Source organism: Thunnus albacares, chromosome 8, assembly GCF_914725855.1.
Source record: "Thunnus albacares chromosome 8, fThuAlb1.1, whole genome shotgun sequence".
NCBI classification, from domain to species: domain Eukaryota; kingdom Metazoa; phylum Chordata; class Actinopteri; order Scombriformes; family Scombridae; genus Thunnus; species Thunnus albacares.
In genome coordinates, this window is record NC_058113.1 from 31,039,681 (window position 1) to 31,111,769 (window position 72,089).

The 72,089-nt window shown below is 40.8% G+C and overlaps 1 protein-coding gene across 2 annotated transcripts; it reads left to right on the top strand.

Annotated features, from left to right (window-relative positions):
* The first annotated feature begins 6,632 nt into the window (after positions 1-6,632).
* On the top strand, positions 6,633-56,622 carry prdm1a (PR domain containing 1a, with ZNF domain). Of its 2 annotated transcripts, XM_044359926.1 has the most exons (8): positions 6,633-7,124; positions 33,190-33,259; positions 43,504-43,887; positions 46,699-46,818; positions 48,079-48,331; positions 52,393-53,465; positions 53,807-53,935; positions 54,063-56,622. In XM_044359926.1, the coding sequence occupies exons 3-8, from the start codon at positions 43,525-43,527 to the stop codon at positions 54,657-54,659; spliced, it is 2,535 nt and encodes an 844-aa protein (XP_044215861.1). In that variant the 5' UTR covers positions 6,633-7,124; positions 33,190-33,259; positions 43,504-43,524; the 3' UTR covers positions 54,660-56,622. The 2 variants fall into 2 exon arrangements, with proteins under 2 accessions (XP_044215861.1, XP_044215860.1); XM_044359925.1 differs by lacking the exons at positions 6,633-7,124; positions 33,190-33,259 and adding an exon at positions 39,786-40,112.
* The last annotated feature ends 15,467 nt before the right edge of the window (positions 56,623-72,089 follow it).

The window sequence follows — 72,089 nt, forward strand, 5'->3', positions numbered from 1 at the left end:
TAACTTTATGATAAGTATGTTCGTCATCGTCTGACAAACACACACGAACAATGACCGACCCGTTTCTTTCTGCCTTTAAACAGCTTGACGTCGTGCCATACCTGCCCCCCCCCTTCACCTTGACTTGTGTATTCAGTTGCAATCTTTTACTGCCTGTAAAAGCAGCTTGAGGACCGCTGTCAACTTTGACCCCTGCTACAGGACAGGAATAGAGACGCAGTCAGGGGTTGCGCACACCCTGTCCTTTGTCTTTCTGCGTGTGTGTGTGTTTGTGTGTGTGAGTGTGAGTAGTGGTGAAACTATCAGTCAGTTAATCATTTAATCAACTGAAAATCAACAGTTTTTATCTAGAAGAAGTCTGATAAAACATCAATTATATTATTGTAATTGAATATATTTGAGTTTTGGACAGCTGATTGCACAAAACACGTTATTTAGAGGCTCCGCTCTGAGCTCAGAAGACTTCTGAAGGACATTTTAGAACGAAGGATGAACTGATTAAAATAATTGCCAGATGAATCAATCATGAAATAATGATTAGTTGCAGCCTTTGTGCCTGACTGCATAAACTCACATTATCAACTGTTAACATGAAGCTAATCAGCATCATTGTTTTTCTTATCTGTTGGACTTTCTGAGGTGATTTCAACGTCCAGCAGCAGCAGCAGCACAGACTGCAGAAACGGAGACTAACAGTGTGAATGTGGATCAGGTTGTAGCTTACTAAGACCATAAAGTTCATATGACCTTCTTTAAAAGAGATATTTAAATGTAAAAGGGTGTGAAGGTTTTGAATTTGGGACTGGGGGGGTCAAAGAAAAGCCAGACTTTATATGTTAGATTAGACATTAATAAGTGTAACTTCATGAAGCCTTACTTGGTATCCCAGTTTAGATTAATTAACAAAACTAAAACCCAAATTATTCTTTTCTCATTTGCATAGTCGGGAGGATCTGAGTGAAGTAGATTTCATAATTTGTTCATGTGTCACCCCAACGGATTATACGCTCCTATAAACACTGAACACATCCGTCTCTGCAGGTACTCTTTGTAGTATGATGACTGGCAGATGACATGCAGCTCCTGCAGTTTAAAAGCAAGCAGAGGAGAGAAAAAAATGTATTTAAAATAACTGACTGCAAAAAAAACAAAATAAAAGAATGTGCAATAAACAGCTAATATTGAATTTATATGAAAATGAAAAGCACATAATGACCAAAGAGAGGCAACAGCAGTAGATAGCTTCACCAACAAAGCCAAGAATCAAACCGTATCAATACAGATGTTACTGTAAGTCTACGATCGCACCGCTGTAGTAGAAGTGAATGTGTTGTGATTCAGGCTACAAGATGAGGCACAAACCACCCCACCTTACCTTCACGTGGGCGTATTGTTCAATTAATTCCAGCTTGAGGAAGAAATTGGGAATCTGGAAAGAATAAACCTTGCACCAAGTTTTAATAAAAGCTGAATGTATTGAATTTGTTACAGCACTTGTGTGTCAAAAACCTGCCGACTGAAACTTTCCTGCAAGATTCGTCCAAATAGAAGTCTTGAAAATGTATAAAATACTGAACGTGTGTGTGTGTGTGTGTGTGTGTGTGTGTGTGTGTGTGTGTGTGTGTGTGTGCGTGTGAAGTGAAGGTGCTTGGGTGCTAAGCGGAGAACAGGCGAGTGTGAAAACTGATCTGCACTGTGGCTGATCGAGGGAGAGAGAGAGAGAGAGAGGACTGAAAATCGACAGCAGCAGCAATGCTTTCACTGCTAACATAACTCTGTGTGTGTGTGTGTGTGTGTGTGTGTGTGTGTGTGTGTGTGGTAAAAGAGCAGCTATAAAAAGACTAGAGTTACTGAACACAAGGTAGGGTGAAAAAAAAAAGGAGAAAGAACAACAATAGCTGATACTGACAAACACACTCTGGCATGCACTTTGACCCCATCAGCTGCCACCATGCTTGCTTTGGGCTTCGTGCCGCGCGACAGGTGAGCTAGCTAACTGACGGCCGCCTGGGATAACTGGAACGCCTCGCATTTCACACACACACACACACTGACTCACACTCACACACACCGACAAAGAGGGTTAAAAGCGTTCATACATACATACACAGAGGCACAAGGTCAGGGCCGGGTCGGGGCCGAAACAAACACACACACACACAAACACACACACACCACTCCCTGCATTCCTACATATGTCACTTGTGTAATTAAAAGGCTCGCACCTCTTTGTCACTCTCACTGTGACACACACAAACTGATCCACTAGCTGGCTCTGTAGAAAACTGGACCACATACAGTAAACACAAATATACAATACAATCACATGTCCAACCAATCAATAATCCATCCGTTGTTAAAAAATAAAGGTTGCTATTCCAACAAAGCCAGACTACTCTGTGAGGTTCTGCAGGGATCCATTCTTGGACCATTATTATTCCTTATCTATATTAATTATTTGTTTAATACCTCAAATATCATTTCTCCTATAATGTTTGCAGATGACACTCTAGTTCTCTCCCATTCGAATTTCAATTCACTGATTAAGGATGCTAGTGTTGGTTTAACTGCCTGCATGGTTCAGATTAAATAAACTATCTTTGAATATAAAAAAAAATCTCAGTAGCAAAAAATCATACTCTAAAGATTTATCTAAAGTCTGTTGAGATGCCTCAAGTTGACACTCAACAAGCTCATTTTTTATTTTAAACCATTTTTAATTAGATTCCCAGCAGTGTGAAAATGGTGAAGTAGTTTGTTCTGTGCATCCTCCCATAAGTTTTATCTTGTGGTGCGTTCAAGTGCAACTTTCAACAGAAAACGTGAGGCGAAACATCAGCTTGGTGCGTCTGAGCCGTTGGGTTATTTATATTGTTTATCAGTTTTTATTTTTTGTCTCTGTCCACACTGAAACAATAGAACTAAACATCTTTATGTCAGTTCTTTTGGGCAATTTTAATATGTACACTCAGACCATCAAGGCAACAGCTTTATTTATTGTTATTTTCAGCACTGCAATTGTGAGACCAACATTTTAAAATTAACCAACTGAGAAGACATGCGCATGTCCTCAATGGCACCCTGGTAAGATATAACGTATGACATTATGAGCCTCAAGCTGTTTGTACTTTACCTGTTTCGATGCGACACATCAAAGCAGACAGCTGTCAAAAACAACGATGGATGACGGCTGAGTCATCGCCGCCAGCTAATTAACCGAAACTATTCTTAGACCGGAGAGAAAGACCGTTTTCTGATACTGAACTCAAGATAGTCTCATGATAAGCTTAATTATACCCTAGATTCAGATGATACTTCTTTTCATTGGCTTTAAAGAATAGACAGAACAGCTCATCCGGTGCGTGAGACACTCACAGGTATAAAACATCCCGCCTGGACCACCAGATCTGTTATTCTTTAAAGACAGTTAAAAGGAGGATGTTTTCACCATCCTGCAATGCTCTTGAGGTAAAATACTTAAGCTTAGTAGGTGTTCTGTTCTGGATATCGCATAAAAAAAAAAATACATTTAATGTTTATTTATCTTTTAACACCTGGTGAAAGAAAGCGTTGACTCTGAGTCTTAGTAGTACAATCGGCGGTTACATCAACAGCAGTAACATGATGCTTGATGTTAAAGTGTGGGTGTTATGCTGCTTAAGGACTAAGTCAAACAATATGATGGCATTTACTTCTACAACACACACACACAAATACACAGCAGACTGTTGGCAGCGCTCCAGTGAATACTACAGCCCGGTGTAATGAATAAATGACTGATAACATTACAGAAGAAAGCTGCTGGCACTCTACCAAATGGATAGTGTGTGTGTGTGTGTGTGTGTGTGTGTGTGTATGGCGTAATACAAAGTTCACGCAGGGTTTACTTTGCCTTTTCTAAACCTTCATGTGGGGAAAAAGGAAGAATTTAGGGGTTAAAAGGTGGAAATGAGCATTCAATGAAACTGATAAAGCAGACAAAGACCATATCAAAACAACAGTAGTAGTAAAACACTGCAAAAGTCTTGTAGTTTCTCTTTGAAATACATGAAAATCCAACATTAAATTCATTTAACAGTTAGTTAATTAACTGAGACATTGTAGATTTACCCTGTTTTCCCGAATTAATCTTTATTTGTGCGTGAATACACTGCTGGGAAATATGACATAATGTTGTTTCTTCGTGTTCAAGTGGTTTAAGTAGCATTAAATAGCATTATTGCTAGTTGACTGACTTTTCAAAGTTGTAGTGATTGGTTCGTTTTTTCCGGCGTGTCAGCGTCATGCTAAGGACGAGGGTAAACGTAAAAGCGGTCAATAAAAGAAAATCAAGAATCAAATGTCATGGGTTTTTAAAAAATATATATATATATATCAGCATGTGTCACAACTCCTGAGCATTGACCTTCAGAAAATTTCCACTTAGTAAGTCATAAATACCACGTCAGTGAGTTGTTCAAATGGACTCTTCTCATAAACACGGTAAACACGAATCCACTTGAAGGCACCATTAGGGCTGCTAATGTTGAGAAAACTGCCTTCTGCAGCTGTAAAGAAGTGGAGTGGGAAAGGTTATTTTGGGAATCCAAGGTTACAGAACGAAAAAGTCTTGTTTATTTTCTGCAAAGGCAACTTTGGGTGACTTAGATTTGATGAATGTCAAGGCTCGGATGGACAGAAGAAAAAAAAAACCCCAATTGACTCATCGGCACAAAAGATGAGTAAATATTGTGTGTGAGAAAATATCTGATCCTTTCATCTAAAGTGAAACATACACATATTCAGGTCAACTATGACTTCCAAGTAAGAGAAAATCAGTCACAGAGATTAAAATGTTGATGTGTGCTCTGCCAATATCTCTAAAGGTTTCACTAAAGATTACACATTTTTGAACCAGATTACAGCATTTCAAGTCTCCATATAAACATTGAAAAGTTTTTTGTTGTTCATACCGACCATTAATCCCTTCTCAATGCACTTTCAATGTAAGTGATGAAGGACAAAATCAACAGTCCTCCTTCTATGCAAAAAATGTATTTAAAAGTTTATTGGAAGCTAATATGAAGCTCCAGCAGCCTGAGTTTGTCGTATTAAGTGTCTCCACAGACAGTGTTTCACCACTGAGCCACAGTGAAAGGATAAGGGTAACATATTATACTAAAAAATACTTCAGTATCAGTAATCAGCACCAATTGTTCATATGGGGACCTGACTGTTGTTTTAAAACAGACTTGAAAAATTGTGAACTGATCCTTTAAATCAACTCCCTTTAAGATTCAGCGACTCTTATTCGCAACTCAGACTCGGATCTTTGCCACAACAATGGCAGCTGAGCTCATTCGCCATAACACAAACGAGCTTTCCAAGTGGAAATAATTATAACTGATAGTCATAGCAGGATTTAAATTTTGTTAAATTATCCAGAAGACTCTCATGTTTTTATGTTGAGAAGCATTGAGAATATCATTTAAAGAAATGTCAGTTGTGTAAAAAAAAAAAAAAAATACAGCTCCTCCCATTTTACTGCTCTATATAAGTGATAAAAATGACTGATGGAAATATTTGTGTTTTGTGTTTCTCTCTCTCTCTGGTTTTGTGGTGTGTAAAGCTGGGTGAGGTCTGAGCTCATTACTGCTGATAAACCAGAGAGGCGGAGTGATACAGGAACACAAACACAGGGTGACAGAGTAGAGTTTAAATATGGCGCCAGACACTCTGTCTCCATACAGGTCTGTCATTTCTACTGTGTGTGTGTCACTCTGTTCATTACCTGTGTGTGTGTGTGTGTACGTGGGGTTAGGGTCAGGGTGTGTCTGTGTGTGTTCCTGCTCAATCTGTGTGTGTGTGTGTGTGCAAAAGTCAATTAGAATCAATTTGTACCCTCAGCTGTTTGAAGCCCATCTTCCCCATGACTCTGTATGTGTCTGTCACCTTGTTACCTTGTTATTGCAGCACTGGTGGGTCCCTTTGGTCACTGTGTGTGGGTCATTATGGTCAGAGTGTGTGTGTGGTGTGTTTGTGGTTGTGGGGGGAGGGGGGGGGGAAGTGAGTGAAAAAGACAGAGGGTGCATCCCAAGTCTCTTATTTGATGTTTTTCCTCGTTCGTTCCCCTGATCCTCGCTTGAACCGGAAGTCATTTCTGCTCCGACATTTTTAAAAGCCTTCCCAAAGCTCTTATTCCTGCTCTGAGGAGCAAGTCTTTTACCGGCCGACAGCAGTTATTGATTAGACGCTCAGCTGATCAGACTGATCTGTTACATCACAGTAGATGTTAATCGTCGGTCTGATCAACAAAAGAACAATAAACATAAAATTCTCTTCATCTATTAGAAAGATTTTTCTTTTCATGATCTGTTATTTCCCCCCTCCACACATTTATTTTTTCCGTTCATTCACATGTGAAGCTGAAAAATTCCTGATCGTTCCCTGAGCGCTTGAGTAACATCATTTCAATCTTCCCTGGAAACGGATGTCGCTTCACATGACGCTTCGAAGGAAAAGGGCGTCTTATTTCCCAATATCCGCACTCACAGACTCACGACCTTGAGGAGCGTTTCCCTCAAAGTCTGCGAGGGCTCAAAGCTGTCCCGCTGTCAAAATCATAACGTGCATGAAGACTCGAGCCCTGTATGCACATTTTCTGTAAGTCCTGCATCTCTGCAGACTTTGGCCGAGGGAGTTACCCACACGTGATAGCGTTGTGACATTAAACGCAGCCTCTCGCACTCAAGCACTTACGACAGCGACATCAATCAAGGCTTAGATCTTGGAGGAGACATTGGGCCATTTCCTCTCCCCTCACATGATTTCCTCGCATCCCTCCGTGCTTCCAGAGAAGACTTGACGAAAGCTGCGGTTTCTTAAAGTTACGTGATCTTATGTGTTTGTGTCATCACTTATCAAACTGAGTCAGATAATCTGGTTCAGCTCTGATTGACAGCAAGGAGATAAAATCCTTCGATGTGACGTCTTGTAAGGAATTTAATCATTAACTAGTCACCACCCATCGTCACAATTAAAATTAAATCACTCCCTTGAAATTCCATCTTTTATCAGTCAAACATTCACCCTGTAAAACGCCAGCTCTGATGAACTCCTGTCCTGCTCTTTTATTGAAGACCACAGTAAGTTTGATTTCAGTTATAATGAATTCTGATACATAAATCACAGCAAAAATGTATTAAAATGGCTGTTTTTTTATTAGTACTACCTAATATGGGTTTGGGGACGGTCTTAGATCTTTGTGTTGATGTCTAAAGTTGTGTTCAAGCATATTTTGGAAAGTGTAAATTTCGTTTATAGAGTATGAAATGAACAGAAATGACTCCTGGTGAGTTCGGTCAGAGTCTGAGGTGTCACGCAAACACACACAGGTACGCTCCGCACTCATGTACGTAAATTCACTTTGTGTTCTGTCTCAATGCACTTTAATACCAACCAGCAATTTCTGATCATGTGTTGTGTCATATTCATCACAGGATTAAAGCAGATGGAGAGTGAAGTCCAGGGGAAATCTTCTATTCTCGGGTTTAATATCTAATTTCGGTTTATTTTGAACCGATATCCATCTTTTCATCCGACTCTCAGTAAGACGGAGATCGAGTGTTAGCGTAGCATTTCATATCTTTAATATACCTTTAAGGTCTCTGGTAATCAGCTTCTTGTTAAAGGTTAAAGGTCACAGGTTGCCAGGTTTGCTCAACATGGTTTATGAGCCTGAAACCTGTTTGTTCCATAGTATGTGTGTGTGTGTATGTGTGTGTATGTGTGTGTGTGTATGTGTGTGTGTGTGTATGTGTGTGTATGTGGTGGTAAACGGTGACCCGGTGACATATTTTATCAGGGTGTTGCAGTGCTAGCCCTTGGCCTCCATACTTTCTATTTCACAAACTCTTTATGTGTGTGTGTGTGTGTGTGTGTGTGTGTGTGTGTGTGTATGTGTGTGTAAACAGTGCTCACCTTGTTCCGAGACCATATAGCTTGTGTCTTTTATCAGTGATTGACTGCTCGGGCCTCAACTGAGGTATTAGCAGCTTCTATATCTCCAGGTCCTGAGTGCTGAGAGTGTGTGTGTGTGTGTTCATGTGTGTGTGTGTACGTGCGTGCATGCTTGTTGACGAGCTGGTGACTAGTCGTAGTGGTTTGGTCGGTAGCATGACTGTCTTGTTTTGTCGGAAGCGTTCGTTACCCGCACTGATAATTAAGTAGTATGTATGTCACATGCCAAGTTGTGTTTCTGTGTTTTGCATGCCGCTGCATGTGTGCATGTACCAGTTTGTGCGCTTGCATGTGCATGTGGGTTTGTGTGATTTTGTGTGTGTGTGTGTGTGATTGTGATTGTGTGTACATGTGTGTGTGTGATGCAGGTTAATGATTGCAGGGTTTGGTGTATGTGTGGCTTCCTGTGGGTTTAAACGCAGTGCTGATAGAGAACTGGGGTTACATCAGGACACACACACACACACACACACACACACACACAGACACACACTCTCACAGCTATGTAGCTTATGTTGTGTGAAGGAAAATATCTGTAAATAACAACAGAATAACAAACTGTTTCTGTTACATTTCTCATTTTTTTAAACCTCAAACCCTCTGAGACATGTTTTTATGATTTGCTGTTATTTTTATACATTATATTATACATCCATCATCTTTTCTTTGCATCTATCATCGAGCTCAATAGAAGTTTTTATTTATGATTTAAATTTAGGGGCTGGAGAGACGCAGGCATTTTTTAAAAAGATATTTCCGGCAGCTGTGTCCGTCTGTCTGTCTGATGTATTCCTGCTGCTTTTGTAACTGCTCTAGTTCTTCTTCTTCTTCTTCTTCTTCTTCTTTTTCTTCTTCTTCTTCTTCTTCGTGTGAGCTTCCAACATTTTTTTTTCTTTGTATTTTTAGTAAATTATCAAACTGGGCTCCCGACATCATAAAATAGATTGCGAAACTTCAGTACCAGCTTGTGAAATTCTCCCCGCTGTTGACATTTTTCTTTTGTCCTCAGGAATGACATCACTGTTTGAAGGCTGTATTTGTATGCAGGGGGGAAAATATTTTGGCTAAAAACAGACTCGTTTTGCAAGTTTTTCTGGCTCATGAATTTATTATTATTTAACAGATCAGGAGAAATCTTTAGTATTTAAATATTTAAATATTAGAAAACGTTGTCAAGTTTGTAATCTGCATCTGTACCTGAACGTGCATGCGTGGTCGGTAACTGTACGTGAGCACTGTCATAAAATAGGAATGTTTGTGGAGCCAGTCTACACACCTGTTTGTCTTTGGATGGCTGCTTTCTGGAGAGTCAGGCAGAGATTAGCTCTCTCTATCTATCTCTCTCTCTCTCTCTCACACACACACACACACACACATTGTTCACTTATTCATTCACTTAATGTTTATGTGTCATTTCTTTCCTTTCTTCTCTTGTTTATTCTTTCTTATCTGAATTAGATTTCTTTTTTTTCCTCATTTTTCTTCCTTCACTTTGTTAACTGTCGGTAACTTCATCAGTCACGTCTCCCACTGTGTGTCATGTGATTGGCTGCTTAACTAAATATTAACCAGCTGAAAGACAGTCGGTCCACTGTGTCAGTATGTCCACCACAGCAATTATTCACCACTGTGACTGTGTGTTTGTGTGTGTGTGCGTGCGTGCGTTCGTGCACGCGTGTGTCGCAAGAGCAGTGGTTTTTCTTCACTCAAGGATAACGAGACATACCTGTTACCTGTATATGTGTGTGTGTGTGTGTGTCACTTTTGCTTTGTGCAGTGTGCGGTATTTGTGTTTTGCACTCTTTCACGTTGGCTATCGTGAGACACATCCTGTGGCCGTGCTGTGTGTGTGTGTGTGTGTGTGTGTGTGAGCATGCCAGGAGGGTAATTACAGGCTCAGTGCAAGGCCTGGACAAATTACAGAGGATCACACACAGACACACACACACACACACACACACACACACACTCCCTGACTGATACTACCTCTCTCTCTCTCTCTCTCTCTCTCTCTCTCTCTCTCTCTCCACCCTTTTAACCTCTAGCGTTGCTAAATAGTAAAAGAGCTCAGTTAGATAATACCGTAACTATACACACCCCTCACACACACACACACACACACACACACACTCATACATATACACACAAACAAATGTGAAGACACACACACGCTCCTTCTATTTTGGTAGGAAACAATACCACAGAAAAAATACATGCCTTAACAAGTCAATTAGTCTTGTAATGACTCATAAAATCTTATTTTCTGCCTATAAAAGAAAAAAAAAATCTGCTTTCGTGTGTTGTCTCTGATGCAAATCATCTTGTTTTTAATGTGTCATGACTCACGTGTTAGTTCTTGAAAACTTTACGACCACTTTCACTTCATCTCTTCCTTTCTCTATCTGTAACTCTATCAGTAGGACTCAATGCTTTTAGTTACATGGATCCAAATGATGATTTAGCACCAAAACAAAGCCCTGCATTTGGATTTAATCAGCGTAAACTGAAATCACTGCCTGTCTGTGACGTCTCCTGTTGGTCAACAATGTCACGTTATTGGTCGTCTTAACTACGTGTGTCCTTTATTGAATCACATGTTATATCACGTCAGCGGTGCAGGGTCCACAATGTGCTTTTATATGATGAAACCAAAAAAAATGTTTTACTTTAGTGAGGTTTTTTAAATTTTTCTGCCAAAACCACAAATAAGCTGTAGTTGAGTCAATCTAACAATCGATCAGTTGACTGATTGTTGCGGCTCTTCTTGTTTGTTCCTAAACATGACACTGAAATGCAAAAGAAAACCCCCGAATCATTGGTCATTCTTCAAAAAAGAAAACTCTTTTCTTGTTTGTCACCTAGCAACAGTGTTTTTATACTTAAACCACTTGAACGCTGTGAACTCAACTTCCCCCAAGTTTCAAGTATTTGACCTCAGCGGTTTCGTTCGAAGCAGCGTAACACTCAAACACAACCGACTTCACACCGGCTAACACGCTAACATGAAGCGCCGCGAGCCGTCACCTGAGGCTGCGGAGCTGCTAAGAGGTGATTTGTTGTTTTAAAAGTGAGAGAGTGTGGACTGTCTCCTCTATCTCTGCTCATCACAGGTCAAAAGTCAGATAAGAACTGTCTGCTGGGAAATGGAGTGGGGGGGAAGAGGAGGAGGAGGAGGTGCAGAGGGGGGGTGAGGGGTGTCACCTGATGACAGGACAGGAGGAAGAGGAAGGCAGATGGGAAGTATTCAGTGTTAGCATGCTACTGGTGTTGATAGGCGTCCTCAGGAAGGTGTTTGATAAGTGAGGTTGTGAGTTACTGAGTAACTGAAACACTGTTGGGTAACAGGTTAGGGTTCAGCTCCCTCCTCACCCCGGGGGGGGGGGGGGGGGGGGGGGGGGGGGGGCAAGAGACTGACTGGTCTGATTCCCTTTTGGGGCTGTTCATGCTAACAATAAGCACGAAAAAAGCCGTAAACCCTTTAATTATGGTTCTTACATCACTGTTGTGTGCTTGGTATTTGTTTAAAAGGTATAAAAGTGTATGAAAGTAGCATCTTGGCATCAACATGGTCGGTTATTATTTATATTATATACTCTGAAAGTCAAATAAGGGACGAAATAAGTTGCAGCAAATCAGAAGTCCGACTTTGTCAGAATATGTTCGCTTAACGCCGGCTTGTTAAATGAGCCACAAACAAAATGTAAAAAGTTACAGTGAGGCACCAAAGATCTGGAACAAAGCAGCTCAAAACTTATTTTAATTAACTCAACCTTTTTATTTGCCTTTTACTGCTATCAGCTTATTTACTACCTGTTTTATCTTTTTTTATCTCATGATTTTACCTCCTTTTATCCTCTCACCTCTTTTTATCACTGTAGTTTTTTTAATTGTTTATTGTATTTATCTTTCTTCTTTCTTTTAATATTATAAAATATCTTTTTTTTTGCCCGCTTGTTTGTTTTTACCTCTTTCTGTAAAGCACTTTGAGCTGCATTTTATGTTATGAAAGGTGCAATATAAATAAAGTTTATTGTTATTATTATTATTGCTGTATTGAATTGTTTTCTATTGTACAATTTGCCTTTTTATTTGTTTGAATGTTCATCAAAAAATGGCCTTGTTGCATGTAAAATGAAATATTCACAGGTGAAAAAATGTCTTCATATTTCTAATATAAAAAGTGTCACAAGTGACGTCTGACTAGAATGTAAAAAAATGTTCACATACGTCCCAAAAGCTCATATACTTTAGATTATTGTGGGTTTTCATGCTAAAATGTAGTTGAGTTTTTCATGCAAATATTTATATAACTCAGATGACTAACATGTATACTTGTGTGTTACTTTATGTAATCATTGACACCAAGCCTCCTACAGTATATTAATTTACCTGCTGTTTATATCTTCATTATGCTTCTTATATAAATTGGCTTTTGGTCAGGTGACAGCAGAGCTTTTGGAGGAATCTGCCGCCCCCCCCTCGCTCCTCGCTCCTTCACCTTTTCACCTTCTCTCAGCTGAATCATGGTGCGTTTGTCCTGATTGATTTTCTCAGGAAGAACAACTTGTTTAAAGTTTCTGTCACTCAATAATCTCCGCTGTGGACCTTACAAAACCGACACTTCAGGGTTCCACACAAAGAGTCCCACATGTCTCCTATCAGCTGACCAGTCACAGGTCTTGTGGTCTCCACATGGTATCTCAGTGACCACCGTTGCCCCAACATGTGCACATTTTTAGGAGATGCAGGTTTGGGCTGTAGTGGTTCTCCAGCTTCTGCAACATCTATGCATATGTCTGATTATTCTCATTCTGGCCCTTTAACTGTCAGTGTGTGTTTAAACGTTTTAGATGAGGTCATTCGGGGTTTAGGAGCAACAGAAGTTACAGTTTGGTGTTTGCGACATGTGACATTTAACCCAGCAAACAAACTCTCAGCTCATCCTGTCTGCGCCATATCCTCTCCTCCTCCTCCTCCTCTTCTCCGCTCCCCGTCCTCCTCTTCTTCACATTTTCAGTCTCAATTACAGGACAATCTCAGCATGATTTGAGTTTTCAGAGTTTTTATCTATATATTAATGGATGTGCATTTGCAGCTCTTAAAGAGTTACATTTAAATATATTCTAAACACAGCTTGTTCGGGCTCATTCACTTCTATACAGCACATGAAACAACTGTAGACTTTGTCATTTTAAAGGATAAAGCTCGCTATTGTCTATATTTTCCTAAATCTCATGTGCGGAGCCAAATAAACAATGAATTGATACTTTAAAGCATTGCGTGTGTATCCAAACCCTGATATATCTAACACCAAACATGTCAATAAGCCACATTGCTGCACTGGGTGACATGTTCCTTCACCACTAAGATTACAGTCACGGTAGTTTGCTTAGAAACGGCTCCGCAGACTAATAACAGCGATCACGTTTTCAGTCACTGGAGAGTAGTTCCTTGTACGGCAGATGCCACTGAGCATGTGCAGGGAACACGGTTTCCAGTGTTTTGCTAGCTTGTTGCACTACATATCACAACTTCTTGGACTCTTGGAAGTCAAGCTGCTACTTGCTGGTGTTAATTTTTACATAATTGATCAAAAGAAAGGCTGCGTGTGTGATGATTGTATACAGACACATACTTTTATCTGCAACTTGTGAGTTACAAACATGACTTTTACTATCTTTAGTCTGCAAAATGAAACAGAAAATTAGATTCCATGCAGTAAAGTTTGCTGTTTTTGTTCCTCTCTTCTGCATAAAGTAAAGTTTTTTCTCCTCTTCTCTTAACTTATAATGTACTGCGAGTCTGTAAAAAACAAGTTGTGCTTTGAAGGTATGTGCTAATAGGAGCTATTATACTCACTCTTCTCCTCCCCGCCCTCTTACTCACAAACACTCTCCTTTCCTCCACTCCCCACCTCCTCCTCCTCCTCCTCCTCCTACTCCTCTCTCTCTTTTATTTCTTCCTCTTTCTCCTCTCTCTGTCCTTTTCTGTGTCTCTAATTAGCAGTGTGTTAAACTCAGAGAACAGTGGTCAGGAATGCCTCGACAAGCCCGTAAAAATGACATCAAACTCCCGGAGACGCCAACAGACAGGTTTAACCTCCCTGCTCGCACATACGGTGCGGGGATGAAGATGAATGGATGGATGAGGAAGATGAGAAAAACAAGGTGGAGGGAAAAAGGTAGAGTGAGGGAGGAAGACGAGCTGAAACGGATGGAAGCAACTTCTGACAGAGAGAAATTATTTCATTTGTACTGAAATTAATCCCTGAAGTTAAGTTGAATCAAAGGAATTGAAGTAAATGAAAAAAGGTTGAATTGAGAAACACAGAAATAAAGATATTCATTATTTTAATAATATTAACATTTGCTATGTAATAATTACACCTAAATGTTAATTCAAGGTGCTAATTACAAATTAATATTTACATGTAAACACAAAGATGGAGAAGCTGTGAAATTGGATTTTTTTGCTCAGAAATGTATTTCTATGAACATGTTAAAACAAGGAAATTATTTAATATTTCAAATAAATGGAAGAAATAAATTATTAGTATCCTTCAGTATCTAAAATACGTAGAAATCAAACAAACAAATTAACAGAATCCTAACTTAGATGGGTTTTAATCTTTTATTTCATTCATTTGTGTTGCGTCTTGATGTGAAATTAGTTGAGTCTTAGTTGTGATTTTCCTGATAAATGTTCGTAAAAGTTGAAAAACACAAGTTTCCATTTATTTTAATCTCTAGTGTTAGAGTTAGGGCTTTGAGAGAGATTATTACATATATTTTGTCGTGTAAATTTGATTTATTTATGGATGTAAACACACCGATCCAAGAAATTACATGTGAGTGAGAATATTTGTATTTTCCAATATGTTCCCAATATGTTAAAAGTGGACAAAAAACATGAAAACATGAGACATCAACCCTGTTCTTTTCCTCCTTTTCTCCACTCATATCTTCTTTGTCCACCTCCTCTCCTTCACTCCTCTTTCTTCACTCATCCATCCCATTATTACCTCTCCTCCACCTCCATCTTTGAAGTCCTTTTTTTTGTCTGCTCTGTCTCTCTTCTGTCTCCTTCAGACCATCAGTACGGCCACACAATGACTCTTTCACGTAAAGAGAGGAAAAGACAGAAAGAGGGAAGGGATGTTAGAGGTAGAGGAAAAGGTGAAGAAGGAGAGGAGGAGGAGGAGGAGGAGGAGGAGGAGGGGAGAGAAGAGGGATGGGGTGGAGGAAGGATAGACTGGGGTCAGAGCTGACATTGGAGGGTTGATGTGGGGTCAACATGATGAAGCAGTAATGGAAGTCTGTTCGTGTGTGTGTGTGTGTGTGTGTGTGTGTTTGTGTGTGTGTGTGTGTGTGTGTGGGTACCAGAAGACGTATGGCCGGCTGACAGCAGAGAGGGAGACGGAGGCAGATTGCGGCGGAAGGTTGAGGGGTAATTGCCTCGATGTGGGCGTGTTCCTCTCCGTGTGTGTGTGTTTGTGTGTGTGTGTGTGTGTGTGTGTGTGTGTGGCTGTTGCCTCATTTATATTTTCCTCTCTTGGTATTTAGCAAGTTTTATTTCCTAAATGACAAAAAAAACAACAACATTCTGCAGATTAAAGGTCGTGTAATAATGATCCTTCAGGGTACATAGATATTTCCTGGATGATGTCTGTTATATACAATATATTTATCTTTAAGGCAGATACAAGTATTGATTATCGATAGTACATGATTTTAAATTGCTTGCTTTTGTGTCTGCAGGTTGTCTGTATATCTGCAGTGGAAAACATTTAAAAACTCTCACCTTTTTGGACTTAATTGGGCTGTTTTTTTTAAATAAAATGGACATAATGCCACCTATATTTTATTTTATTTAAGTTGATTGTATTTATTTATTTTTGTTTTGTTGTGTTGTATCGTATCTTGAACAATTTTTAGGTGATTTCCTGCCTGTAACTACATGCAGCTGCTACTGACTTGATCTTTCCTGTAAAAAAATAATAATAACAACTTTTATTGTCCGTTTTAAATCACTTCAGTCTTTATTTTTGTATGACAGGAGCCACTAAAGCTCAAGTCCCTGTCTAATACATTTCACAACATTTATTTTAATTCATGAAGTTACAGCAGTGACCGTTTTAAAAAGAAGTCTTGGTGGTGTTTATAGACGTCATCCGACATTCGTGAGGTCTGGTTTTGTAAAAATCAGAAACATAAACATGAGGTTTGTCCAGCAGCTGAATCCGAAAGGTCAGATGTCTGAGTGTGCTTGAATGCATCATCAGAGAGAGTTTTCACAGTAAAATAATCTCTCCCCACAGCTGCATTATCACTCATCATTAAATAAATTGAGAAAATATAAAGATGCTAAACGGTGGATTACATAATGATCAGTCGCTTAATTCAGTGGTTCCTAAATTTTTGGGCTATAGTCTATCTGGGATCCCCGTCACATGTCGCATTGTCTACCAGTTAAATTAAAGTTTTTTATTTGTTTAACTTTTAGAGGTTTGAGGCGATTAAATACAGTAATTTACAATTAACAAAGAAGAAAATTAAAGGACAATTTTGTGTGTCAGAAATGTGTTTTTGTTTTTTTCTGTTGTGCTATGACCTCATATTAGTCAGCGACCCCCAGGTTGGAAACCACTGGCTTAGTTGATCAATAGAAAATGAATCACCAGTGATTTTTAGTTACTTGCAGCTTTTTTTCTGTTTCATATCATTGTAAACTGAATATCTTTGGGGTTTTCGCTCTGTTGTTAAGACAATCTTGGCTTCTGGGAAATTTTTATCACTCTTGCAACTGAAAAACAGTAGATAAATTAAATTATGCGAGTTAAGTTGCAGCTTTAAGCCTGTAGGTAATACTCAGGGAAAATAGTCAGGAGTAATATAAGTCTGTAAAGTATGTAAAAACAATGTCTTTAAACATGGAGATCAACATATGAGTGTTTGTATCAAAAATAAAAGACAACTGACTCTCTGGATCGATCGGAGCGAGAGAGAGGGAGAGGTGACCTCTGATTGGCCGCAGCAGCTCAGAGGTGAGTTGAAAGGTCATCCAGGGGTTGAAGAGAGGGAGGCATATCAACACCTTGTCTAATATCTAGCCTGCAGTTTGTGTGTATGTGTGTGTGTGTGTGTTTGTGCTTGATTGATCCGTCCAACCCGGTGGCCGCAGCTATAGATCCGAAAGACCGGAGATGGGTGTGTGTGTGTGTGTGTGTGGGTCTTTTTGTATGTGTGTGTGTGAGTGTGTGTGTTTGGGGAGGGTCTGGAGGATGAGAGGCGATCTGTCTCCCGTGGCGACAGGCCGGACCATGGACCTTCCGCTTCCTCTAAATATTTACAAAGCGCCAGCCAATCAGAGCCAAGCAGACACTGTTGGCCACCAGCCATGACATGAGGGAGTGTGTAGAGTATATAGAGTGTGTGTGTGTGTGTGTCTATAGAGTGTGTGTATGTGTGTGTGTGTTTGGAGTGATTACACACATTCACACAACTCGGACTCGCTGCGTCTTGCTCCTGCAGGGCAGTCTGGAGGTAAAAATGTAACACTCACTTAACAAGTTTTTACAATTGATATCAAACCAGCTATTAGCTCTGACACACGCTCACACACACACGCTCTCACACACACACACACACACACACACACATATATATGTAAACACACACAAGCACATTAGAAAAACCTCCCTCAAACTTATAAGTGTATAAGATTAAATCTCTCTCTTCAAATTTCATCCAAAACTTGCAAACACATCACTCTCTTCCTCCCTCTCCCTCTTTTTCTTTTACTCTCTCTCTCTCTCTCTCTCTTTCACGCACACGCACGCACACACCAGAGCGCGTGTGTGCAGTGAAAGTGCTCTGCCTGTTTGAGCGAACAGTAAATGAATAAAATATGTTTGAGCCGCTGAGAGGAAGTGGTTTCCAGACCGCCTCAGCATGTTGGAAACAGCTGTTTGTGCGTACGTGTAAGTGTATGTGTGGGAGTGGGCGTGCGCGTGGGTGTGCGAATGTGTGCACGTGTGATTCAGCTTGTTCCCGAGCAGCATGTTTTCATCCTGTGTGTGTTGTGTGTATGTGTGTATGTGTGTTTGAATCAATCTGTGTATCTCTTGATGTGTGTGTGTGTGTGTTTCTATGGCTCTGCTTGTCCCTGTGTCCAATGTGTGTGTATGAGTGTGTGTGTGTGTGCAGTGCCGTGGGGGGGGGGGGGGGGTAGGAGGGGTTGGGAGGGGGGGGGGGGGGGGGGGGTCTGTTGACCACTTGAGAGGAAACCACAGGCCAGACAGAGCTGTGTGTCATCAGGCCGACCGCCGTGGAGCCGAACATCCAGATTCGGCCCTGAAAACACAAGCGACGGAGATAAACACGACGCAAAACTGTGAAGTATGAACGGACGAGTGATCGGTGTCAGTTTTTTAGTTTCTGTCATCGTGATGGAGAGCAGAAACATCAGCTTTGCTTTCCATAAATATTTACCCGTGTATATTTCCGATTATTAGCAACAAATTTCCAAAGTATGGTTTATACTTCCGGCCCTCTTTCTGCTTCCTCAGGCCTTCCTCTCATCCTTCATCTGTCCGTTACGAATCTAAAGGAAGAATCATTTATTGTAGATTTGTTAAACTGAAACATCTTTGAGTTTGGCAAAACTGTAGAAAAACTTCAAAAACATCTGATGATATCTTGATTAGACTTCAAGGGATTTTTCGCGGTTTCGCAAGTTTTTATTTGTGGAATCAAATCAGCTGATACCGTAGGAGATAACGTACACGTTTAACCGCTCTTGTTAATATTTTGTTTGCATATGAAGCACTTTGACAAAGTCTGATCTCTTCATGCAAATATGCAGCTTTCGCACAGACAGGAAACAGTTATTGGCTGCTTCACTGCGGATCCTGTTTTAACTTCTTTCACGTTAAACTGACAGTAAATAACTTTATTAAGAGTCTGTTGGAGCAGCGACATGTTATGATTAATGGCTCGGTGCTTCAAACAAGCAACTGGCTAGTCTGCATGTGTAAATTATTAAACAAAACTACATTATTATTGAAAAACTTATAATAGCTAATCATCTTTATATTAACCAATATTAGAAAGCTTTACATATTTTCTGTTTTGCCGCAGGAAAAGGTTACAACAAATCAGATGCTGCAACATGTTGCTATGGCGATCATTGCAACTCCAGCTGGTGCAAATCCTACAAAAACACATTTAAATATCTTTACCTATGAAAATACTTTTTTCTGCAAACTATATTGTTGTAAACAAAATTTCTGTTTACAACGTTTAGATTTGTTTAGTTCAGTTTAGCGGTGTCCTGTATTTTCAATTGTCATGTTTTGCGTTGGGTTTTTTTTTGGGGGGGGGGGTGCTGTAATTATCTTTGGTTTGGTGAAACCAAAGATAATTTTCCACTGTGTGGACAATTTCCCTCCATTCCATGAGACATTTTTGAGCTCTAGTTTCAGAGCTGTGGAGATGTTAGGAGGGTTAGGTTGGTTGTTTCCATCTGTTTCCAGTCTTTATGCTAAGCTAAGTTAGCCGGCTGTTGGCTCTAGCTTCATATTTATTTGTATTATTCTTATTCCTCTTCTTATATCCATTTGTATTATGTGTTTGAGTTTCTTTGTGTATGAATTGTGCTTTATAAATAAACTTTTCTTCTCGTCTAACTCTCAGCAAATAAGAGTCTCAAAATTCATGAACTTTTCCTTTAAGCTAAACTGCAGCCTGCTTACTTCTCCATGTTGTTGAGCTCTACTATAAAAAGACATGAGAGAGCCACGTTGCTGAACTCGGGTGACATTGTTTTTGCTGCAACGATCAGAGCTCGCATAGTTTTCGTGGGCATTCGGAACAAAAACAGTGCATTTTTCATGTTGAACTGATGCAACCCTTACTCCGATTTTCCTATTTATTTGATCAGTTTGATTGATGATTGAGCTCCTGTTTTCTCCATCTAACCCATACTCCCCTTCGTCCACCCCTTCATCCTCATCCTCCTCCTCCTCTTCTACCTCCCTCTCTCTCTCTCTCTCTCTCTCTCTCTCTGTTTTCTTCGAGTTGTGTGGCTTCCACTTCCGTCGTGCCCATGAGCCGAATCTTCTGATCTTTACACGAAACAGATCAAGCTCTCCCTCGCACATGCACATACACACACACACACACACACACATACACACACAGAGGCTGAACATGGACACACACTCCTTCACCTCATCAAAGTGGTGGAAGTGTGTGTGGGACGATGGATTTGATGGAAAGGTTCGGGGGCTCGGAAGTGTTTTAGTGCATGTGTGTGTGTGTGTGTGTGTGCATGCGTGTGTGTTGGAGGGGTGTGCACACATGGCCACATGGACACAGACACACATAAACACACACACACACACACACAAACAGCTGGGACTTATCAGTGTTTACTCTCTCTTGTCTGACTGTACTTAAACTTTACCTCCTCTCTCTCCACTCTCTCTGTCCACAAACACACACACACACACATACACACACACACACACACACACACACACACACACACATACACACACGTACAACCACCCAGCCAGATCGAGGGAAGCCTTTATCTGAGCTTGGCGCTAAGCTGTGAATGGCTGCGAAGTGTGTGTTGTCAGTGTGTGTGTGTGCACATGTGTGTGTGTGTGTGTGTGTATGTTTGTGTGTTTAGCTTGGCAGACAGCCAGGGATATCGGACTGAAGCCAAACTTCTCCCTGAAGCAGCAGCCACGCGCCACAGCCTGCTGCGTATGTGTGTGTGTGTGTGTGTGTGTGTGTGCATATGTGTGTGCATATGTGTGTGTGTGTGTTAGTATCTTGAGATTTATATTTTATAGTGTCTCTGTTTCCTGCTGTTGTGCATGTGGGCACAACCCAGTCTGGGTTTCAGGTCCATATTTTTTATTCCACCTCAGGTCTGGGTCTAAACAGCTCTGTTCTGGCCCTGAAAAGAGTCTGAAAACATCAACAACACACCTCATACTCAGCCAAATTAATCTAAAAGCTGATTAAATGCTCGAGTGCGGCTTCATGTGAGAGACTGTGTCGTGTTTTGGTCGGGAGAGATATTCACCTCTGAAACCTGAGCTACTTCCTCAATATATTTCACTCTATTCTCCTTCATTATACTGGGAGGAAGAAGTGAATATCTCAAAACCTGCGGCAACTCGGGCAAGCGGGAAAATTTTTTGTATGTCTCATCCTGTCTCCAACGAATTTTCATTTCTGCATCTTCCTCTTTACAAATATAATGCTGAACTTCCTTTGACATTAGCAGACATAAGTCTGCTGATGTTGCAGAGTTGCAGTACAAGACAGTTCATCGTGATCTATATAAAATAGATACACAGTGTAATCATAATTCTTAGAACAAAAATCATGTGCAAAAGGTTGTTTCAAGGTCAGATCTATTGTTGAGTCCATTTAGTGTCCATCTGTAACCATGTCTCCTATAAAATGATGTTTATATACTCCTAATTTGAAACAGCAAATATGTTTTAAAAGAAATATAATGCCATTTAAATTAGTTTTTGATTAGCTTAATATGAAAAGGCTTTTTTGATTAACATTTCTGAAGAGTTGTAAAAAGCTCATGGCTCACAACATATTTACTTTGATTACTGTATAACATCCACTGCAGGCAACTAAAGCATTATTGATGTTTTTATGGTGTTTTTTTAGGCAATCAAAGCACTTTGTTAAGTGTTCTGATTGCCTTTGATTTTTATGATTTCTTGGTTGAATCATAAAAAATCAATGCTGACTTGAAGTGTGAAACCAAAAACCAACAAAACAAAATCTCAATCTTCCGCCACATTTCCTGCAAAAAAAAGTATTTGGAAAAACAAATTTGTGGTATATAAACATCAAGACAGAGTTAGAGAATCTGTGATCCTTTTTGGGTCACATGTGTGTGAAGGTATATACTGTAAGAACTGTGTCCCGGTGTATTGTGTTTCGCTCAGGTGTCACCTTATATTCCTGTGATACTGTATAAGTTTGTGTGTGTGTGTGTGTGTGTGTGTGTGTATGTGTGTGTGAATACTTGTCTATCTCAATACACACACAGGTAGACAAATGAACCAGAAATGAGTAGCTTTGTGCTGAGAAGTGCCCCATTTCATGTCACACACACACACACACATACACACACACACACACATACATAAACACAGTGCTGTTTTGTTGCAGAATATGTGTCACTGATGTCTTTCACCTGCTTTCTCTTTCTTGTCCTTGAATAGCCGTGACTTTAACTAAGCGGAGATAAAAGAGGGTTTGTGAGACCTTCATACAGTGTGTTAAAGTGTCTGTGAGTGATGGAGATGACAGGCTACATAACTGTGGAGGCACAGAGTGTGTGTTTAAGTTCTGAAATTACCCCGCCTGAAAAGGACTTACTGAAATTGACCTACACATGGAAGAAACACAACCCAAATGACACTGATCTGACAGCAACTGGTGTTAGTAATGTTGTTTACATTCATCAGGGTTAAAATTTAAAAAACTCCATTGCCTGGTTCATTTCAGCAGGTAACATTTCTTTCACAGTAAAGTGGTGTTGATTTATTTTCTGTGGCAGTGATGCACATGAAACATACATAAAACACTTGAAGGTCTGGAGTTTCTCATCTCACCAGAGAGAGTAGGTACTTAGCAACTCATTACAATTACCCTAATGAAAATAATATTTAATGACCAAACCCTACCAATCCTAATGGTGTGTTCAGACAGAACATTCACACAAGTTTGACCACTGTGGACCATTGTATTTATTTCCCCTAAACAGCCAATGTATCAATTGTACGTTAGCTGGAAGCTAGCTAGCACACGAACAGTAGCTGTGTCTCAAATCACATACTTCTGTTAGTACACTTTCATGTAGTACACTGTGTACACTATGTACTTACTGGCATAGTGCACAAATTTCTACAGGGTAGTGTTGTCTCAAATCAAACACGGCCGGTGTGCACTTACCGGAAATGACGATTGCAAATTAGCATTAGCTAGCGTTAGCATTCGTATTATCGTTCACGCTACCAAATCATTACAGACTGCTAAATTAACCCAAAAAACATACTGATGGCTTATATCCAACAACAATATAGTGGTGCTTAGTGCTAAAAAGCACATGTATAACTTTTACATTTGTATAATGTGTCGATGTTCACTGTAATTACAACGTACTCGGCCGCCATTTCCGGTTTGAAAAATGGTCCCTCCCCTTCCACTATGTAGCCAAGATGGCGACTATTGAGAGCGAGAAGTGTCCATAGTTCCACACTCAACTTTTTGACTGTTTTGAGTGGGTACTCACAGTGCACTGCATTTTTCCATACTTCTCAGTGTGAACGCACTTATGCACTCAAAATGTTAAGTGTAAGTACAGAAGTATGCGATTTGAGACACAGCAACCGTGTCTATGTGTTTGTTTTCAGTCCAGCTTCTAACTGAACTCAGAGCACACCAGAAAGTCTAGACGCTCCTCTTTCCCTTTCTCATCTCTGTATGTTTATAAGGCAGATCCATAAAGCCCCGGGATATGTGTGAGTCAATTAATGCCTTAACTTTTTATGCAATCGCGCCGTCCTCTAATTCTCTTTGCATTCTGTCTGAACACACAGTAATAGTTATTCTAGTTCCAGAAGCTAGCTATAAAGTTAGCAACATTAGCTGAACTGGTTAGCTTGCTACACAAAACATTTGAGAGCACACCAAAAAACAAAAACCATCCCAATCAAAACACGCCGTGCTTTTGTACTGCAATTTTTATTTCATGTGAGAAGTACATTACGGAGTTCCATTAGCTAAAACAACCTACTAAAGTTACTTAAGTCAGTAATGATCTCTGGTCCTTTTGGGGCCCAAACTCTTATTATATGTATATAAACTTCACCACTGGCCTTGAAGAACCCATAATAGCCAGTAACCCAGTTGTATATTTTATTACACACACACAATCACTGCTTGCTGTAATAAAAGCTGAGGGTAGCAACAATGAAGCAATCCAGGCAATCTGAGAGGAGAAGCCTGAAAACAGAAGAGCAGTAAATCCATTTCACTTTTCAAGGCCAGCAGGTCATTGGGTTAATGTTACCAGCACACTGCGGCCTCTCCGCAAGCTGATAAGAGATCGCAAGCAACGCGTATGTATGTGCTTGTGTGTGTGTCTGATTGTGAATTGAGCTCCTCTCAGATCTTAACAGTCTCAATGAACCAGTTAAATCCTGCTATATGATCAGATAGCTCTCATACATACATACATACATACATACACTTACATCCACACCCAAACCACTTTTTATGGACTCACCTGCCAAATTCTTTACATTTTCACCTTCAGAGACCCTAAACTCCCTCTTGGATATGCTGTTCTTGTGACCAGTCATTATAAATCTTATGAAGCAGAGACTTCCTACTGTGAGGTCCAGTCTTTGTCAACACAAGTTGACTTTCACCTCCTGCTAGTTATGTTTTTGGTGAGACCCCCCAGCGTCTTTTGGCCTAATTAAAAAATGAACACAAGCAGAGTTTAATTTAGATGTATTTTAATTAATCAGGTTATTAATCTGATTCTAATGTATAGTTGACAGCTGGGGCTGTGGACAACACGCCGCTGATTATATTTATTGATTTTTTTTCTTAAAAGCTGATGATATTCAGTCTGGGTTATAGGTGAGTGCTTTGAGTTTGTTTTGTCTGGTTAAGGCTTTGCCCCCAAAGAGTGGTTTGAATATAAGCTCAAGACCTTTATTGAAAAGTGTGATGCTACCATGAGTTACTGTTTGTAACCATAAGAGACTCAAACTCTAAACTCTGGCAGAGTTACAGTCCTCAGGTGGCTGGGTACCTGCTGCAGAAACAGTTTAAACAGATTTATGAGTAAAAAGGCACATTCGAATTCATTTGGGCCCATGAGAAAATTAAACATTTAAGCCAAATGATCAAACCAAGACATTATCCATATGCATTAACTCCAGGAAAATATGGCCCAGTACACAAGGGTGATCACACTTCTCCCATTTCTGAAATGTTTGCAGAAGTATAGGAGCTGTCAGCAATTTTACTTTTAATTTTAGAGTTCTTGTTCTGCATTGTGACAATAAAATCTTCCTTTGTGCTGCAAGGCAATCCATTAGTTTCCTTCAGTTTCTCATAATGTCACAAAAAAAAATAAAAATTCCCAGGTCGTTCATACTGTGAAGCGCATTCTAGTCGCTGCAACAGGTTTATCTCAGCTTTGTATGTTTATGGTAATTAAAATATCTTGGTATTGACGCAGACAGACACTTTGTGTATCTTAGCTCAGGCAAGAAGACAACATTCAGTTTGGCCCGGGTCCTGAAGGTTACAGTTGTGGTCAGCATTTTGCCATTAAGGGTCTCTAAGGGGCAGCTTGGCCTCAGGTAATTGGGGTTATGGCAGTGATAGGCTTGTAGGGTTGAGGCGAGGGTAAGGACCCAGGTTTGAACCAGGGTTTTAGGTGCTTTGAAGGGTCAACTTGGCTCCAGATTTGGGAGTTAAGGCACCAGAAAGGAGGAGGTGTTTTTAGTGTTTGCTTAGTTTGAGTTCTCCAGTGTCTTCAGCTGTGATCAGTGTTTGGGCTTGGAGCATTAAGAGGGATCTCTGTATGTCAATGTGGTTCCAAATTCTGGATTTATGGTATTTAAGGTATCAGTATGCTTCAAACAAAATACTTGTGTGATCTTCCTCCACATCTTTCTGATGTCAGAATCAGGGGAGGTTGGGTCCAAACTCACAGTCAGCTCACAATGTCAGAGAATTAGCGTTTTGTCGAATAGATGTCAAACTTACTGTCAATTTTGGAAAATTAATTAGCTTCTGGGATTGGTGCATAACTGCAGAATCTGCTTCTAAGCTTTTCTTATTTTCAGTTTTTGAAGGTTCCAAATTTGAGTCAAACTTTGAGCAAAGAAGGGCCTCTGAATGCTGAGTTCAGGGTCAGCTGAGAGGGCTAGAGAATCATAGAGGATATGATCCCTTTCCCTCTATCCCACATAGAATGGTTCGTTCAAGGTTGTAGCATTGTCCAGCTTTTGTTGTTGGAAGGCAGGATTAATACCTGATTGGAACAAACGCCAGAGAGAAGAGGTCATTTCTAAGCTTAGCTTAGCTCCATTTCTAGAAGGTTGTAGCTGTGGTAAACATTTTGGAGTAGGTGTCATAATTTAAGCTTTGTTAGGCATCTGAATGCTGCATGGTTCCAAGTCTTGAAGAATTGTGACAGTGGTCAGTTTGGAAGGTCAGAGCAAGGGTCTGGACCGACATTAAAGGAAAACAGGACTAAGTTAAATCAACTGTGTGTGTTGGCGTAAACAGTACCAAACAGGTTTGATGCAAGTTCTTGGGGGTTATGTCACTGGTCAGCTATATTTAGGACTTCTTCACTATGAGTTGAGAAGGGCTTTTGTATCCTGTATGTCTCTATGTCTTGGGATATTTGATCAGCTTACAGGGTTGGAGTATGGACAGGCTAAGGGGCATCTAGCGGTGAACTTAATTCTCAGTTTGTTGTTAACAGCATTAATAGCATTGGTCAGCTTTAGATAGGAGACAGAGATCCTGGCTGGCCCAATGTTGTAGTCTTGGTCAGCATTTTGAAGTCAGGATGGACTGCTGAAAGCTACATTTATCCAAATTTTTGGGGTTACTGCAGTGGTCAGTTTTGGAGGGTCAGAGTGTGGGTTGTTGCCAGGGTTAGAAAGGAGAAAGGGCCTCTGTGGGTCATCCTGGCTCCAGGTCCAGGGGGTAATGGCGGTGGTCAGTTCCTGGGCTGAGGAGCCTCCATGGCCCCGGGGCCTCTGCAGTGTCCGGGGGCCAGGCTGCGGCCAGGTCAGCGGGTGATGGATGAGGCCGAGGCTGCTTATGGCAGGTGCCCACCAGCCCCGACCGGTCCAGCTTAATCAGCACAGCACTCGGACAACAGACCCCATTTAACCTCCTAATGACCGGTCACTCAATCTGGACACACACACAAAGAGAAAAAAACATGTGCACACACACTAATTACAGCGTAAAACCAGAAAACTAAATAAGATTAAATACATAAATGAAGAAATAAAGATGCATGCATAAAGGAAGATTTAGTGCTGAATGAACACTCACACACACACACACACATACAGTCACACACACACACACACACACACTAGCTACCGCCTGCTGCGCTGCCATTCGGCCATTTATTGATTTCTTGTTTATGAAGTCAGAAACAATTAAAGAGCTGGTTGTAGCGCCAGATAATGTAATTAAAGCATCACAGCTGAGTGCACTGAGCTGCTGCAGACTCATGTGATCTAATCACTGTTTACTATACGTTTGGTAATAGTTCAGTCAAACTGACAATCAAGACAGAACTCTTGGTTTGGTTCTATTGGATGTTCAGGGGAAATATTATATGTATATTCCCTGTTTTATGTCTGTGTGCATTGAAAAAAGTATATTTTAATTCATTTTAATTCATTTTTGCATGTCTGTTTGTATCTTTGGTTCAGTTGCGCTGCACTTTTGTCAGTTGAGCGTATCTCCGGCTCCCCACAGTGACCCACTTTCTGCCGACCATCGTCATTGTCTCACTTCATTCTGCTTCATTTGGCAAAAGAGTGTGTTGTGTGTGTGTGTGTGTGTGTGTGTGTGTCTATGAGTGTGTGTACATGTGTAAACGTGTGTTTAAATTCATTCATAACTCAGACATTCACTCTAATATGTAAGCGCTCTGTCAGTTTTTTTGTAAAAGTTGTTCTGACTACTTTTTATTAAACTTTTTGTACCATTTCTCAAAAATGACTAAAAGCGGCTGCATTATCATTCATCATCACAGAAAATAACTTGCAAACCAATCACAATAGACCAGGAATTGGAGCTTTAAATGCTGCTTGTTGATCAGAAAGACTCATGTAAAGTATATAAGCTACGCTGCATCTGTAAACGTGGCCGAAAGTTGGTTCAACCCTGAAATTAGAGAACTTTTGTCCCTCAACACAGATGATCAGATGACAAGAAGTTAAAACAGTCTCCGTGTGTCTTTTCAGGCTTGAGGAGTCTGGAGATGTGGGGTGTCAACGACGTGTCAACTGTTTTCCTCCCTCCTCGCCTTGCACGTGCTGTTAGGAATCATCGTGTGTGTGTGCTCAGGCTGATCACATTAGTGAAAGTGAAAAGTGTTAATTGGACAGTTAATATCAGAGGTGTGACCGCTAATTAACATAATGTGTGACAGATAACAGTTTGTGTATTGAGTGTTTGTTTTCATTAAGGAAAGCACACACGACTGTTTGATGGATGTGCAACCGACCATGTTCACATTTTCCTTTCAAAAACGCTCATGTTTGCTAATTGATTGTCTCCTGGAGGTGATTTACCAGTTGAACTGAAGGAAAAGCATTCAAAACAAGTCACTCTCACAACCGCATTATCACTAGAAAATGATTTAATGTTTTTATTCAAATCACAGGCGGCAATCACATTCAAGTTTCCAATATCTGATTTTCATTTTCAAAGTCAGTGAAACAATGACAAAGGGGGAAAGGAAGCAGGGAGAAGGAAAAGGAACAGCAGAAAGGTGGAAGACGTGCAGAAAAGTGGATTTAAAAAAGGATCAAAGAAAGCCAAAAGAGAGGAAGGAAAGACAATATGAGCAAGAAGGAAGGAGGATGAGAGGAAGAGAGGAGACAAATGGGGGGAAATTAGTGGGAATAGAGCAAAATTAGAGAAACACAGGTGGGGGGAAAAGCAAGGAAGAGATGAAAGAAAAAAAAAGGGTGAGACGGGAGAAAGAGGATGGGGTTAGGAAGGATAAAAAGGAGTTAGGAGGAGGAGGGGAGGGGTTAAACAAGACTGGAGTGGAAAAAAAATAACTGCGAGCCCAAAGTGACACACAAACTTTATCTGAGCCCACACACATGCACACTGCTAGGAGCTCCGGTGTATCAGGAACATTATATAAACACTATAGGAACGTTGCAGCAGTCAGCAGCTCCGGTCAGAGGACAACTCCGGTGCACGGAGCCAGCAGCAGGTGAGACCCGGCGGGAGGTCTGCGGGGTGGGGGGAGGGGGGGAGGGGAGGGGGAGACATGCCGGAACTGCGCTACGAGCTGCTTCAATGATTTTTTCTACCTTTTAAAGTTAGTTTTGTGGCTTTATTATCAGTTTAGGACTTATTATTATCAGATAAGGACTCTGTGATTAGCTGAATTTATAGCTGTTGTATTTTAATTAATGGGATTGTAATGTCGGTTTTCTTTTGGCTATAGCCTAAAATAGTCTTATTCGCGTTCAACATAAGTGTCTGTGGTCGTTTAAAGCGCTTAAATTCGACTTAATTAACACGTGGTTTCCTATATCATTGTGTTCTTGCAGGGACTTGCAATGTGCAATATAGGTAATTTGTAATATTCCTATAATATTACTATATCTGATCCATCTATAGTGCTTTTTTTATTAGGCTATAATGCATGATAATGAATTTAGAGGTAGAAAAGTAAAAACAAGGTGTCCTCTCCTCTCGTATCAGTGTAACAGGTTGTTTGCGGTTCGCTGAGTGAGACAGAGACAGAGCAGTGATTGTATTTCTCGTTTATCTAGTTCAAGAGACTGTGTCTGAACTCTTCTCAGCTGTTCTAATCAAATTTAAAAGCCAATAACAAGTTAAAACTCTGTCAGACATCAGAGAAGGAGAAGGAAGTCAAAACTGATCCTGTCAGGTGAGACGATGAAATGATGCAATGAAAGGATGAATGGACCTCCTGCTTATTGTTAAAGACTGTTAAACACTGTATATTAAAATAATAACACAGTAGTTGAAAAAAAGGGCAAAAAGTCCAAATAATTATGCACCATATGAATATTATGATGTCATAATAAACCAGGAGATATATGGGACTGCTAATATCAATATCCATCTAATTTCACTTCACTTCACACCTCCACTTTATAGAAGAAAAGCATAAAAGAATGATATAAAATTGACAACTTTTTAACTTAATATAATGTAATTATAATGAAATACTTAATCCCAATATATCCTTTCTTTTCTCTCTTTTACATCATGCATCAAGAGCAGTTTGGAAAAACAGTGAAATAGAAGCAGAGTTTTGACATAAATCAAAGTTTTAGTACACAGAAATAAAAAAATATTCTCAGCCAAAGCACACATTTGTTTTAAACTCATACACGAGAACGACTCGGATCAATATCAACGGTTACTGGCAGATGAATCACCGTTCAGTCCCTGACAGCCAAATATCAGCCACCAATAAATATCAATAAAACATGAACTGATCCATAAACATGCTATTCTGTAAGCACAGACACACTGTGACTCCTATAAGGATAGCATAGAAGCATATTACACAGATAGAAGCAGTAAACAACAACAATAATAATAATAATAATAACTCATTTAAGTCCCTTTAGTAATATAACAGGAATATGAATGTGATACAATCGGAGATAAAAACACCACAAAGAACAATGAAGTCACTATTAATTGGTTCTTTTTTTTAACCACAGACACATTGTAAGTCTTTAAGTATAATAGTTGCACCAGAGTGGTTTGTCCTCAGGCTTTTTATAATGGAAACTTAGGACAGGGGGGTAACATTGACATCAGTCATGTGTGTGTTTGTGTGTGTTATCTCCACGCTGCTGTTGCATGTGGTGACTCATTACACGTTTCCGCTGTTTACTGGAATATCGCTGGAACATGTTTATGTCCTGAAGTTTTTAATGGCTACCTGAGAGCGAATACGGGAAGCCTCTGGGTTTCTTTTTTTTTTTTTTTTTTTTCTTACTAAAGTGCTTTATAAAAGTTGATTTATTTTTGTTTCTTAAAAGGGTTCTTCAGCTTGTCTCAGCACTGACGCTCATTGTTGGCCAAAAGTGACGTACGCAGCAGTGAAACTGACTCACATGACTGGACCTCTCTGTACTCAGACTGGGAAATAAATAACAAATAAAAGGCCAAACAATGAGAAGTTTCTGTGAGCTTATCAGCCAACTGCTCAACTTTTTTATAGTGTTTAGGCCTGGCTGCTTTTTTTGTATTCTTATAAATCCAGAACGTTTCCTCCAGATGTAACATCGTGGGACATGCTATATGGCCTTTCCCTATATTCTCAAAAAGAGAAGTGAAGTTACTAAAATAAGAAAAGAAAGGGAAGAAAAACTCATTTAATGAGCCAGTGTTTACTGAGTCACGTTTTTTTAACGTCACAGACTTCTGCTTATGTAGCCCACTTACATAATTCTAGACGCTGACATATATGTTACCAAAAAAGGATAACATCATACAAAGCATCACCCGTCTGGTTGGAAACGCCAAGTGACAGCCTGTGTTTTCTGCAAACATTTTGTCAGAGCAGCAATGGGAAGTGATTAGCTAAACTTAGCATAAACACTGGAAACAAGGGGAAACAGCTAGCCTAGCTTTCTCCAAAGTGACTTCAAGACTCAGTTTATTGCATCCAGGCTAGCTGTTTCCTGCTGCTTCTAGTCTTAATGCTAAGCTAGACTAATTGGCTGATGGCTCTAGCTACAAATTTAACATACAGACACTTAGTAGAAACAGGAATGTTAGCAACCAAACTAGAGTAGAGAGGACAGAAACACTACGCAGGATAAAACATCAAATTGTTGCACCTGATGCTAATCTTTGTTCCCGACAGCTCATGTCTGTCAGCTCTGACCTTTATCTGACTCTATAGTCTGATCCAGACGTAACCTTTACCAGACCTTAACCATAGTGTAGCTGACATACGTTATTCTTATGTTGTTCTTGCAGGAATTAATTATTTTCAAGTGTTTTTTTTTTAAAAAAAAGTCGTCATTGAACATAATTTGAGGTGCACGGAGTCATCATGTATGCAAATAACTCTGAGCAAACTCTTGCAGGATTTACCTGAAATGCATTTTAACGTCAGGTCTGAACGCAGTGTGTGTGTGTGTGTGTGTGTGTGTGTGTTTAGTCAGGCTCTTAATGAGAAGTGTGTTTGGTTGCGTGCTGAGGACACTGTGATTAGCTGTAGACACTGAGGGGGAGTTAATGTGGGGGGGACGACTGTCTGGTTTGGGTACCCTTGGCCTTTCTGCTACAGCCATCTGTTGAGAGAGTGTCGAGATGAACCAACTTTGTGTGTGTGTGTGTGTGTGCGTGTGTGTGTGTGTGTGCGTGTGCGCTCACACAGCAGGGGTGGATTGGCAAGATTAGGGGAGTTGGCTACCACACCCCTCCTCCTCCTCCTCCTCGTCCGTCCCCGATGCTCCTCCATCCCGTCTTTTTCAGGGCCTCGACCCTGACGCATGCCACGCGTTTGCGACAATCCCTCACACACACACACACACACACACACACAAACACACAGAAAGAGAGAGAGAGAGAGAGAGAGAGGGGGATCATGGTTGGGTCTAACCTGCCTAATTCTCTCTAATGGCTTCTCTATTCAGGGATTAACTCCCTAAATCCACACACACACACACACACACACGCACACACAGAGGGTCCTCCACACACTGGCCAACAGTATAACCGTCATTTGGTGACACACCGTCACACACACACACACACACACACACACACACACACACACAAAGGAAATGGACAGTAGCTGATCTCTTCGCAGTGATTTGGCGAGGCATCAAATGGCCTGTGGGCTACAATTAAAATGTTTGAGACTCAGGGGACGACTGGAGGGGAGTCAGGGGAGGACGGGGGATAGAAAGAAAGGAGAAGAAAGAGGAGGAGGAGGAGGAGGAGAGAGAGAGAAAGGAGAGAAAAGAGTGTTTTTCTGTTTCCTTTTACGGGCCTTTTTTTCTCGGTTATCTGTGTGTGTTTTATTGGCCAAGTCAGTTTCCCAAATCCAAAGAATTTAGTGTTTTAAATGTCTCTCCAGAGTTGTTAATTATTTAAAAAAAAAAAAAAAAAAAAAACAACCCAGACTGAAACGAGAACACATGCAGGTCTGCTTCTGCTAAATCACCCAAATTCAAACTGTTGTTGCAGTTGATTTATTTCAAATACAGTGTGAAGGAGGAGAGATGCAACCTGGTTTGAAGATGACCTCAAGAGGGGCTGCAGACTGAGAGACACTGACCGTAGTAACCTTTCTGTTGTTTTTTTGTTTTTTTTTTATCTGTTATCTAACCAGGTCGACTCACTGAGATCCAGATCTGTTATTCAAGAGAGACAAAAACGTTGAGAGAAAAGGTTGCATACAGGTCAGTGTCTGGTTCCAGCTGCACACATGATGGGACACACATGACGTAAACAAACAGGAATACTTGCGGAATATGGGAGGTTTTAAAATCTCTGGGGCAAGGAAGTGTGATTTCATAGAGACGCAGAGTCAGAAGTAACTTTAAAGTGTAAAACGGGGGAGATAGATCAGTTTCAGAAGGCAACACTATCTTTCATTATATAGGTTTTACAAATGTGTGTTGGAGGAATTGTAATTGCCACCTGGATTATGTTTATTGACAACATTTGTTCCGGTTCTGAACGTCCTGCGTCACGTTCGTTTGAATATCTCGAGTTTGGACTGTTGCTCAGACTAAATAAAACATTTGATGATGTCACCTCGGGCTCTAGGAAATTTTGACAAGCATTTGTTTTCACAGTTTTCAATATTTTATAGACCAAAACGATGAATCGAATAAATAATCTAACTGACAATGAAAGTAATTGTTAGTTGCAGCCCTTCGCATCTTAATGCTACAGCATGTGCTTCCAACTCTGTGGAAACAGTTTAGGGAAAGAGCCTTTCCAACATGACGATTCTCCCACTTTGGGATGAGCTGGAACACCGACTATGATCCAGACCTTATCACCCACCATCAGCGTCAGACCTCACTAACGCTCTCGTGGCTGAACGGGAGAAAATCCTCACAGCTGGTTTCCAACATCTGCTGGAAAGTCTGAAAACCAGAAGGTTGATTTTGAAGAGAGATGCATGTAATGTTTCTGTGTCCACATACGTTTGGACCGACGTCTTGACCGTTATAAGAGCGTTAACGCGACTTGACGGGGAACGTTCCTCTCCAAAGGAATGTGAAGTCGGCGTTAATCCCACCTGTAGCCCCCGAAACTTCATTCACCCATCCCACCCCCTTTCTCTCAACCCCCTCCTCCTTTCTCCTCTCTCACCTTCACTCTCCCTCCTCCAATCCGACTCTCCTCTCCTCTTATCTCCTTTTATTTCCTCTCCTCCTTGTAGCTCCTATTTAGAAAACCTCCGACTGAGAGCCGCTTCCAGAAGAACTCTCTGGCTACAACTCCTTAGCAGAGAGTTTATGAAAGAAGAAAGTGTGTGAGTCCATGCATGCATGTGTGTGTGTGTGAGTGAGTGTGTGTGTGTGATAGAGGCCCTCTGTTAAACTAACAGAGACCCAGGAGGTCTCTCGGCCCTCTTTTGTCTCTCCTCTCTGTCTCCTGCAGGCATGCATGCAGGGCCGCTGCAGGAACAAAAAGACACATTTCAATGTGACTTCAGAGCTGTTTGTGTGTGTGTGTGTGGGGGGGGGGGGTAAAACTACCCTTACATATACCCCCCCCCCCTCGCCCCCTAGCTACCCCCACAAAGAGAGAGGGAGATTTAATGTGACTTGAGTTTGATGGGGTTACTGGCAAAGACCATTTGAACTCTTGATTTTATAGGAATAACCAACAAAAGAACATTTTGCAGCTGTTTTAACTCCAATATATCGAATAGTCACAACTGAATATAATCAGGAGACACAGTTGCAGACTGACAAACACAGAAAAATATGAGTTCACCCTTTAATGTTTTGATGATCAAACAGTCACCTGATTGAGCACAGGGAGCACAGAGGCTGTAGCTCGGATTCATTCACATTTGGATAAAATGTCATCAACCCGTCTATATCTAAGACCTGTTCTTCTTCTGTCCATCAGTATTTTGTGCTACTGGCAGAAATTCAGAGCATCAAGGTGGGCAACAGAATCACGTGAAAGTTATGTATTTTACCATATATTGATGAAATGGATATTATCCTTCAAGAGTGGTGGATTTTGTCACCTTTCAAGTCCCACAGGGCATCAGGGGTGGAGTGTTTGATACTCAGTTTTGGAAAGAGTGAGAGAGTTTTTTTTTTGAGACACGCCTGTAACAACAGGTCATCTAGTTCGAGCAGTTCCTCATCGCGAGCTGAGCCGTGCCAGACGCTGCAACAGTTTGATGCTATCGTAGCCACAAAACAAAATGTGCTTGAAGTTAGAGTACCTTGGAGGCGAGTCTGAGAAAGGAGATGAGTGAGAGTGCAACAGGAAACCAGGGGTGGGGAGGGAGGGACACAGATATAGAAAGACTTCTCACATGTTTTCAGATCATTGCAGATCTTTCTAGCTGGAATTATCTTGTAAGTACATGTTGTCAGAGAGAGATCAGTTGCATAATTTGTGCACACAATCTGGGGGGGGGGGAAAGAAATGTGCAGCATCTTTGAGATGTTATTTTTTTTTTTTTGGATATGGTTTGGAAAAACAAAACATAACCAACCTCCTCTGACTCCCACACATACACCTCACGCTCAAAGTGTGAGTACATCACATCACGCCACTTCATGTAGTCATCAACAAAGGCTCTTTACTTAATCCCTGTTATGAAACTTACTTCAGTGGAACTTGTGAGTTTGTTTTTTCCAAACGGAGCGTCAAGTATGTGATACACCTGCCCTTCAGGCGGTTTAAATCCTGAGAACAATGTTGCCGGTAATTCACAATAAAAACGCGGAGTGTAGGTATAGTTTGTTGTAACAACGTATCACCATGGCGATCGTTCTCATATCCAGCAGTTGGCTGAGGATAACCCCAATCTGTCACTCGCGACACAGTTTTTTATTTAAATTTGATTATCGGAGCAGCGCAAGTTTATGAATTACTTCCTATTTTATGCACAGATCTCAGCGGCGCCTATGCACGCAAGTCGGATAATTTTCTGCATTCAGGATCATTTAAAGCAACAAATGACGGTCATGAATTAACTTCCATTGGCTCTTCTATTTTGAAACACACCAAACTACACATTAAAACTCACAAGTTTCAGAAAACTTTACTTTAAAAATCAGTGGGTTGTGCATATGAACTCATCGCGTGAGAACCGAAAACACGACCGCCCTTGAAAGCACCATTACTGTCCAGCATTACATTTCTCCCTCAGAGCTACATGTTTATGCAAAATAGTTGAATATGAATGTACAGTAATTTGGTGACTATGTAGGTGTGTGAGATAAATCAGCAACCAGAGCATGTGCTCTTAAAAAAAAAAAAAAGCAGACAACTCTTTTCTTCTTCTTCATCTCTCTCTCTCTCTTTCTCTCTCTCACGCATTCTTTCTCTACATCTCTTGCTCTCTGTTTCTAGTTGTTTTTCAGAGGGAGGAATTGCTTGGTTGCAAAGGATCAACATGTCCGACAGCTGTGGGACAGATCTGCAGCTGTGTGTGTGCGTGCGTGCATGTGTGTGTGTGTGTGTGTGTGTATATGTGTGTGTGTGTGTCGGGGTCGTCCGTTGGCAGGAAGCAGTAGGCAGCGAGTGATGTGGTCAGACCCTCTGTCACCAGAGAGAGAGAGGGAGGGAGGTCCTATGTCTCTCTCTCTCTCTCTTCTTCTTCTTCTCTTCTTCCTGTTGCTTGTTTTCTTTTCCTGATCATCGTTCTTCATTAGAGAAGGAAAAGAACACAAACAGACAGAATCGTTTGGCTCTCCGAAAGACTGATACTGGATGATTGTTTGCGGTGATATCGCTTCAGCTTCACGGTTTTCACATCAGCGAAAAAGAGAAAATGACTTTTATACAAACCAATATCATCTATTTGTCTCCCGGCTCCTGTGTTTTAGTTGTAGAAGTCTTTAGCAGCGTGAAGCTATAAAATTGTTTATTTGGACGGATTCATTCATATTTTTTCAAGTGTTGTCGGCTAAATCTGCCCAGAAACTGGAGAAATCCAGGCGATAAATAACAATAAACTCAACGCTGCATTTCTATTGGCAGCTAGTGTGTTATTGATCAGTTTTACATCCAACAATCAATATGGAATCAATCCAAGCTCATGTACGTCACGTCAAGCTTGACTAATCTGATTCTTAATTAAACCACAGAATCAGCTCCAGATGTCAGTCTTCCTGACTTTGTTGTTTTAAAAAAAGATTTTTTTTGTTTCTTTTTTTTATTTCATATTCTTTGTTTTCTGTTATTATTATTTTGAACGTTTAATTTCTCATTTTTTAAACACACAAATTCATTTTCTGTCGCCGTTTCTCCTCGAAATTTTTATTCTTTTGTACAAGCTTCTGTTCTTTAGGTTTCTGATGTGTTGAGGAAAAAGTTAATGTAAAAAAAAAAAAGCGAGAAAAACGAGGAACAGCGATTTGTGATTTATTTTGTAGGCGAGACATCAAGAGGAAAAAACAAGGGGAGAGAAAAGTGATGGAAAAAAGTGGAGAGAGAGAGAGAGAGAGAGAGAGAGAGAGAGAGGTCAGTGTGGAAAATTATTTTTGTAAATACTGCGTTGTAATCAAAGGCAAGGAGGGGAGAGAGGGGGGGAGATGGGGGGGAGATGGGGGGGGGGGCAGTGAGTAGGAGGTAAATTGAGGGAGTCGGGGGGACAATTAGATGGGAATTTCCAGTGTTAGTGAGCGAGTGAGCTTTTGTTATAACAGAGAAAGAGAGAGAGAGAGAGAGACGTGAGTTTTTCTCATGTGTCCATTGAATTTTAAAATTTTTTTTTGATAATATACTAATGTAAGTTATGATTATTAAAACAGGGGGAGGGACGTATAGGAGCTCTAAAGAGGAAAAAAACAGAGGAGAAAATGAGGAGTTCTATGTAGAAAAAGCTCCTCTCAGACATGCACCTCATTACAACCATTTTACAACGGAAATTTTACCGGTTTGGACCTAAAAATGTTTTAGTAACACTTTCAGCAAAGCACAATTCTGAATTTAATGGCACCACATTAACATAAAGGTTAAACTGCACATCTTAAGAGCACTATAATAGATCCATCACTCAATTATCAGATCTTTATGAATAAAGAAAATAAAATTTGCTGTCCCGAACGAGACCATTTTTATGTCGTTGAGGAGATTCTCGTCATGTCTCATCAATTCTTCATCCTCATTTCCTGTCATCTCACCACTGTTGACTCTCTAATAAAGGCGACAATCATCAGATAAGTCGGATGAAATTATAAATATCCAGGAAAAGTATAGTTAACGAGGGTTAAATGAGAGTATCGGTTTAATGAATTGTCATTACATGCTTGTGCGCTATCAGATAATATAAAACAAGCAGCAGAATTTTATAATAAATTATATTTTTGATATTGATGAGAGGACAGAGAAATGTCTCCTTTCTTTATATTAATAAACTTTTCAACTCACCGCGACCTCTCTTGTACCAGATATCACATGAGCTTTGTGGCTCTTTTGTGTTTGAATAAAGCTGTAAAAGAACATTCATGTAACAGGGCGACACTGTCTAAATGACTGAGAGCCAGTTTATTTCATGTCTTATGGAAGAATAATACAGTACATAAATAAGCACTTGTTGAACATCTTAAAAACATCAGAGAATGTTTAGCTGATTTTGTTCACTGTAGGAAATGTGTGTGTTGTTTTTTTTTTTTCTTACACCCACACACTGTAATCACATTTCTCTTTTTGGTTCTTTTAATAGAAACCACATCACGGTCGTACTGGCCTCCCTGCTCTGGTTACCAGTGAAATATAGTGAATTGATTTGAAGATTCTTTTGTTTTTTAAAAGCTCTTAATGGTTCAGCACCAGTCTGATCTCCGCATATTCTGCACCCGGACTCCCCCATGATCCCTTTGATCAGTTACTATGCTCTTCCTCATCTATCACCACCTTTAAAGCATCACATTTGACTCCTCTTCATTTTTAATATCATGATAAAATAGTTTTAACTTCATATCTCACAGTTATCTGTTTATTTTTGTTTTGTTTTAATCATTTAACTGCGTCTTAAACTTCTCTTTTCCCTCCTCTGTAAACATGAAATACAAAAGATTCAAATTTAAATGATAAAACTTGGCATTAAGTCGTTTTAAAGAGAGAGAAAGTAAAAAGAGAGAGAGAGACAAAGAGAGGGAAATGAGAATAGAGAGAGATAAAATTAAAGAGAGGGTGAGAGACACCGACGATAAGAGAAAGAGAGGCAGAGAGAGAGACTTTAAGTCCTTTAGCGAGAAAGCAACAAGGGCAGACCAGTCCTGCCCCCTAGAGGCAAAGCGTGTGTGTGTGCGTGCATGTGTGCATGCATGAGTGTGTGTGTGTGTGTCTAAGTGCGTTTTCCTGGGGAAGAGAGGGACATCCTGTGACAGTGACTCAACACTTCCCCCCCCAACACACACACACACACACACACACACACAAAAGTTGTTTATACCCTTTTGAAGCTGCTAACAGACATTTCCCATGCGCGCACACACACACACACACACACACACACACACACACACACACACACCATCATCATCACTGAAAGAAAACTTTATTTTTAGGCTGAAAAAGTTTCAGTGTTTTCAATGTGTGTGTGTTTGTGTGTGTGTGTGTGTGTGTGCAGCTCATGGCCTCAGGTGAAAGCGCCTGCTGCTGCTTCCTCGCAAACAAAAGTGTGTGTGTGTGTGTGTGTGTATGAGTGTGTGTGTGTGTGTATGAGTGTGTGTGGGGAAGAAGTAGGGTGGGAGGAGTCAGGAGGAGGGGCTAGGAGTCCAGAGGGCGTAGCCTGGAGAGAGAGAGAGAGAGGGAGCACTCTTTCCAACATAGTGAGAGGCATGTTATTTTGTCAGGCATTCGAGCACAGGACACCGAGTGGATCACACACACACGCACACACACACACGCGCGCACACACATATATACACACATACCAGTGTGGAGTATCAGCGCTCGGAGCGGGACGGACGGACGGAGGGGGAGAACTGCACCTGTCCCACACTCTCTATCTTACACACACACACACACATATATATATATACAGAGAGGCACTGATCAGTCGTCCCTATGTGTGGATGGGACCAAAGTTACTCGGTGAGTACGGATTTACTCGTAACACCTTCTGACTTTTTTTTTATATTTTATATCCAGAGAAAGAAACTTTATTTCAGCTTTTTTTTAAAGTTATATTTGAGCCGTTTTTTTTTTTTTTTTTTTTGGTTTTGTTGTTTTACTTCTCTTAGTTAGAAACGTCTAGATTGTGAGAATTAACAAGCGTTAAGTATAAATCAAACTTTTAAAACATTTATTCTTAATTTACTGACTTTTAAGATCATTTGAAACCAGATTTGTAGCTTTCTTTGGTGTTTGTGTCTGACTGGACGTTTAAAGAAGTTCTGATTTGAGGGTAAAGGAGATTATTTTATTCTTTTAATGTTAGTTGCTGCTGCTGTTTTTTTTTAGCACTTTTTGGATTTAGTGATTGTTTTAACTTCCACTTCTAAGTGGGTTTTTTTTTCTAGTTTGCTCAGCAGCTCAGGCTTTTTTTTTTTGCAGACTTACATGATTTGTTTTGTGAATGAAAACTGTTGAACATGAGTCTCAGTGAAGTGTCCTCATGGATTTAAAAATGAGATAAAAGTCTGATTTGCTATCACGGCTTCTCTCTGATCGGTAATGCAACATCTCACAGAGTTGCATCTTGACTTATGGAAATGTACCTGTGTCTGAAATTCCTGTGAGTGTGTGCAGACTCAGCTTTTATATTTTCAGTTGGTCTAAAAGTGCGAGAGGCGAATTGTTTCTTGGTTCTTGGTTTCACTATTAGTTCTCGATGTTGCAGCTGTTATGCAAAAAAATTAAGCGTTCTGTCGAAAGCTGAGATATTGAGAAACTTTTCCTTAACAAATGAAGTTTTTTTTTTTTTTAAATGTGCTTCATTTAAATGGCAAATAGAGAAGAAACTTGTTGTTCTGCTGCGTCTGATCTCTGTAGGAAGAAGCTCAGCTGCTTATCAGGGAGAAATTATGTGTCTTAGCTGGAAAATTTTCATACTTTTACAATTTAAATAAAGGATTTTGTGGTTTTTGTGAGACTTGAATGTGATTTTAATGTTTAGCTTTGCACCAGTCTGACGGCTTCTGCTGTTAAAGTCAAGATTCAGACTGTTTTTAAAGCAAAAATAGATCAACTTTCTTTAAATTTTAGGGATATTTTAATAAGTTCAAGAGCATGTTCTTGCAAGTTTAGAACAAAAAAAAAGTGTTTTGATGTGCAAAAGCGCAAAACATATCAGATTAACTGTGAACATGAGGTGATGATGAGGCTCTTGACTTTTAAATTGAGCGGTTTTCCCAGTTTGTGCTTCCTGAAAGGCATCTTCATATCCCTTTAAATCAGTCCTTGTCAGTAAGCGGAGGTGGTTTGAGTTCATATCTCTCTCTCTCTTTTTTTTTTTTTGTCAGTTCTTGCTTCTGTTGGAAAGAAAGAAGTCGTTAACTGTGACTGGAGCCAGTTGGATGTGAAATAATTTTCTTTCTTGTGGCTGCAGAAAAAAATGTAGAGAGCTGAGTGTGGTCACTGAGGATCTGCTGCTTTCCGCTTGTCTGCGTGGGACGAGCAGCATGTTTGTCCCTGTGTGGATATCTCTGGCTGTGTGTGTGTGTGTGTGTGTGTGTGTGTGTGTGTGTGTGTGTGGGATTGTCTTGGGTGGGATCACGTTTGAAGTTTTGTTTGCGCTGCTGTGGCCCCCCAAATGGAAAAGTTTTGGCGCTCCCTTCCTCAACACTCACCCCCCTCCTCCTCACTCCTCCACCTCCCTCCTGTCCATTACCAACACACACACACACACACACACACACGCTGGGAGTCGGGATGATTTGCCGGTTCCGCTGCAGTGCCACTCTGCTTCCAATTTTAGCTTCATTCAGACACAGACAGCGTTTCCTTCCTCTGTCTTCAACCCCAGGGAGAGACGGGGAGGAGGAGGAGGGAAATACGGAGGAGAGTTCAAGATTCGAATAATCCGCCCGCCCGCCCGCCCGCCCGCGTCGCGTTGAGCAAACTTTCTCTACAAACTGATAAGTGTCTGAGTTGCACTTTCAATGTTTTCTGTATAAAAATGAGTCAAATATGAAGTTAAATCGTTTCAAGGAGAGAGAGAGAGAGAGAGAGAGAGAGAGAGAGAGAGAGAGAGACACTGACAGAGAACCGGAAAGAGGGAGAGAACAAAAGGAGAAATTAGTCTAAAAGCTGCAGAAATGAGGAAACTCACCATTCATGTTAACCTCACTTGTTTCATGACTTTTTTTTTTTTTAATCTTCAGACGCTGGAGTTCATCATTCAGTACAGTCGATTTGCTGTTTTGTACATTTTATTTAGTTGTATAAAATGTGAACAAAAATGTAAAACTTTGCTTCATTCTTCATATTTGCATAATAGGAAGCGAGCATCACTTTTACATCACCTAATATCAGACACGTGTCGAGTTACTCAATCAGCACCTCTTCATTCGCCTTTGATCACGGCGTCCTTATCTCCGCCTGACTCATTTTAAATCTCACCTTGTGGTTTTTTTTTTTTTTTTTTTTTTTAATAGACATAAAAAGAAAAAAGATAAATAAGAAATCAATCAGTCTGATGCATTTCGGACTTTAGATACGCAAACAGATAACAGTCGGTGTCACGTCTGAGGATGTAAACGGGAGGAGAAGCTTCATATCGAAGGATTTGAATCAAAATCACAAAGAAATAAGAGTAAAACATTTTTACTGTAATGAGGGTGGATGTTTCTCTCAAATAACAGCCGTATTATATTCTTATCACATTAAAGTGAACAATTACTGCAGTAAACGGATGAATGAATGCGGCTTTTATTCCATAATTGTTTCCCAAATTAGTTAATGTTTTCTCTAAATAGTTGACAAGACAAACAGTTTCCTGTCTGTTCCTCAGTGTGTGTGTGTGTGTGTGTGTGTGTGTGTGTGTGTGTGTGTGTGTGTGACAGCAATGTTAGTCAGACGCCCCCCCCCCCCCCCATTGAGTCACCACACATAATAATCACATCTCTTCCCTATCCTCTCCTTCCTCATCCCTTCATCTCTCTGTTTTTTATCTCATTTCTTTTTCTTTCTTTCTTTCTTTCTTTCCGCATTTTATTTCTTATCTCTTTTCCTCCCACATCTCCTTTTTTTTTCCTTACTTTTGTTATTTTGTTATCTTTTTTTTTTCCATTTAATCCACCACGCCTCTCAGTGTCGCCTTACATCTTTCCTTTTTTTTTCTTTCCTCCCTTTCTCCTCGTCTTTTCCTTTTATTTCTTTGCATTTATTGTTTTACCCTTTAACCTTATTTTATTTATTCTGTCTTTTTCTTTCACGTCTTCTTATGTTTTTGCACTTTTCTTTTCTTCATCAGTGTAAATGTTCTAACAAAGCAGATTAAAAGTGTAAAATCTCTCTTTTTTTCTTCCTCTCTGTCGTCCAGGCGACCTCTCATAGCTCGGCCATGTTGACCAGTGAGGGGGCGCACACTATGGAGCAGGACGACACACAACATGGAGTGAAGATGGCCTCCGCCACCACTACCACAACAACAGCCGCCGCCGCCGCCGCATCCGCCGCAGCTGGCGCCAGCTCAGACGGAGCAGAGACCATGACAGACACGGACGTAGACATGGAGATGGAGATGGAGGAGGCGGACATGACGCGCTGGACGGAGGCAGACTTTGAGGAGAAGTGCACGTATATTGTCAAAGACACGGCGTGGGAGGCGGGCCCAGACGGTGACACCATGATGATGACGACGACCAGAGCGGAGGCGTCTCTGCCGAGAAACTTGGCCTTCAAACACCCAGCTGAGAGCAAGGAGGTCAGACTCACACACCCTCCCCCCCCCCCCCCACACACACACACACACACACACACACACACACATTGGCAGACATACAAACTTTCTCTCCAGTCACGATAATATTCTCAGGAAGAGAACGCCAGCAGTATAGACACACACACACCTACACACACACATGAGTCAGATATAGGTCATGTAATGAAGAGGAGGTCGTGTCTCGTCGTAAAACACACATTACAGAGAGGAATGTGTGTGTGTGTGTGTGTGTGAAACGCCTGAAGCAGGATTCACTCACACATACACACACACACTGTAACTGAAGTGTTTACGCTGCATCTTCATTAACGTGCATCCATCCATAAAAACTCATTAATCATCTGAGAATATGATGACGGCTTGATCCTGTGTGTGTGTGTGTGTGTGTGTAAATGTGTGTTTCTTCTATATCATAGTACTCATTATAAACCAGCTGCAGTACCTGATCTTGCTGGCAGGGGGAGCCAACTAACACAACACAGCAAACTGCTTCTGATTGAGTGACAGTTGAAGTTTCAATGTGACTTAATTTTTCGCCCATCTGATACCTCATGATTCAGAGCATCTTGAAACTCCTGAATGTTTCTGTTTGGTTTTTTTTTAAGAGAGTAACCTGTAAATTTATAGCTGATTTACTGGTGATGATAAAATAACTGCTGTCACACAGTTTCGTCAGTTTCTGCTACCGAGCAGGAATAAAAAACCTAATTTACACGTGTCCTCTGTTAATCTTTAAGTAACAAACAAGTGACCTCGTGACCGTTTGACAGACTTAAAAGTATGAATCGAACCGGAGGTGAAAAAGTCAAAATGTCAAAGTGTCAAAGTTTGAAACTGAGGGTGGATAACAGCGAGGTATAGATCTGTGATGCACCGCAACCGAACCGACTCTCTAGTCATGTTAAAGGAGGGCGTTGAGCTTCTGAAAGCTGAAATTTTAGTTGTAAATTTGCATTTCAGGGGACAATTCTGATTTGCATCTTCCTACAGTTTTAGTTATTCGATGAGACGTATCAGTATCATTTAATAATCCCCCGAACACAAATGCAGAAATGGTTAACACCAGGTTAACACACACATCTCATTCTGAAGGCTAAAAACAGATTTACGACGGCTCTGTGTTGTGTTTTGCCAGACAGATCGGATGCGTGACTGCAGGTCAAAAGGTCAAAAACTTTTTGACACCTTGTGACTTTCTCTGTAAACTTAAAAGTGTCGGCGATCACATAGATTTTCTCATCAGCGGCTTATCAACGGGAAACTGTGGAAAGAACCAGAGATGCAAAAAAAAAAAAAGAAGAAGTGTGTTTTGTTTACGAGCTGATACGCTATCAGTTAATATTTATCTGGCCTGAGAGAGAGAGAGGAAGAAGAGAAAGACTGAGGCTCTGATCAAAGAAGATTGCGTTTAAAGGAGGAGAAAGAGAGAGAGAGAGAGAGAGAGGGAGAGCGAGCATTGTAAAAGTCTGTTAATAAGTAAAAAAAAAAGCCTCCTGTTGCACACTCATGTCTGGTCTCATGTAGGGAAAAAAGGGGAAAGGGGGATTTCCTATGTCACCAGGGAACAAGGGGGTTTGGGAAAGATGTCTGTTTGCGTGGGTTATGCATGAAGAAAATGTGTGTGTGCGTCTGTGTTTGTGTGTGTGTGCGCGTGTGCATGTGTGTGCATGTGTGTATGTGTGTGTGGGTGTTTCTCCACCATCCACGACTGGAGCCTGATGTCTTGTCGCCAGATAATCCCTCGCTTTTTCTCTTCCTCCTCTTCTTCTTATTATTCCTCCTCTCCTCCCGTTTTTCTCCCTTTAATCAAATCAGATGAGAAACCAAAAAAAAAAAAAGAAAAAGTGAAACAAAAGAATCTTTTTTTTTCTTTTGAGTATCTGGATGTTTCCCCCCTGAAGCGTCTGAAGTGGCAGCGGTTTTGGTTTGATGTGGCGGCGAGTTGAAATGTGATGAGAGAGAGAGACAGACAGAGAGAGAGAGAGAGAGATTTGAAATAACAGATTTTACAGGTTTTCTTTGTCCACACACACACACACACACACGAACACACACACGAACACACACGAACACACACAAACACACGCTTTCTTTAATGAACTGAAGCATGAAGTCGGTTCATTAATCATCACCTGTTGACAGGTGCTTGATAGTGTGTGTGGCTGCGTGTCTATGTTTATGTATGCAATAAGATTTAATGAGACTTAATGACACGTATCACTGATGGATGTGCACGACAGCGTGAAAACACACACACACACACGCTCCATATCTACGGCAAGCCACTTGGTTTCTTGTGTGTTTTAACACTGAAGATCTTTACCTGTTTGTGTGTAAAATTCTTGCATCTTAACAAGGAAAAATCAGACGTTTTAAGACATAAAAAAAAAAGTGGGTTAATAAGTTGAATTTTGCCATTGTGGATTGATGCTTCCTCATGTCACTTTACATAACATTAATAATAATTAATGAGGGGGTTTGAATAATAAAAGGTTGCGTACAGGAATTGGAGAGCGGTAAAACTGTGCTAGAAGGATGTAAACCACTGTAAAAAACACATCAAAGGAAGAAGGAAGTGAGATTCTCACACTGGTGGCAGTTTTGAGCATGTTTAGACGTTGCAAACAAACACACGCAGTTATTGTCTTAACGCCAGATCATTACTTGTTAAGACACAAAAATTTAGAGCACACAAAGATATATATTACGAACGTCGTCACACACCACTTCAAAGACCTCTTTGCTCTTTTGTCTAAGCTGTGTGTGTGTGTGTGTGTGTGTGTCTTTGCGCAGGTGGTCGGCGTATGCAGCAGGGAGTACATCCCCAAGGGAACCCGCTTCGGTCCCCTGGTGGGCGAGATCTACACAGCCGATAGCGTCCCCAAAGACGCCAACCGCAAGTACTTCTGGAGAGTGAGTACACGGAAAACACAGACATATATATATATACAGACACACACACACACACACGCACGCGCGCGCTTCGTAAGAACCCGGAGAGACCCCTTCCTGTGATGTCACGCACATCTAAAGTCACTCAGTGGAACAGGAAACTGGGCTCTCTGTTTTTCTGTGTGAGAGTTTATATGTGTGTGTGTGTGTGAGAGAGAAAAAGAGAGACGGGGATATGATGTCACCTTCGCACAAAAAACATATTACACTGTGGTTCCTGTAAGTACATACACACACATATACACACACACTGTTTGACAGAACACACTCCATCACTACCCGTAACTGACAGTGAGAGTGCACACACACTCACGAACCACCTGACCACCGCCTACGCAGCGTGCGTGTATGTGTGTGTTCGACTCGCATATGAAAAGAAAGACTCACTATGCGTCTAACCGCAAGCACACAAAAATCAAAAAGGTGTTCCATTCATGCTCATATCTCACTTTCTCACGCACACGCGCACACACACACACACACACACACACACACACACACAGATAGATAGAGAGAGAGTGAAAGAAAGAGACAGAGAGAGAGAGAGAGAGGGGGAGGAGAAGTAGAAAAATGAGTTGCTTCTTCCTTTCTCTTTTCAATATAAAAGAGGATCTCCTCCTCCTCAGCGCTCTGTCTGTTTCTGTCCGTTCGTCCGTCTCGAGGAGATGAAGCTGAGGAGAGAGACATGGTGAGGAATGAGAGGATGAAGGGTTGAGAGAGAGATAGAGAGAGAGAGAGAGAGAGAGCGGGAGAGTTTGACATTTTTGTATTTTATATTTAAACAAGCTGGATTTTCTCTCTCTCTGCTGGGTGGCAGCTTGGGTAAAGTTAGTTAGTTATTTATTTATTTGGTAAATTACATTTAAATTACTGATTACATTAGTTATATCATCAATCATTTAACAGTAAGTCTGTGTATGACTAGTTTAAAGTTTATTACCTAATTGCAAAATTTCATTTTTACTAAATTTATTATTACTTTCCTCCGCATGTGGTTGCTGATTCACTTACATTGTTAGTGAGTTAGTGAGTCAGCAAAGTGACATAAGTGTATTAAAAGGCAGTGAATAAAATTAGGGACAAATACTTTTTTTTTTACATTTTCTACATTTATACCAACTGAATTAATTTAATTGTGTCCTTTTTTTGTAAGAAAGAAAGAAAAAAAGTGAATTAAATACTTCGATTAAATCCTAAATTAACTACTTCTCTCCCCTTCAGATCTATGCCGACGGGGAGTTCCACCACTTCGTCGACGGCCTGGATGAGACCCGTTCTAACTGGATGCGGTACGTGAACCCTGCCCACTCGGAGGCAGAACAGAACCTGGCGGCATGTCAGAATGGCATGGAGATTTACTTCTACACAGTGAAGCCCGTCCCGGCCGGCGCCGAGCTGCTCGTGTGGTATTGCCACGACTTCGCCAGACGCCTCCATTACCCGCCGTCCGGAGAACTGATGATGCAGAAACTCAGTAAGTCCAAATGATTTAATTTTTTTTTTTATACTTTAAAGTTAGGTGAGGACAGAAATGATTTTTTTTTTGGCCTTAAAGGTCAACCACTCTTTGTACAAGAACAGCCGGTTTTTATTAATTATTATTTAAGCTGCTAACTTAAAAAAACTTAAGTGATGTAGGTGTGTCCGTGTGTCTTGAGTGTGTCCTGTCGCCGCTCTTAAAGCCTCTTAAAGCCTTCCTCTCTGAACGTTAGCCTGTCATTATCTTACACACACACACAATACTATACAAACTGACAACCTTTCATCTCTGTCAGTGCCATCGTTGTATTTGTGTGTGTGTTTATGTGTATGTGTGTGTGTGTGTGTGTGTGCCAGTGACAGTGTAATTACACAGACAGGGAAGGGGGGGGGAGGAGGAGGAGGAGGAGGAGGTGGGGGTGGGGGGGGATATGGCCCCTAATGCCACAGTCTTACACACTTAAAGACCCGCTTTTAACATGAAAGCTCGCACATCCACACTCTACACAACCTCACTCAACCTCAATAAAAGAGCCAGAGACACTGTGTGTGTGTGTGTGTGTGTGTGTGTGTGTAGGTGTGTGTGTGTGTGTGTCTTCCATGACCTTTTTATGAGAAAGTAAGCGTCTTATTTTCACTACGCTATATATATTCATCCCCTTACTGTTAATGCTAACCCCAAAACCTAAATGTAAACCTCTAAACATCGTGAATGAGTGAGATTCAAATCACCCTGCGTTCATGACACGGTGACTGCACTTATCCACTTTAGCTGAGCTGATCAAAGGGAGAGCGAGCTAAACGGGAAACAAAGAAAGAGAGAGAGAGAGAGAGAGAGAGAGAGAGAGAAGGAGCTCAGGGGTTTCCAGATTTGACTGCAGGCTAATAGCAGTGTGAAGGTGGCAGAGGAACCAGCAGACCCAGCCTGGGCGACTCCACTGCCCAGGGAGAAATGCGCATGACCTGGGGGGGACAGAGGCAGGAGGAAGCCCAGGCCCTCCCCCCCCCCCCCCCCCCCCTCTCTCTCTCTCTCTCTCTCTCTCTCTCTAAAGCCTGTGTTTGTGTATACAGTATATGTGTTGTCTTTAATTAGCTTCCTCTGTCACTTAGCCCCACAGGCTCCTATTGACCCGCCAGTGACTCGAATACAGATGTTTACCTGCAGCAGGAACAGAGTACGATTTTTGACCGTTGGCGCGGTCCACGAGAGTTTAAGCTCTCTAAAAAAAAAAAAACGAAGTCAGAAATAATCTCATCGGCTGAGTAAAACCAAGAAAACCACAGTTTTTTCTGACTAAGTAACGTTAAACCGAAACCTAGTTAAAAGGGCAAAAGGTGAAGGAAGAGGAAGCTGCTCTGATGAATCCTGGTAGTTGTGCTACTGACTGAAAAAAAAGTGCAAGTCAGTTATTTAAGCTAGCTCGGTAGCCTAGCTGACATTCCAAGTTCAAACTCCTCAGCGTTACGAACGCCGTGGCTAAGAATGAATGTCATTTTCACATTTTGAATATTTCACCTGACACATCTGGGTTGCTGTTACTACGAGTAGCAAAAACATGCACTCAAAGCAAATTCATAAAATATAAAAGATGCTTAATAGTTCTCTGTTTTTGGAGGTTAGCTAGTTAGACAAACGGTAAAAATTTGCATAATTTCCGATAGGCAATAGGTATGAATTGATTTTGTCGATTATTAATGATTCTTTTTCGTTTTAGTTCCATCTTTATAATCCAATTTTAGCTACATTTTTTCATGTTTTGGCTAGCTCAGATTATTTGTGTTCACCCACGCCTCTAGAGCTGCTCCATTTTTATAGAAATGCTTGAATGACTCAACAAAGTGAAGCCAGGTCAATGAATCAATCAAAATCAAAATCTCAGATACTGCTCGTTAGATTCTGCTCAAACTAGAGAAGAAGACATAAATGACTCTTGCGTTTTGGACTTTTTAAAAGTTACACTCTGCGTCCTTAGGGAGGCGCCACAGTTGTCCAAACCGAATGACATCCTGTATTTTATTCCTGAGAAGCGCGACATGTCTCCTGTTGTCGGTTTCTAGCTTTTGCTCTTTAGCTCTTCTGTCGAAGGGTTTCCAGCACAGTCATAGCAAAACCAGACGTGTGTGTTGACATCTGTGTGTGTGTGTGTGTGTGTGTGTGTGTGTGTGTGTGTGTGTGTGCGCCTGTGCATGAGCAGAATGACTGAGCGCGCACCGCTGTCTCACTCCCTCACTTTCTCCTCTCTCTCTCTCTCTCTCTCTCTCTCTCTCTCCTCTCTTGCTTTTTTTTTTTGTCGCCGTCGTTTAGCATTCTTCAAGTGTTAGCACTTGAAAGCACCTGTCAGCCATGTGTGTGTGTGTGTGTGTGTGTGTGTGTGCGTGTGTGTGTGTGTTGTGTTCAAAGACGCTCTGCTCTGCCGACAAAAACACTCTCTCTTCTCAAACACACACACAAACACACACACAGAGAAACACAAATACACACAAAAATCATAAGTGGTACATGCCATCACATCCATTCTTTTCATCTCAAACAGATGCTAGCTCACACATACTGTGCATGTGTTTGTGTGTTTGTGTGTGTGTGTGTGTGTGTGTGTGTGTGTGTGTGTCAGCCATTTGCCTGATATATTTGGCACTTGAAAGGAACAGAAAAAGGTGGAGGAGGGAGCGCTGGAGGTAGAGTTGCACCCCCCCCCCCCCCGTTCCACCTCCTCTCTTGACTACTTGAACTTCCTGGCAGAAGGGCCGTGCTGACAGATTGATATCTCCAAGATGGCTGCCCTGTTTGTTTTCTGGAAGAGGGAAGGAGGGAGGAGGAAGAGGAGGAGGAGGAGGAGGAAGGCTAACTGATAACCTCAATGTTTACTTACTGCCGCTATACTACCAATGCAAGGGTCACCGACTATGTGTGTGTGCGTGTGTGAGGGGGGGAAATTGGGGGGGGGGGATTTCACAAGTGCTGGCACTCAGGATTAACTTTGACAACCTCCATCTCTCTCACACACACTTACTTACTCTCATACACACACACACACACACACACACGCTCCCCTCTGTGCGACCTCATGGTAAAAAGTCGACTGGGCAGTAAATGAGCTTATAGATAATAGACGGCGGCGTTTTAAGGGCCCGACTTTGGCCATTTAACAGCCGAGATGTGCCGCAAGCTGACATGCCGGGGCTTTTAGAGTCTGTGTGTGTGAGCTCTCCTCCTAATCCACTCTTTCATCATGCAGACGACACAGTAGATGTTAGCGACTGAAGAGGAAGCTCTCTAATTTAACCTTTGGCCTGGAAACAATAGCGAATGGCCAGGGAAAAATCAGGAGAGTAGGAGCTTGATCAAAAGTGTGTGTGTGTGTGAGTGTGTGTGTGTTCTGCAAAAAGTGGGAGAGTCAACAAATCAGACAGAGGCCTCTGTGTGCAGGCGCCTCTGTGTGTGTACCTTGTCACAAGGTGTGTGTGTGTGTGTGTGTGTGTGTGTGTGGAGGGCAGGTGGAGGCCAAGCTTTTTTGGAGAATATCTTTAGCAGGAAACCTTCCATCAGCCCCGTGTGTGTGTGTGTGTGTGTGTGTGTCTGCCATCATTTTGATTTTTATCTTTATTATAGAAACACACACACACACACATACACACACACACATACCACACACACACACACACACACACAAAGTTGCCCGAAGGCAGCTGTCACGCCTCACTTCCTGTCTTTTGCCCCTGTCCTCTCCCCTCACGCTCGTTCGTCAAATCTGTCACCTTAATTGGCCCGCTGAGTTACTAATGGTGTTCCTTTACCCTGCGACACACACACACACACACATACACACACACACTCACACACATATAAACACACCTCTGCTGAAGAGAACTGAATCACGAAGGTTTATCTCTGCTGTTAGTTTCGGTTCGTAAAGGAATTTGAGTATGTTGTTAAATAGACATCATGACTACTATTTTATTACTATTTTTATTAATTAATGAGCCCCACGTGGTACCAAGTGGACTATATCTTGCTCAGGTAAACTCCCTCTGACACCTCTCTCTTTGTCTCTACAGAGCAGTCTCTCTTGGAGGTCAAGCAACAGCAGGTGAGCAGTGAGGAGCATGTGGTCGAAGCCTCCAGCCCATCCCCCGTCTCAGTGACCCCTACCCCGCCCAAGAGGGAACATAGTGTCCTTTCCATTCTGCGGGGCACCAACAGCACCTCTTCTTCCTCGTCAACCAAGCGGGAGCCCAGTCGGCCGCTTCCCACGCGCCCGCGTTGCGCCGACAGCCCCGATCGCCCTTTGTACCCCCGTGCCCTCTACCCGGCTATCAGGACCCACCCTCACATCCCTGAAGACTTCCTTAGCCACAAACCCGGCCAGCTCGGTTACCCTCGTTCCCCTGGCAACCAGTCCTCAGCTACGCCCAGCCCGTCGGCGAGGAGCAGCCCAGACAGCAGCCCTCAGGGGAGCCCCTCGGTTCCAGCGCCATCACCAGCATCTTTCTACCCCACGGGACTGGGTTCCTACCCTGCTTACTCTCCACCATCCGCACCCCTCTCATCACCCTTCTACCCTCCAGGAGCCCCTTACTCGCGCTACCTCCTGCCTCATCATTACCCTCTGCCTGGCGGTGGCGTCCCCGCCGTGGGAGGGATCTTTCCCCGGATGTACCCTCTCTACAGCAGCCTCCTGCCACCTCACATGCCCCTCCTGCCATCTGACACAGCAGGGTTGCGATTCCTGATGCCTGACGCCGCCCCTGCCCACAGAGACTTCCTCTTTCCTGGGCCCACCAGTGCCTTCTCAGCTGCCACCTCTCTGAAGGACAAAGCAGGGCCTCACCACCCTTATCCCGGGCACCCTCACCCACACGGATCGGCCCACGCCCCTTCCAGCGGATCCCCAACAGCAGGCACGGCACCTCCCAGTGAGCGGGTGCCCACCAAGCCTACCTCAGCTCTGCTGGGCAACAGCAGCGAGCATCACCAGGACGAGGAGGCCATCAACCTGACGAAGGTGAAGCGCGGTGTGGGCTCAGCTGGCTACAAGGCGTTGCCTTACCCGCTGAAGAAGCAGAACGGCAAAATCAAGTATGAGTGCAACGTATGCAGCAAGACCTTTGGACAGCTGTCGAACCTGAAGGTGAGGCTCCAGATGCCAGCGAGTTGTTCCGTGTTTGGCTTTCAGTGTTATGCCTGCTCGTCTGATTTATTGCCTTATTTATCATTCCGTTCCTTTGTACTGTGAGGATGTCAGTGTAATTAGTAGGCAGCAGAGCAGGTTTACAGCACTTTAAATAGCAAGGAGTGTCACAAAAGGCTTCACGGAAAACACATTACATGGGAAAAAACCAAATTGACAAGCTCCCCTTTTATTTTCCCGTTAAGATCATCGAATTAATGTTTCCTTACCATCCCAAGACTCACAAAATCTGAATATGACTAAGCAGATTTTTTTCTTTCCTCTTTTCTTCCTATATGCAGGTTCATCTACGTGTCCACAGTGGAGAGAGACCCTTCAAATGTCAGACTTGTAACAAAGGCTTCACCCAGCTGGCTCACCTGCAGAAACACTACCTGGTCCACACTGGGGAGAAGCCACATGAATGCCAGGTGAGACCAATGCGGAAGATGTTTTATTTCCTCAGACAGATTAATTAAACGCAGATGTGAGAGGGTTAGTTGGTGGGTTGCTATAAACTGCTGACATCATTTCTTTTATTTTCGCTTCTCCTCTCAGGTTTGTCACAAGCGTTTCAGCAGCACCAGCAACCTGAAAACTCACCTGCGTCTCCATTCGGGGGAGAAGCCCTACCACTGCAAACTCTGCCCAGCCAAGTTCACCCAGTTCGTCCACCTCAAGTTGCACAAGCGGCTGCACTCCCGCGAGCGTCCACACAAATGCTCCCAATGCCACCGCCACTACATCCATCTGTGCAGCTTGCGGCTTCACCTGAAGGGCTACTGCCTGGCAGCTAACTCCAGCCCCGGCACCTCAGCCGTCTCCAGTCAAGCCGCCTTGGAAGAGATGCAACGCGCCAACGAGGAGATTGAGCGCTTCGACGTCAGCGAGCATGCCGAGCGGCTGGAGCAGCTGCAGGGAGGTGTGGAGGTAGAGGCCATGTTGGAGAAGCAGGTCCTGGGGATGCTGTGGAGGGATACCGACCTCGAGTCCTCTCACTTTCATCCCCACCACAAAAGCAGCGCCGTGTCCGCGGGTTACGGTGTATACGAGTCCCCGAACGAGACGTCGGTCATCAAGATGCGGCGCAGCAGTCCCGTTACACCACTTCCTGCCAACGTCACTGTCAAGCAGGAGTCAGAGGATCACGCTTAAGATACCTTTGACCCTCCCCAAAGGACATAAAGTCAGACTGCATGACTCAAGACGGACTGGGTTGCCAGGAGCAACAGCTGTAAATAAATAATTCTCTACCTGGTCGTCATCAGGAGGGACATCATGACCACACCAGGTTTTTCAACCTATCAGGGACTCGCGTACTCAGGGCTACAAGAGACACTGTCCCATGACTACTTTCATTTAATATACTTATAGACAATCATCTATCCAGGACTTACCTTCAGTGTAATTAATATTATGCTATTATCGTTGTTGTATTATTTGGTCTCTATTTTCAAATGTTTTTTTTTTGATCAATTAGTTGTTATATAACCTCCTTAATTTATTATACTTTTTATTTGTTGTCTTCAAAAGCAATAAGTGGAAGGGATGGTTACACTGACGGGGTGAAATCAATATAAAAGACTATTTTTTTTCTGTTGATATTTTTGTTTTTTCTCTGTGGCCATTTCTCTGTAGATAGTCACTCTCTCTATGCCTGTTATCCGTCCTGTGACCTCTGACCCATCGAACCAGGGGTGTCCTCTACTCTTCAGGGTTTTATCTATTTAAATTTTTAAAAACAATCTACCAGGTTAAAAAAAAAAAAAAAAAAAAAAAAAAAAAAAAGGGGGGTTGAAAACCTTGCCAAATTACGGCACATAAATTTGTTAATTTAGCGAGAAGAGCTTTATTTCAACCCTGCTTGTTCGCTTCCCTAAAGTATGTCTGTGTCCTTTTTCTGATGCCTACTTAATTTAAATGAAACAAAAAAAAGGGCATTTTTTTTTCTTTTTTTGTATATTTTTCACAACGGTTACCTCAGTGTGCATGTGACAACATGAGTGTGTGTTTAAGTGTGTGTGTTTTAAAAGGGACAGCTGAAGGTGGGAGCTTTCTATTTATTTGCTTTTTTTTTTTGCTACTTGAAGAAGAAGAAGAAACCAAACTGAACTGGAGTGCAGCTCTTCACGTGGTCCAAAAGGAGCAGTGGCGGCGGAAGCGGCGGCAGCAGAAGCGGCAGCAAATGCTCCGTCTGCTCAACATGTAGCACATAAGGGACTCGGGAGGCTAGCGAGCCGCCTCCCACTCGTTCCTCCTCTTGTTTTTTTTTGTTTTTTTTGTTTTGTTTTTTTTTACTACACTGTTAAACACCCAACAGGGAAGTAAACATCCTCAGATGTAGGGATTCACACTTGACGCTAGTAACCAAAGTTCACTTGGCTTAATTTCAAACGCACACCGAAAAAAAACAAAAAAAAAAAAACACAAAAAAGGAAAAATTGAAACAAGGGAAGAAGGACTTGAGGAATCAAAATGCTGAAGAAGGGAAGATGTAGTGTGTATATGATGAAGTGTTGGCTCTTTAGCTGTGGTCTCTCGTTTTGTAGATGTTTTTTTTTTTGTTTTTGTTTTGTTGTTGTTATTGTTGTTTGTTAATATTTTGGTTGAGAAACAAAAGCCCCCTCCCCTTTCTTTAACCCGTCCGCCATCTTGTTAATGAACTGGCATACACCAAAGCACCTCGGCCTTCTTCTTTTATGCACTGGCCCCCCTCCTCCTCCTCCTCCTCCTCCTCCTCCTCCTCCTCCTCCTCCTACTTTATAACTTCAGTGCCGATGCTTGCACCATTTACAATGTGTTCAATGTTACTTAAACCGGTAATAATGGCATTAAGACTCGACTTAATGTTACCATAGCAACCTGTGATTTTTTTTTTCTGCAGCAGTTGTGCATCAACGATCTGAACTCTGTACTCTGATTGGTTATCTTTCTCTCTCTCTCTCTCTTACTAATGTTCGACCAAAGCATCTCTTTCTCTCTGATCAGAGCTTTAACTCCACAAGAGAATCCCCCTAAAGAACTGTCTCTGTTTACATTCTGGTTTACATAGTTATTTATGTGCAAAATTGTCAAAAAGTGTAAATTATGATATAAATGTTCACTGCTTTAATCTAAACTCCTGCGACTCTGTGTTTGATTCTTTTTCACCAGTGTTTTGGTATAAGTGCACAAACATTCTGACCAAACTTGAGCAATTATATTTATCTTTATTTATGACTATTTATGTATTCATTCATCTATTATCATTTTACCAACAACTTAGTGTAGAGCAATATATGCTAGACCTGCATCTGCTGCTATCATCTTAAATTGTATTTTTATTTTTTGCTGAGCAGACCGCTCAATTACAGTCAGTTTTGGAAACTCTCAAGAATGTCACCAGGCTTCAACACATTTTAAGTAAACTTGAACATAACAAAAAGTTTCAGGAATAAATGCTAGAATTACTTAAATTTAGTTTGCTGTGAAGTTAGCAAACAGCTAGCTAGCAATACTGCAGTAACTGTATCCACCAGGACATTAGCCTCACAGCCACGAGCCGTTTTACAACTCTATATATTTTATATTGTTAATAATATTCATATTTATTAATATATAAAATGACTTTAAATCCATTTTTCTTCCAATAACTTTTTAAAAATTGGATGTAGTGTCTCCACACAAGTTTACTTTTATAGCACCTCTCCAGACATAAAATACAGATAAAATCAGGGTGATAAAATAAAATTAAATGAAATGAAATGAAATGAAATGAAATGAAATTAAATTAAATAAGATAAAATAAAGTAAAATAAAATAAAATAAAATGAAATGAAATAAAATAAAATAAAATAAAATAAAATAAAATAAAATAAAATAAAATAAAATAAAATAAAGAAAAATAAAATAAAGTAAAATAAAATAAAATAAAGTAAAATAAAATAAAATAAAGTAAAGTAAAGTAAAGTAAAGTAAAGTAAAGTAAAATAAAATACAACTAAACAAGCCAGTAGAGATCTTAGTGTCCATGAGACCTTTCGGGGGTCTTGGTCAAAGGTTTTGCAGCATCAATCTAGACCACTTAACTCCACAATCTGGACCATAATCCAGGGGTGTCTAGCTAGGTCAAGTAAAAACAGAGTCACAATATAGTCCAGATGAGATTAAAGTTTGAATAAATGTGATACATGAATGTCCCTCAGTTGGAAAAACCAGGAATGTACAGTATATTTAAAATACAATGGCAATGTGTAAATATATAAAAAATATATATATGATTATAGTCTGTAAAACTAATTAAAAAAAAACTTAAGTAAAGTAAACTGTTGATCTTGTGAAGGCAGGACACTTTTATCTGATTTCAACCTGACAAGAGGCCTAATCAGCCAGAATATTTGACAATAACATCTGTATGGAGTTATCGCTACTTCCATCCAAGGGTGAAAACAGTGAATGATCTTTTAACAATGCGGCTTTAAATATATTACGTAAACTAAAAGAAAAGAGACAGCTGATAAAACTGACAAAACAATGGAGACAAACAACACAAGCACTTCTTCAACTTTGTCTGGAAATGTAAAGCAGACAAACCAGTTCAGACAACAAAAAAAAAAAAAAAATACACTGGCAGAGATTCAGAGCAGTCATCTTAACTTCCATCATCGACTGCATATTCCGACTTTTTACCGCTGAGCCTGCAGTAAACCGGGCTCTTTGGTGGAGAGTCGTGAATCTTTATGCCCGTTTCCGTGCAATGTCAAAGCTTTAAGAGAGGAGCAGGAAATGGGAACACAGCTCCCCTTGCCCTGTGGGCTGCAGTAACTGTTGTCTGTCTTTTATCCTGCATGCAGGAGACATGCAGCCATCGTGACTCATTTTAGAGCCTTGCAGAGTCCTCAACCCTTCAGTCTCAGCAGACTATGGACCTTCAGCATCTGATCTGAGTCAGACCAGGTCATTCATGCCAGAGAGAAAAAAAAAAAAAAAAAAAAAAAAAGCACTAAGGAGAGATGAGAAAAATAAGGGCACACAAAACTGTAGCTATACATAATAAATCTGATTGAAACTGAGATTGGTATTTGTTTTGACTTGTGTAGTTACTTGGTCAAAATCACCAACGAAGAAGAAATTAAAAAGTTGTTTGGGTGGCGCTAAGACTAGTTTACTGTTAGGTTGGCGTCAGCCGTCGCTTACAGTAGCCAGATCTTTGATCTTGCTACATTTGCTAATCTATGATTCACTTCACAACACAGAATAACCTCGCAGAGGATGCAGGCCTACCAGTTGCTGCTGCGTGAGGTTTCGACAGTCATTCACCATCAGCACATCTGGACTCATGACTGAGAGACAGCTAATGCTAGCTTAGACCCCCCCACCCCCCACCCCCCCCCCCCACACACACACACAGAATACGCACAATACAGGAGCAAAACAACAATGACTGTACAGGCGTGGACAGTGACTCGGCAGAAAAGTCTAGTGAGAATCAGCATTAATGTTAATATGCTGCAGAGTTTTGAGTGGGAGGTTTTTTTTTTATTTGGTGTAAAAGGACAGATGGTTTATGACTGATAGCTAACTCTATGTGGGGGGAAAAAAATATCTCGTTCTCCTAGTCGGTATTGCGCAACATGAAGATGACAGCATGTCAAACAAATTCTGAGAGGCTTTGATATTACTACAAATATGTCCAAAAATAGTTTTATCCTCTTTTGTCAAACTGAAAACCACACACAATAGCTGTACTATCATTATGGTCTGTATTTCCTTATATAAAAATGAGGAGAATTCAAATTTAACTTCTTCTTGCATCCATCAGCATATTAATAGCATAATATATTTAATAAATATTACAGAATATCTATGTGAATCATGTGGATTTTGGATTTCGGTTAGATTTAATTAGGGAAAAAAATTAATTAGAACTTTAAAATTGTATAAGGTGTGTTTAAGGTCAATTCAGAAATTTTTAAGTCCGAAGATTTAAGTCAAATTTGGTGGATTGACAACTGATTTCTTCTGAGTGTAACTTTACAGCTGCCAGCTCTTACAAATTGACATTTGGCAAAGAGGAAGTGGTAATACACATTCAACCTCCATGTTATTAAGGATCTCGTAGTGAGTAAAGAGTTACTGTATGAGAGAGCAGTATCGATCCGTTACCTCATCACCCAACCAAAAACACTCGATGCGCCCCCACCCTTTGACTCAGCATCTTTCACTTTTGCACACTGCGTCGCTCTTTCCTGTTTGTTCGATCGTATTATTACTATCAGGGAAACTTCTGAAGTCACCCGTTGACACAGCGAGTTCCACTACCTCAGCATCGTGACGCCGGGGTTTCACAGCACTTTTCTGACTGGGGGAGGACAACACTTACCCACTGCTGCAGGAGGGGGGGGATATCCCACGGGGCCCGTACATGTACCGAAATGTCAAGCCTGTCTTCCATTTGTCTGAACTGAGGTGAGGTTTGTTTATCTGCTCTCCGAGAATTTGATAAAGTTTCAAGTGTTATCTCATCTGACACAGTCCTCCCTGTCGCATAAGCAGCTTTGTTGCGGTGACATGCCCACAGTTTTGAAGAAAAGGGACGCCCACAATTTAACGTTAAAAGAAACTTGAGACCATTTGTGGGCTGATAGTTAGTTACATTCAGCTTAGAGGAGAATACTGGTGTAGTTTGGAGCTCATCTTTTTTTCTACTGATGTCTGTATGTAGTTAAACAATGTCTTTATATGGACCCTATTAATCAATCAAAAAGAATAGAAATGTTCTTGTGTAAACACTTTGATCACACAAAACTCGCTCGTTCTAATAGGAATTCCTCGCTATTAAAGTCAAATATGTTCTCCTAGACTCACCGCTCTGTCTCTTTTCCCTATATGTGCTTATCTTGGTGATAAATAAACAGAGTGAGAGTTTATTGGCTTTTTCTTAAAGTGGCTTTTAATCAGCATTTTCTATAAAAAACACTGTATGAGCTGACAGTGCGAAACGTGTTGTTTGTGGCTCGTAGTGACGAACCTACAGAGAATTATCAGCGACTCTGCGGCTCCCTTCGGCTTATCGGAGATTTATAGTGGAGTTTCAGCTCATTGTTTAGTTGTTCTGCTTCACTCTCAGCGCTCTCCTAGTGTCTGTTTTCAGAGAAAAAGCTCTAAAAAGCCACTGTACACTACCTGCTCAGCACCAAACAGCTAACACACAGTTAGCTGTTGACTAACTAGTGAACATAGTGGAGCATTTAGCAGCTAAAGAGCCAGATATTTCCCTCAGGAGTTGGTAGAGAGCAAAAAACAGAGCTAAAAGAGAGTGAATATTGGACTTAAATTCGGAAACACGACTCCAAATGAATGATAATGTTGCTCCTTAACTGCTGGATGTGGAAATAAGCAACTGTTTGCTAACAAGTTCAACATATCAACTTAAAAGCTGAAAACAAGTAGCCAAAAAAAAATTTGCCATTACAGTTATCTTTCTCTAACTTTGACTACACCTTTACAACACTTTATTTGTGGATAACTGCGGTGGAAAGCTGAATTATGGTGTACGTTACAACCGTTCTTCCTGACTGTGGTTGCATGTAAACACCTTGGACGGCACAGCTCAGGGAGCATGGTGCACAGGTGGAAGGAGGTCCACTAAAATGAGGCAGCCCAAAGAAAACAGCACTCGTTAAAATGTAAATGAAGTATTTTCTCTCCAAACCAGTACATGTATTTAACCATTTAAATGTGTACAGGTGATTCTGAGGGCAGCAGGACAGATATGCATGATACTTCCATGGAAGTTGTTGCACATTAGCAGCAGAACTGGTGTTGATCAAGATGTAATGGCATGCTATCAGATGTTCTGTCCAACGCTTTGGTCTATGAAATTAACTCTGCATATTCATAGTCTCATGAAGATGAATTCCCATTAATTTTGGCAATCCTGAAATTTCATGTAACGCCAACACCCGCCCAAATTTTTCCAGTGAAAAACACTTTGGTGACCAGATTTCTGTGAACTCCTCTGATCAGGACACAGTTTCAGACTATGAGACTACAGCGGAGAGTTCACAGTAAACAGCAACAGCACTACTGGCAGCATTTCAGAGAAAATACTCATGATTTATGCGTATAAACACACACACACACACACACACACACACACACACATACACACACACCCACACACATTCTCACTCACACAAACAAACACACGCACTTATTAAGAAATGCATAAACACACACACACACACACCAGGAAACACACACATGCCGTTACTGTACAATTACAAATAAAAACATGTGTACAGGTACATCCTTCACACACACACACGCACACACACACACTCACAGTTATAACCGTACAATACATTAACCATTTGTCTTCTTTCATGTCTCCATTTACTGATTAATCATTTAACTCTCGGAAGATGTACTGACAGTTTCCCCAGAAATGTTGTGATTAGTTTCATAATGAAACCACATACCATATAAACCCTTCAACACCCCCACACACACACACACACACTCAAACACACACACATACACACACACACAGAACAAATATATACTCGAATGCTCGCTGCGTTCCAGAGTGACGCGGCATCCAAGGCGGCTGTTTTACCGTAAACACAGTGCAGCATACCATCATGTAAAGCAGACACATTAGAGGACGGTCACTGGTCAGAATGGGTGACTCACATTGGTCAGCCCCTTCCTCCCCCCCTCCCTCTCTGCCCTCGTTCGATTTCCCTGAAATTCACTTTTCCTCCTCGAAACCTTTGTGACAGGAAGTCACAGCCTTATTTGGGTGGCGGACAGACCCGAGGCAAAACTCGAGATTCAGAGGTGGCCGTTACAAACATTAATATGTCATCGTCAAATTGACTGCAGTACCTCATCAAAAAATATTATCAACACATGAGAACAGAATGGAGTCAACTGGGAGCCAAATGTTTCTCCAAATTGAGACCACATTTCCCATAAATTACTATCGGTCACCAATATGGGCATTGCTTTCTCAGCAAGTGTTTTGTCTTTATGAAAGAGAATAAAAATGTTAGACTTTTTCTTTTCTTTGTTTTTTTTTTGACTCATTCCACACAACTTCTTTTTTATCAACAGACATTTATGTTATATGTTGTGCTTTTAGCCATGCTAGCCATGTGGCTCTATGATTGGATGGAATGAAATTTGGGTCACATATCCATAGTTTTCAGAGGATGAATTCTCCAGCTTTGATAATTCCTGACTTTACCTCTAGCGCTGTAATAATAATAATAACTTTATTTATATAGCACCTTTTAAAAACAAAGTTTACAAAGTGCTTTGACAGACAAAGCAAAAGCAGCACAATGCAAAGCAAAGACATGAGACAGAAGACAATAACAGATCTGACCTTAAAAAGATGGCGGCCAAAGAAAGACAATAAAGAGATGATAAAAAGTTTAAAAGAAAGATGATCTAAAGACAACATTACATAAAAGCAAATCTGTAAAAATGGGTTTTAAGAAGTGATTTAATAGAAGTTACTGATTCTGTGAGCCTTTTCTCCTCAGGCAGGCCGTTCCAAAGTCGAGGAGCCCTGATGGAAAAACTTTGACTCGACTTGACTTTGGAAGGTCCCCAGCTGAGGATCTAAGGCTGCGGCTCGTACGTGGGTCAACATATCTGTTATGTAGCTTGGGGCTTCAGACCCAAGAGGCTGTAATGAGTTTGACGTTTTTCTTTCTTAGTGAAATGTCTCAACAAGTACTGTTACGCTAACTGACGTTCATTTACCGACTTAATAACGTAATGATAATAAATATGAATACAAGGGAACAGGTTTGACTCATTTATATCCGTCATCCGTTGGAGTGTGTATTAATCAGTAGGGCAACAAAAATCCAGATGGGATTTCCAGAGAAAGATCGCGTTAATACCAGATGTCTGGTCATGACCTTGTTTACTTGTTCTTTTGATCAGATCTGCATTAATTTTTTAAAATTTTTAGATTATTTTATTTAGTTTCTTGTATTTTAAGCTATTGTCCATCAGTACCAGGATGTACAGACATGCAATAGGTTGTAAAACATGTTTTATTGTGCAATCCAGAACAACATATTTCATGTTTTCTGATCTGACGCCCCTATCAGCAGGACAATATAATATTTCTGCGCCTTCCAAAATCGTTACAGATCCCTGTTGAAAAATAAATAAGTAGTATAATATGACGATGGGAGGATTAAAGGATATGGCTGGCAATTTTCTATATTTTTCTCATGTGCAGAGCCAAACCAACAATGGATTGATCCTACTTACAAGTATTGTGCATGTATCCAAAGCCTTATATATCTTCTTCCTCTGTGCCGTAAAAACAAATCAATGAGCCAAACTGGTGTCCTGGTTGACATGTTCCTTGGCCCAGACCAGTTTGGACATATTAGTTTGTTTACAAATGGTTCAAAAGACTCATAACAGCAATCACATTTTCAGTCTCTGGAGAGTAGTTCTTTGGAAGCTAGACACCGCTGAGCTTGTGCAGGAATGCAGGTCCGTTTACTGTGCTTCGCTAGCTTGTTGCGCCACGTAAAAACTGCAAGTTAAAACGACCGCTGTCTTAAGGTTAGGACGTATGTTGTCACGGTTACAGTAACAGCAACGTGGTCGAGGTTAGTGAATGATCGTGGTCATGGTTGTGAAAAACAATGAGCAGTAATATCCTGTGGTTGGATGTGTTGTGGGATGTTTTGTTGACCCATCCACCCCAACCTCCTCAATAAGTAGACTTTATCACGTTATAAGTACATCAGCTGATTTCCTCCTTTTGTTATTATTAATTATTTAGGCCAGGGCTTTCAGATACAGATGGTATGTTAATGCCAGGTATATCCGGGGTCATAATGTTTCCTTTCACCTCCGTCATGCACCTTCACTAAAAAAGTCCCTCTTGTGAAACCTGTGTAAAGACGGGCCAAGAAATTTCCAAGCAGGTTTTTCCAGCAGAAATCTGGCTGTGACTCTGCTTGCTTTAATCCTTACATATACCAGATTTGTCATTTACGGGGAATTTAAGACATGAGGTTACTGTCAGCACTCACCCGGTTATTTCAGTGCATGTAAACACACTGACAGAGAAAGAGAGAGAGTTGTTGTAGCGATGAAGGGAACCAGCGAATGGAAGTTTTGATTTTATCAGTCAAATGTTTTTTTTTTTTTTTTAATCAGAGATTTTCCAGCTGGTTGATTTGAAACAGTTGATCTGAGTCTTGTTTCCTTAGCGGTAGTCAGGTCTTATTTAACACCTCGTATGATGTGTGTGGACACATGTAAAGAAGGGGGGCGTGTCTTAGAGTATGATACAGGAAGTGTGTGTGTGTGTGTGTGTGTGTGTGTGTGTGTATAACAATTCATAATCCTCTCTAAAACATGTGGCTCATAAAAACCACAAGCTAATGACTCACTACACCCCCTTGCCCTCTTTCAACACACACTCTGCATGGATAATATTAAAAACACATACACACGGGCGCGCACACGCACACACACGCACAAACACAAACACACACACACACACACGCAAGAGGATTAGGGCCACATGTGAGAAATTTATTTGAGTTCTGACTTTAAACTCAGATTTCTAAGATTAAAGTAACGCTGCACCCAAAATCACACACTAATATGTGTACTATCATTCAACATATTTTTGTGTGAATAAACAGTAGTTTGCATCCCCCCCCCCCCCCCCCCCCCCCCCCCCCCCCTACTCCACCAACCTGACACAACCACAACTCAATCAATAACATTTGGAAAGTGTAGAAGAGCCACAAGAATTAATTATTTTATCTCCATTCACACATCCCCATTACCGTAATTACTGGTAATGCGGTAACAAAACAAAAAAAACAGCATACTGAAGAAGAAGAAGCGGCAGCAATTTTGTTTACTTATTTAATATGTAGACTGGTCCTCATCAAAATAAATTAATCTAATTATTTCTTTTTGTTTCATTATTTTATCCCCATTCACACATCCCTGTTACCGTAATTACTGGTAATGCGGTAACAAAAAAAAATAAAAGCATACTGAAGAAGAAGAAGCAGCAGCAATTTTGTTTACTTAGTTAAAATGTAGACTGGTCCTCAACAAAATTAATTAATTAATTAATCTAATTCTTTTGTTTTTGTTTAATTATTTTATTTATGTGTATGTTTATGTACCTTCACCCTTATTCAAAGTCAGAATTTTGACTTTACTCACAGAATTTTTTCAATTGTGGCCCTAATCCTTTTCCGTACATATGGACAACACATCGTACACCCACACAAATATACATGAAAACTGAAACAGTTCCATACACACATATTCTTCCATTTGTCATCTCGTTTCAGCAGATGACGTCGCAAAACACGAAAAGGAAACTACCAGACAGTCCCTCCTTTCTCCTTTAATAAGGACATACTTATAATAATAATGAAATTCTAATTATGATTCATTATACATTCAGAAACGTCTCTCTCACATCCCTAAATTAAGGAAATCTAACGCACAGAGTAATTTGTGACATTCCTGATATTGATTTGAAGCAAAATTGTTCTCACTGATGTATTTATAATTTGGTTATTACAATTATCTGGCAAAACTCAAAGAGGAAATGACGCCAATATGTGTTGTGAGTTGAATCTGCCGAAAGATGACAGATACTGCAAAGTATCTGTACTTTGATATGCGGGTCATATATCAAAGTACATGACCTGAAAGTATCATCCAGTAAAGAACGAGATAAAGGGCAGAACCACAGGGGTCTTTCCCTCTCTGTTTGAATATTTGCATACTGTATGTGTGTTTATCTGAATAAAAATAACTTTCAAAGTCTTTTTTAATTTAGATAAAACACTATTGTAATTGTTAAGTATTAATTTAAAATCAAATCCTGCTGTACTTCAAATCAAATATGAACTAGATTAACATTTGGAGCCCAGGCCCGATGGTGGTACACGAGGACTATTTTGAACCCAATTTCAGTGTGAAAACAGACAAAAAGGAGAGTTTACCTGCTTTTTTTGTCAGTCAAACTCAAGACAGGATGAGATAAATCCAGGTTTAGATCTGAACTTGTTGTAATTAGACTTGTCAAACCTCTACAAGAGTCCAAAAATCAATTATTTCCAGCTTTAAATTTGTGAAACCTTTATTCTCTTTGTGAAAAAGTGACTGAATCTAAAGCTGCAAACCAGAGAGCACTTTCGAACACACCACTACAGTTTGTCTTCATGTTTTTCATTCTTGTCTTACAAACATGTACAAGCTTCCTTGTTTTTAATTTGTTTCAGTCACACATGTGCGGAAGATGACTGAGGTGACTCAGCACAATGCAGCCATTTTCATGTCCCACGATGACCCCTTCCTCCTGAATCTTCACACATGTAGAGCATCATTCTTCTTCTCTTCATCTTCAAACCGCAGCAACCAACCGTCTCTTCCTGCAGACCATCCATCCGCATGTCTTACACGTCAGCAACACTCTGCCCACCATTTCTGCACCGTGTTGACCCGGTCACAGAGGAAAGGTTTTACATGGGAACTGGAAAATTATGTGTGTGTGTGTGTGTGTGTGTGTGTGTGTGTGGTGAAGGTGAGGCTATTGTTGGTTTTGCAGCCCACAAATCATCATTTTAAATGTCATAACCACCAGGTTTCCTTCCCCTTGCATGCAAATAATCTATGAACAGTGGTATTCATTTATGTAATTCTTTGTCAGCGATGCACATACTGAAGACACTAAACATACAGTATTAATATAAGTGAGTGAACAGACTCAGCTCACCTGGTCTGATACTACACATGAGCTAGTAGTCAGTTTCTCTTCGGCCTTTGTTTGTTTGGTTACTTTACAGCACCGTACACCAACCTCACAGCACATTTTTCACTCGACTCATGCGACCTTCCGTACATGTTTTCAATCTAGTTTGCTTGTAGATTATTATCTGTCTACTATCGTCGGTCTACAGCACATAAAGAGAAATGTAAACGTCATCAAACTGGTGGAATACAAAGCAAAAAGATTCAATAAATCCTCTTCAATAAGACTGAAAAGGTGTAGGCTGAAGCCAAGTGAGTAAGACAGAGCAGCATTAATGCAAATAAATCTATATATAACTGGAAAAAAAACTTTCAAATTTAACATAAAAATCCAAAATGTTTAAATAAAAATAAACTTCTTGTAAAAGTTACGTGTGTTCTCCCCACTTTGTCGTCATTAAAGGCGCCTTAAACTTGTGCAACAGCAACAATTGTGTCTAAGTTTATTGCATGTCACATTGTGTGAGACACCTGTGTCACAATCTGTGTCACAATCTGTGTCAGACAGCACAATATCAATTTGAGGAAGTCAGATTATGAGATGAATGTGTGGCGAATCTGCACCGCTCTGACGTTTTTTGTTTCACCTCCATTGTTTTGTTTTTTGTATGCCACGGACATATTAAAGAGAACGAGTGAGTTTTCCCTCTAAACTTTATTTAAAAAAACTGCACTTGACATACTGGCCAATGTATTCTGTGTCATTTCATGTCGTATTCTGATTGGTTTGTTTGTAGACGTGGGTCGTAGCAGCAGCCACGTTGTCAAATCAGTCGTCGGTCTCACAGTGAGATGTAGAAACATTGTTTTGGATCGACGACCGAATATTTCTCTCATGATTGTCAACTTTCATCTCAGACAGCCAACGATCACATAAAGAGGCCTCGAGCAGAACAATATTAAAACACACTTTTCAGTATTTGTTTTTCAGTATCTTTTTCAAAACAAGGTGTAAATGAATCATCTTTACTTGGATTAAATCCTCTCTGATGAGGAAATTGAAGGTAGTGGAGCCTGTGAGGGCCATACAAAGGTGAGAAACAAAGAAGAGAACAAAACAAAAAAAAAAAAATTGCTTTAGCATGTTGTTGTGTTCAGTCAGCATGTGTGTATGTGGTGTAGGAGAAGTCTTGTGTAGATGTCACTTTGTACTTAAATACTAAAATAACTGTTTATTCTTTAATATTAAAAAGATAGAATTTATATTTCCTCCTCTCCATCCCTGCAGCACACAAGCCTCCTCCCAGAATTCCTAGGTATGGTAGTCATTAATTTCATGGAAGTGTCTGACCATCATATCGCATATTTTGTGTGCGAGCATTTCAGAGAAATAGCCATTAATTCCCCTATTTTGGACATGTTATTGGGTACAGTTACAACTGTACAGAACTTTCATAATAATTTTAGTTGGAATATAAAATGAAATAGATCAAGTCAACAAAAAATCCCCTGGGACCCATGAAGCATTTTTCCCATAGACCACCATTATAAAAAGAGGTGGGAAAAAACAACCATCTCAGCCTGCAAACAAGACCAATTATTTCTCTTTGTATGTTTAATATTTGTACAACTTTCTAGAAAGAGTCTAGAAAAGCTGTTTTATGTGTGTCATAGGATGAGGAAACACTAAACAGAGCTAACATCAGCTTTACTCTGGCCCAGTTTGTGACAAATAATAGTCTCCTACCAGCCAGTCAGGAGCCACATAGCAACACACACACACACACACACACACACAGGTAGCACACTTGATGTCCTGACCCCAAGGCTACGGGCGGGAAAGCGACACACAGTGCTTATTAATAATAGTCAGTGTGTGTGTGTGTGTGTGAGAGAGAGAGAGAGAGAGAGAGAGAGAGAGAGATCAAAGTGTTAAGCTCACCAACCCCCCATCATCCACATCCTCCTGTCTTTCTCTTTCTCTCTCTTACGATCTCTGTCCGTCTCTCTCTTCAGCGCCTGCCTATTAGAGGGCGGCAGGTTTAATAACAGGTTGGTCCGTGTGTGTGTGTGTGTGTGTGTGTGTGACACAGAAAAACAGGGGATGACAGGAAATGAGAGAGCACCTCCAGGAAAAAGAGAGCGTTCCTGTTGTTTTATTTCTCTGAGCCCCTCACTACGTGTGTTTGTGTAGAGTATCTATGTACATGTATACAACAATCCGCATTTGCAAGTTCGCACACTGTGTGGCCAGAAATATGTCGTCACCTCTGTCCAGATAGTTTTTGTGTGTGTGCGCTTTTGGTCTGTGGCTGTTCTTCATCATTTGGAGTCCCTCAGATCTAAAGTAGGGAAATTTTAATACTACAGCATAAAGTAATATTCTAGACAAAAGTGTGCTTTGAACTTTTTGTCAACAGTTTGTGTTTGTGCCTTTCTTGTTGCAACATAACAATATGCACTATGCAAAAAAAAAAAAAAACAGTTCCAGAAAGAAATGGTTTTCCCCAGTTTGATGTGGAAGAACTTGACTGGCTTTCACAGACATCTGACTTTAAACCGCATCCAACATCTCTGGGATGAACTGGGAGCCAGAACTTATCACCCAATACCAGTATTGATCCTCACTAATGCTCTTGTGGCTGAATGCCAAGTTCCATAATTGTGTGAAAAGCCTGAAACCAGAAGAGTAGAGGCTGTTATTACAGCAGATTAAGCAAAACTCACACATGGGTGCAAAGTTCAGGTGTCCACACACTTTTGGTCATCTAGTGTGGCCAAAAATCACAAGTTCACAAATTATATATATGTGATCTTGTAATTATATTATAATTACAAGATCACAAATTATCTCTGGAGTCCCTCAAGGATTAATCCTTGGCCCACTACTTTTAAATCTATACATGATCCCACTTCGTACTATCGTTAAGAATCATAACACATCCGATCGTTCTTACGCAGACGATACACAGCTCTATATCTCTCTTTTTCCCAATGACTAACAACCTGATAACATGCATTACAGACATAGATTATTGGATGGCAACAAAACTTCTTACAGCTAAACATGAATAAAACTGAAATTCTTAATTAATTCTCATATCTTTTTATCATGCACCCTAAAATCCAGTGAGCAAGGTCAGGAACCTACGTGTCATCCTGGACGCTGCTGTTAAATTTCGAAAATTACATATCAAATATTACAAGACGGTCATTCTACCACCTGAGACATATATCAGATTAGATTACCGCAATGCTTTTTTCACTGGATTATCAAAACATTCATACAGAATTCAGCCGCCAAGGTAGAAGAAAACATCATCGCATACTTAAATCACTTCATTGGCCTCCCATTCAACAACTGAGAATTCACTTTAACATCCTCCTATTGTTTTTTTTAAGGCACCACATGGTTCAGCTGACTAACTACACCCCCATCAGACCTCTCAGGTCTTCAGACAGAGGCTTTCTGGTTGTACCCAGAATAAGATAAGGATCTGGTAAAGGTTCATTTAGTTAGTGTGGATCTTCCCTCTGGAATACTGTATCTACATTTAAAGCTCAAAACCCTCCTGTTTCTTCAGGCCTTTGAACAGTGTTAGTGCGTGTGGGTATGTATAAATATATGTTGTTTTTTTTTAATTATTGTTATACCACTTGTTACATATGCTTGATGTCTCTTTTTAAATGTAAAGCACATTGAGTTTCTTTGTGATGAAATGTGCTCTATAAATAAAGCCGCCTTGCCTAGTTTACTTTGCAGCATTCTTTCGTGTGTTTCCGTGTGTGTGTGTGTCAGATGCTGGTGGGGAAGTTAGGTGGTTTAGGGGTTTTATTGCAAAGGGGAAAGTTGTCTTTGACAAAGAGAAGATGAAAGTGGGAACCAGAGAAAGAGCGAGATGGTATTTTTTTTTTTTTGCAAGAAAAAGAAGAGAAAAAGAGCATAAAGGAAAGAAGGAGGGAGATATAAAAGACAACGAATAAACAACTTTTAAATCAAACAGACATTTTATGTGTCATCTGAGCGTCTGAGCGGGTTGGTGTGTGTGTGTGTGTGTGTGTGTGTGTGTGTGTGTGTGTGTGTGTGTGTGTGTGTGTGTGGTGAGAGACAGAGAGAGAAGATTGAACTGTGTCCTTTGAATCATTACGTTACTTCAAAGGCCGTCGTTCTTGTTAAAAATGGACGTCCATCCTTCTCTCCTCTGAGAAAGAGAGAGAGAGAGAGAGAACCACAGAGGGAAGTAAGTGTGTGTGTGTGTTTGTGTGTTTGTGTGTGTGTCACACTGCCAGGAACAGAGAGACAAAGAAACATGCACACACACACACACACACACACACACACACACACACACTTCTGCTTCTCTGGTTGTTTATTGGTTCAACTGGAAGAAAAGAAAAAAAAAATGTGTGTTTGTGCTGAAATCTCATCAGTTTAATCTTTACAGCATTTCAATTTGAGTTCTTACATTCCAGTGGATGTTTCTGTTTTTTTTACATGTAAACTCTCTATTTTTTTTTTTTTTTTTTTTTTAGCTGTAGATGTGAAAGTGTCTCTGAGCAGGAAATGTAAGATTTCCATCAAAACAAGCCACTGATGATTAGTTTTACTGAAAAAGCTTCGTTGGTGTTCATGAAAAACTTCTGATGTGTATCTTTAAACCTTTTGTTTACAGAGTAAGAATAGTACTACAGTACTACAAAAGCTGCTGCTAGTTTGAAAATCTTTAAATTTGTCTGTTACACCTTACAATTATTTCATCAAAATGTGATTTGCAACCACTCCCGCCATGTTCATTTCCCATTAAAGACAGATATGTTGACACACTA

Excerpts from the sequence above, each read along its gene's own strand:
- prdm1a (XM_044359925.1), top strand. The coding sequence starts at position 40,086 with ATGTGTGGATGGGACCAAAGTTACTCG. Across the intron at positions 40,113-43,503 it reads GATGGGACCAAAGTTACTCG|GCGACCTCTCATAGCTCGGC; the intron begins GTGAGTACGGAT and ends TCTGTCGTCCAG. Across the intron at positions 53,466-53,806 it reads GACAGCTGTCGAACCTGAAG|GTTCATCTACGTGTCCACAG; the intron begins GTGAGGCTCCAG and ends TCCTATATGCAG.